This window comes from Phacochoerus africanus, chromosome 4 (assembly GCF_016906955.1).
Source record: "Phacochoerus africanus isolate WHEZ1 chromosome 4, ROS_Pafr_v1, whole genome shotgun sequence".
Classification (NCBI taxonomy): domain Eukaryota; kingdom Metazoa; phylum Chordata; class Mammalia; order Artiodactyla; family Suidae; genus Phacochoerus; species Phacochoerus africanus.
Window position 1 is genome coordinate 56,389,052 of NC_062547.1, and position 72,089 is coordinate 56,461,140.

Below are 72,089 nucleotides of genomic sequence, written 5' to 3' on the forward strand. Positions count from 1 at the left end.
ATAAATGTCAGAGTCCCTGTTGTGGCTCAGCAGGTTATGAACCCAAGTAGTATCCATAAGGATATGTGGTTTCAATATATGGCTTTGCTCAGTGGATTAAGAATCCAGTGTTGCCGCCAGCTGTGGTGTAGATTGCAGACACAGCACCAATCTGGCCTTGCTGCTGGCTCTGGCATAGACCAACAGCTGCAGCTCTGATTCGACCCCTAGCTTGGGAACTTACATGTGTGCTGGGTGCAGCCCTAAAAAAGAAAAAAAAAATTGTCATTTAAATTCAGCAGGATATATCATTTTAGACTTTCCCATATTATGAAATTGATATTTGTAATTAAATTATTTACAAGTAAAAATGTAATTACCAATGAATTTACTGTCATTCATATCATATGTATTTTATATAGGGCTTTCAATATAAAAATTTTTATGTGTTACTTAATTTTCTCACACTCTCAACATGAATAAATAAGCACCAAATGGAAAAATGAATGGCAGATAATATCTGATATGATATCTTATGCCATATATCGGGATTGTCAATATTTTTTACTTATTCATGTTGCACTGTTCTTGCATTCTGTCACTTGATACTACTGAAAAACCCCTATATTTGATGGGGAAACAGTCTCAACTGTTGAATATCATCAGCCTTGAATATTTCAAGGTGTAAAGTGAAGATGACATTTTTTTCCTTTTATTTATTTGTTTATTTTTTTGTCTTTTGTCTTTTTAGGGCCGCATCTGTAGCATACGGAGGTTCCCAGGCTAGGGGTCAAATAAGAGCTGTAGCCACCAGCATATGCCACAGCCACAGAAATGTGGAATCAGAGCCGTGTCTGTGACAAACACCACAGCTCATGGCAACACCGGATCCTTAACCCAATGAGCCAGGCCAGATTTGAACCCACATGCTCATGGATACTAGTCAGGTTAATTTACCACTGAGCCACAACAGGAATTCTGCTTTTATTTATTTAATTCATTAATTTATTAATTTTTACATTTTTTCTTAACAAAAATAGATCCAAATTTCTTATTATTCCTTTTTATTTTAGTTCTATCCACTGGAAAAACAATAAATAACCTATCTCAATTTATAAAATATTGTAAATCTCTTTGATTTTTAATATTTTTAAAAGCATTGCAATCTATGCATCAGCACTGATTACCTACAAGAGGAAAAGAGCTAGCGGAAAAAATTCTGATGATGAGTTTTTGATTAAAAAAACAAAGAAAAAAATCAATCCTTGAATCTATACCATATTTATATAGAAGAAAAAAATAAAGGTGTAAATTTTGTTGACCATCTCCATAGACTGTCATGTAGAATGTGTCAGGATGTATTTCAGGACTACATTGTATTTGTTCCTGATCCCTATCTATTGAGCTCAAAATCACATCTGACATTTTATAGATGATGAAATTGAGATCCAGAAACTTAAGGTGACTTTGCTTTAAAATATACAGAGTGCTAGATTCTCATATTGCTTGCCCTATCTCTATCTATCTATCTATCTATCTATCTATCTATCTATCTTCTATATCTATATCTATCCATGATTCATTGTATCCACAGGCTGTGATTTGTCCTCTGGAAATGGCAAAGATTGCAGCAAGTACAGAATGCTTTAAAACAGCAGAGGTAATGTAATTTTATTCCTCAGGAGTAGAGATGCTTTATATATGTGTGTGTGTGTGTGTGTGTGTGTGTGTGCGCGCCTATGTGTGTATATATACATATGTATATTTATTTTTATATATCCATATATTATATGGACATTTATATATGTCCATATCTTATAAATCCGTTTTGAACTTCACTATATATATATTCCATTTCATGTTTTAATGTAGAATCTAGACAAGTAATTTCTAGATTTTGATTAAAATTGTGGATTAATTTAGAAGAACAACTAGAAAGCAGTGTTAAGTTTACCAAGAGTACACTGTAACCCATCTTTATTAATGAAAAATATATAAGAAATAAGAAATAAGACACACTGTCTTTCACAATCCATATTTGGGATTGGAATCCATAAGTGTGACATGTATTCTTAAAGCATCAGTTGAGCACCTCCAAAGCATCTTCCAAGACCCTCATCTCACTTTGCATATACAAAGCGCATTTATGAATTATATCCCAAAATAATTTATGTTGTTCATTTTATACTCTACCATTTCTGCTGAACAGTATAGTAAAAAGTGCAGTCACTTGCTGTACCTCCAACTTAAATTGTTCTATTTCTTAATTAACTTTTACATAGAATATAATACACATTCATAAATGGATTACTTTAAATCATGAATGAGTTCAATGCAAAATATAACCTAAACTGCCAAAACATTGATATAATAGAATCAGTAAATATGTTATTATACAGTGTGGTTTCTTAAAAGCATCTCTACCCCTAAGGAATAAAATATTACTGCTGCTATGTATAAAGTATTCTTTACTTGTTGCAATCTTTCCCATTTCCAGAGGCCACATTACAGGCTGTGGATACAATGAACCATCCCTTCCTTAATAAACACTATTTATCTAACTTATTTCTCTGTAAATGTCTTGATGCAATTATGGCCAAATTCTTCTCATAATTAAAATATCATGTTAATGCATATAAATATTTCTTACCAGATTTATCATAGAATATTATAGTTATCTTCAGCTATATCTCAGAATATGGTATAGTTGAGGGAAGTTCCATTCACCATAAGCCCAGAAAAGTAGTACCTAGGCAATATCAGCAGCTCCTATGATATCAATCTTGATGTTTTTCTATCATTTCACCATCAATCATTTACAATCTGATCAATTCTCAACTGTCTAATAACATATTTTAATTTTAAAAGAGCTTCATATCTTAAAATACATGAATACATATTTGAAGTGTCCATCTATTTTTTTATTTTGTTTATTTTTTGTTATTTTTTTGTTATTTTGTTATTTTATATTTTTTAGCATAAGTTATTTATATATCTTGTTCAAAACAACTCCAGTCAAAGTTTTATTTTTGAGTTCCCTGGCTAATAAGGTAAAATCCCTAGATCTATTCATTGCTTACTACTTAAACAGAAGTACTTAATGCTGAATAAATTTCTCTTAAGCACTTTCTGAAGAGTCTCTCCTCTTCTGTGGTGAATAAAAATAAACATATTATTAGGATTAGTACCTTTTGTTATGTCCACACTTTCAAACATGCACTGGCTTGATTAGCAGACAGAGGTCCAATGGACATCATATAAAGTCATTTTCTGGGTAAACTTCTTAGAAAACTTTCTAAGTGAATATACGTATTAATCTTTTATCTCTGCAAATGACATTTTAAAACCTCCATGGAAACTCAGGGGCAAAATAATTATAGGACTTCTTCACCTGGAGATTTATTTTACTGTTTTTTTTTGTTTGTTTGTTTGTTTTTTAATTTACTTAGGAATGTCCACTGAGATTTAGCCAATATAGGTTAAGTCACTATTTTCCCAGGATGGCCAGAAGCCAAATTTAGGGAAAGAGTTTTGATAACTTCTAGAAGTGTTTTTACAAGTGTGTTAAGGGCCAAGTCAGTGGATAAAGACATAAATTGTTCATTCATTTTCTTCTAATATTATGTCTCTAAACATGTTTTATCATATATTTTAAATATTGTTCAGTCTGTGCACATGAATGATAAATCTGTATGTATTAATGTATTTCTCAGTTTTTATTATATTGGCCAAAAGTTTAATAAGAAGTTAAATGAAATATGGTTAGTTTAGTAAAAACATAAAGCAACAATTCTTAAAATAGCCACTGTATGGGAGTATCCTGTGATTTATTTTTTGTTATTATTTATTTTCAATTGTTTCCATTCAGATAGAAATACCCATTACAGTATAAAGTAATTTTCACTTATTAAACAAAATAAATATCACTAATTTTGATGCAATAAATTTGAACATGTTCAAAAAGCATACCTATGGAAATAAAACAGTAAATATTTTTATATTTCTCATAGTTTCCAATAAGTAAATTAATTATACCTTTTACTTGCAAAAGAATAATATTGGTGCAAATTAAATTTTAAAATAAGATTTACAAATTCCTTGAATTATTCATTTTAATATGTTTCTGAAGACACTTTGATTAATTTATTTTGAATTCTTTGGTCTTCTTGAATCTGGATGTTTATTTCCTTCCTCAGGTTGGGAAAGTTTCTGGAATTAATTCTTTAAATAAGCTTTCTGTTCCATTTACTTTTGTCTCCTTCTTTTGGAATCTTCAAAATGTCTATATTGTTTGTGTATGAAATCCTACAAACCGAGATTTTTCACTCTTTGGATTTTTTTTTTTTTTTCCGGATCAACTATCTAGATGTGTAATGTCTTTGAGCTCTCACTCTTTCTTTGGCTTGATAACTGCTATTTAGCATATATATATATATATTTTTTTTTCTCCTATTTGGTCATCTTGTTCTCAATTCCAGGATTTTGGTTTGGTTTCAAGGAAGCAAACTTTTTCTTGAATTTCTCATCTTGTTCAAATATTGGTTCTTTGATATAACTTAGTTGTCTGTGTTCTCTTTTGGCTCACTAAATTCTTTAAGATAAGTATCCTGAATTATTTTCAGGCAGTTTTTAGATCTCCACTTCTCTATGGTCAATTGCTTGTGTATTAGTCATTTACTAGTGTCATGTTCCAAACTTGTGAACTTGTATTTTTGAATTAGGTTTTTCATATTTATAGAAGTCACAAGTTCCAGGCTTTATAGAGAATATTTAAGAGGAGCAGCAGCCTTAAATCAGTAAGCCCAGCCAGCAATTTAGGGGAGGCTAGCAGACAGATAAAATGTGCTTGTTTTCTCACAGGATCAGTGGGTGATTAGGCTTGATGTTTGAATCTGTATTAAACCTGCATGCTCACTTGACTCCTTTTCCCCATGCAAGAACTCTAAAAGAGAGCAAATTTCTCTCTGCACTTCATGATGTTGGGGAAGGAGTGACTCAGTAGAGTAAAACTATCCTTCCTACTCACTTCAATGATCTTTTCCCATTTTTTGTGCTCTACCCGAATTCTATAATCACTCCTCTGGAATTCAGATCTCTAGTGAAGATGTTCGTACGTGGATGATTTTTATATTGATGTTTCCATGGATAGATTACAGGCTATTATCATCTATTCCACCATCTATCTGATGTAGTAATCATGTGTGAACATAGTAACAATGTGTTCAATCACAGATGTATCCATGAGATGATTTAAAAAATCATGTAAAATATAAAAGAAGATAAACAGATTTCTAGCCTTTAAACTTACACATTTGAGTCATTTCCAAAGTTATTCTTCCACAGAGTCTTCAAAAGATAAGCTCATAAACATTCATAACATCAGCACTTGTAATAATGAAATTCTACAATATTCACATATGCACATTAAGAAAAATGAGTTAGTAAATAAAGGTTAGGTACCAAATGGAGTATTCAGTAACAATGTAAATTAGTAATCTACAAATGCACAAATAAATATTAACAGATATAATGCAAAGGAAAAGTCAGACATAAAAAAAGGCACATAAAATTTTGAATTGCCAAATCAATCTAGCATATCACATTACACAAGGGGGTAATTTAATGGTGATAGAGAACAAAAAGGAGCACAGGGGTGACTTGTGAAGTACTAGTCATGTTTATTTTCCAATTAAGTTTCTAGCTACAATAGTTTCAATTTGTAAAAATCCATCAAGTGTTTATATAATCTTATTTCAATAATAGCCTTTAAAAAAAGGGGGGATGATTCATGGAGTTATAGTAAAAATGTTGATTTTATACGTAGGTGACATGTTTTATAAGTAGGACTCTTGAGATCTCTGGAAACAGAGAGGAAGGATAGAGATTCCTTAGTAAATGTCACCTGGAGTTCCTGTTGTGGCACAATGGTTAACAAATTCGACTAGGAACCATGAGGTTGCGGGTTCGATCCCTGGCCCTTGCTCGGTGGGTCAAGGTTGCAGATATGGCTTGGATCCCGTGTTGCTGTGGCTCTGGCGTAGGCCAGTGGCTACGGCTCCGATTAGACCCCTAGCCTGGGAATCTCCATATGCCATGGGAGTGGCCCCAAAAAAAGGCAAAAAGAAAAAAAAAATAAAAAATAAATGTCACCTTATTTCAGACTTGAGGATAGTGAGAAACATGCATTATCCAGACAAAGAAATGTACCTGATACCTTAGAAAACTATATATAGAACTAGTTTGACCATATGACCCAGCAATCCCACTCTTGGGCATATACCCAGACAAAACTTTCCTTGAAAAAGACATGCACCAGTATGTTCAATGCAGCATTATTCACAATATCCAAGAAAAGGAAACAAGCTAAATGTCCATCAACAGATGATTGGATTAAGAAGAGGTGGCATATATACACAATGGAATGCTACTCAGCCATAAAATAGAACAAAATAATGCCATTTGCATCAACACGGATGGAACTAGAGCCTCTCATACTAAGTGAAGTAAGTCAGAAAAAGAAAGAAAAATACCATATAGTATCACTTATATTTGGAATCTAATATATGCCATAAATGAATCTTTCCACAGAAAAAAAAACCATGGACTTAGAGAATAGACTTGTGTTGCCAAGGGAGTGGGGGAGGGAGTGGGATAGCCTGGGAATTTGGTGTTAGTAGATGCAAACTCTTGCCTTTGGAATGGATAAGTAATGAGATCCTGCTGTATAGCACTGGGAACTATATCTAGCCACATATGATGGAGTGTGATAACATGAGAAAAAATAATGTATACATGTATGTTTGTGACTGGTTCACCTTGCTGTAGAGTAGAAAATTGACAAAACATGGTTAAACAAGCTATAATGGAAAAAATGAAAATCATTAAAAAAAATGTACCTGATAGTGGATACTAATTTGTAGATATAGGAAGTTGTATAATTGATAAAATTGTAACATCACAATTTGTTCAGACAACTGCCTTCAATTTAGCATTAAGAGAACACAAAATTTTTAAGCATGAAGTTGGGCTGTATGATCTTGTGGATATAAGAACACAGTAGCTTAAAGGAGATGGTTGTTCACCATACTAAGGAAAGTAATGTTTATCAATATGTATTTTAGCTCAATAACTCCAAGAAAAATTTCAAGCCAATGTGGAGTCAAAAAGAGATAGAAGATAACAGTATTGTGCAGGGAGACTGCAATCATAGTAACACAGTTATGTCCAGATTTTCCTATATGGTGGGAATAAATTATAATGGCAGTTGAGATCCTCCCCAGAAAGGCGTCTTTCCAGAAGATTCAGGGCCTTTGTGATATCATGAAAGTGGAAGATTTTCCTGTGTTGTTACCTCCACAGTATGTTTATTACTGAAATGTAGAGATAGATTTTCTACAAGTTCTGGATCACATTAATCACTAGGCCCTAGAGGCACCAAAGCTGGATCACTACTTTTACAAATTCATGTAAAAGTTACTCTCTTTCTCCCCACTCCCTCCCTCTCTCTCTCATCTATCTCTCTGCTGCTTTTCATTGTGTCTTTAGAAACAGGCTCATGCAAATTTTTTATAGACTAACCAAAGATAAAAGAAAAAAACTGTTTAATTTTTTCCACATCTCTTGTCCTTTCCACAGACCTTGTAACTAAAACAATCTTCTTCCTTATCTTTTTATCACACTGATAATAACCATGTTCACAACTACTGAGAGGCCACTGGACACCTAGTTAAGTATAAAGTCTAGAACAAATGTATATATTCTGAATTATCTTTTAACATTTCTTAGCAAACATTTCAATATGTATGAGAGAATCCAAATTCTCACCTCTTTCCCTAACTTACAGTTACAGCCAAGGTATATGCTGAAAGTATGCATTAAACTCTTTATCTAAAGTAAATGTGAGTAAAACATAAATGTATTTATGAAGTTTTTGATGAGCCATAATATTATGCTGATGCTATAAATGTATCCAAAATGAGCAGTGGTGGTTTCTTCACACAACACATTTACTGGCTCATACTGAACATTCCTCATGATTGCTAGTTGCTAGATACAATTCACCTCAATTTTATAATTTTAATTATTTTTAAACTGAATCTACTTCTATTTTTGCTGTTAAGGATTTAGGAATACAAATCATAAAATTTTTCAAGTAGAAAGCATTGCCATTATTTATTTATGACTGGTCTATTTCAATGAAAGAACAAAATATTCATGAAATGTTTCTTTATGTTTCCACAAAGTGTGGTGTGCTTAGCACGTATTCATTGATTTTAAGCAACAATTGCCATTTTTGTTCTTTATTTTTTTTTTGGCCTTTTGTCCTTTTAGGGCTGCACCCGTGGCATATGGAGGTTCCCATGCTACAGGTCTAATCAGAGCTGTAGCTGCCAGCCTACACCCGAGCCACAGCAATGCCAGATCCAAGTTATGTCTGTGACCTATGGCACAGCTTGTGGCAACGCCGGATCCTTAACCCACTGAGCGAGGCCAGGGATCAAACCCACAACCTCATGGTTCCTAATCAGATTTGTTTTCACTGTGCCATGATGGGAACTCCGTCAGTTTTGTTCTTTTACATATTTTTGTTATTAAAAATATTGTTTTTCAATTTTTCCAATCTTTAGAGTTACATAGTTAAAGTGAGGTAAACCTTTCAACAGCAAGAAATGATTGCATTTTTCAAGATTATTTGCAAGATTATTATGATATCATTGATACCTTGTGATTAAAAATTCTATGGGATACAAACTTGGATGGAAGAAAGTTAGAACGAACTGGCATTCTATAATTAAGCTATTAACCAGTTAGCACTCCAGTAAACAATAAATATTTAACATGTCTAAATATCAACATTTATATTATTCTTATCAAATTTATCTCACCATTATTGGAATATAAATTTGCACAATCATTTTGAAAAACACTATGAAGTTTCCTCAAAAAATTAAAAATAGGCAATATGATCTAGGAATCCCCCTTCTGATTATACATCCAAATGTAGTGAAATCACTATCACAAAGAGGTATCTGCACACCCATGTTCATTGCCACATATTAACAATAGCTAAGACCTGCAAATAGCTGAAATGTCAACTAATTAAAAATGGGTACAGAAAATGTGTTTAGCACATATACAATGGACTATTATTAAGTCTTATCAAAGAAGAGAATCTTGTCACTGTGACAACATAGATGAATCTACAGGGCATTATGTTAAGTGATATAAGCCAGTCACAGAAATACTATAAGATCTCATTTACATGTGAAATCTAAAATTCAAACTCTTAGAAAGAGTGGAATGGTATTTACAAGGGGAATGATGAAAATGAGATTTTAGTCAAAGTACAAAGTTTTAGATAGGCAGAGTGATAAAGTTCTAAAGATCTGATAGTTAACAGTATTCTACAATATACTTAAAATTTGCTAAGAAAGTGGATCACTGAAGAGACAATGCCAGATCCATAAACTACTGTGCCACAGTGGGAACTCTGAAGGAGTCACTTTCTTAAGTTAAGAGGCCTGCTCGGTAATCTTATGAAACTGAATTTTACATCCCCAGAAATATTAATCCAGGTACAATAAATGGTGTTGGCCAAAACACAGGTGCCTCCTAACTCAGCTAAAAGAAAAACACAGGATGTTTATCGTGAACTACTTGTTCAAAAAGTACACCATCTTAAACAAAGACAGAGCATTACTTTTACTCCTATCTGATCCCTCAGGAATTTGGAAACTCTTGAGTATTCTTCTCATGCCAGTATAATTAGTTATTTTCATAAGTTCAATATGAATGTGTTCTTCTTATAGAAGGAAACAAGTGGAAACACAGACTACAGTGCCAAGACTTGGACTGGAACATCGTATTTGAGGGAGATATGTATAGACTCAGATAAGACCAAATAATTGGGAGAAACTGAGATTTACATTATGAAGCCCACAAAGACTCTTAATCTTACCTTTCTTACAGGGTTCCAGCAAAGCAATATTTAAAATTACTTATCAATCACAATCTTATTGAATCTAGATCAATAATCAGTCAGTGTCATTGCCATGTGCTTCCCAACCAAAAACAGGGTCAGACAGGGGCTGGGCACTGAAATTCCAGCTTTGGGCCTCAGATCAAACAGAAAACTGGGGCTGGCTATCTGGGGAGAAACTAGGTTTGGTAGTATGGAGACAGCCTCTAGGGACTGGAGTCTAGAATAGCCACATTTCAAGTTGTAAGCTGTGGAATCCTGGTTGGGGTTGGAGACTGGACACCATTGTTAGGGGATGCTGGAGAGAAGGGGAGGAATCCACCATTTAACCCTGAACCCTGATGAGTACTCTCAGACTGCAAGACTCTAACTTCCCCAGCTCCAGGATTTACCCTTGAGAGCTGACTGTTTAGCAGCAATTGTGGAAGAGCCCACAGTCCATAGGCTACAGAGAAAGTAGAGCAAGTGGAGGGGAACTTTTGAGCAGATGGATGGAACTTGGGAATAGCACAGTCCACACAGCCATAGCCAGCAGGCAAGCTAGGGAACAGCAAAGATTCCTGTAACAGAGCTCAGGGGATCTCAGAGAGCCCTTTATGTGGGCGGAGAACTCCATTTTCCTAGGGGAAAGCAGGTGTTTGAGGAAAGAGTTCAGATGGTCTGGATTTTGGCAGGAGATCTCCTGAGCTTCCAGAGACCTCCAGATTTGCTAGGGAGGCAGAGAAAATTATTTGTGAAGCTTCACAGAGGGGCGGGATTCTTCAAGGGCCCTCATGGTGGGCAAAGAGTTGCAATCTCCCTACTGGAGTGGAGAAAGTTATCTCAGAGACAGGAAAACTCCTGAGATTTCACAAGGAGCCTTCCAGGTGGATGCAGATCTACAACTGACCTAGCAGAAAGATGATAATTTTGGAAACACCACAGTTAGTCTGGAATTTGGCAGGAGGCCTCCTGAGCTGCAGGAGATTTCATAGGGGGCAAAAAACTCTTTCTGAAGCAGTGTGGATGGGTGAGATTCCACAAGTGCCTCCTGGGGCAGACATAGAACCACAATCTCTCTACAGAGGTGGAGAAAATTACCTTGGAAACAAGGAAAGCTCCTGGGAGTACACATGGGGTCTTCCAGGTGGGTGCAAACCCACAATTGGCCTAGCAGACAGAACAGGGTTTTGGAAACAGTGCAGTCTGGAATTCAGTAGGAAGTCTCCTGAGCTTCCAGAGACATCCCAATTTCCTGGGATGCTATTTCTGAAGCATTGCAGAGGGGTAAGAGTCTGCAAGTGCCCCTGGTGTGAGCACAGAGCCACAATCTCCCTACCAGGTTGGGAAGTTACCTCAGAAACAGGAAAAGCTCCTGGGAGTCTGGAAGGGGTCTTCTTGGTGGGAGCAGACCCATAATTTGCCTAGGAAACAGAGGGGCTTTTGGAAACTGCACAGACTGTCAAATTCTGCATGGTGCCTACTAAGCTGATGGAAACCCACAGATTTCCTGGAGGGTGGATAAAATTATTCTGAAGCAGCACAGAGGGGCAGGATTCTGAAAAGGGCCTTTGGGGGTGGGCACAGAGCAGCAACCTGCCTAAGGGACAGAGGGTGATTTGTGAAACAGTGTGGACTGTCTGGGTTCTGCAAGGGGCCTCCTTGGTGGGCTTAGAGCCATGATCTGCCTTGGGGTGGTGATGAAAATTTTTACAAGAAGCACAAAAAATACTGAAAATCTTCAAGAGGCTTCCTAGGAGGATTAAAAGCTGTGAAAAGCCCATTCAACTGGTAGAGCTATTTCATAAACAAAGCAAAAGATCCTGGGAACCACAAAAGTCCTAGTCAGTGGGCAGAGAGCCACAATCTGCAAATGAGATGGAAAAAGTGAACTTGGTAACAGAACAAAGGATCCTGGGAATTGCAAGATGTCAGGTGAGAAGGTGGAAAACCCTGAAAGGTCTAGTGAAGAGGCAAAGTGAATGTGGAAACAACACATACAGCCTGGGAGACACAAACAGCCTAGTGGATTGGCAGAGTGATCTTGGGAAAATAACAAGGTCTGTGATTCCTGCTAACAATCAACCAGTTAACTGCAGAAGCAGAGTATGTTTCAAGCTAGCAAAAGTTTCTGAGAGGGGCCCACTGGCACATGTTTTTATAACACAATAGCTTAATGGAGCACTCTACGATTGGCCTGGTAGGGGGAGGGATTGCCAGAATGGTGCTGGCCTTATAGTTACAGGAAAAGCATTTTACCAACTGTTAGGGATCTTGCCCTGCCCCTAGGGGTACAGAGAATGCCCCCTAGTCTGAACAAAAAGGGAATGAAGACAGAGAGGCACCTGCCCCCCAGCTACAGAGAGCATTCCCTAGAAATTCCTTGACAAAGTGAGGGATGACAGGATCAACTGCTGACTTTGCCAAAGAAAGGAAACCATTCTGAGAGCTACCTGGAAGCAGAAGGCATCACAGGAGCCAGTTGCTCCCCACCACAAAACCAATCCTGTGAGCCACTACAAACATTCATACAGACCCCATCCATAAGAGCCACCTGGCTTCAGGGGAGGTAGCATAATACCACTGCTCCCATCACATGTTCTAGGAACATGTGCAACAACATACCTATCACAGCATCTGCATACCTATCATCAAGGAAACAATAAACAGAAAGTTAGTATGAGACAATAAAGGAATAAACTTCAGAAAAAGGAACAAGACAAAAACAAACAAAAACAACTAAATGAAGAGAAGATAGGTAATCTACCTGTAAAAGAATTCAGAGTGATGATGGTAAAGATGATCCAAGACTTTGGAAAAAAGATGGTGACATAGATAGAGAAGTTATGAGAAATGTTTAATGAAGAGCTGGAGAACCTAAAGAACAAGCAAACTAAGATGGATAGAACAATATTTGAAATGAAGAATACACTAGATGAAATCAACAGCAGAATAATGGAGGCAGAAGAATGAATAGGTGATGTGGAAGACACAATGGTGGAGATCATTGCCACCAAAAAATAAATAATAAAATAAAATAAAATAAAATAAAATAAAGAGAAAATAATTAAAAGAACTTAGGAGAGCCTAAGAGATCTATGGGAAAACATTAAACATTCACATCATAGGGGTTCAAGAAGGAGAAGAGAGAGAAAAAGGGAAAGAGAAAATATTTGAAAATATTATACCTGAAAATTTCCCTAATATGGGAAAGGAGACACTCACTCAAATGAAGGAACATTCTCGTCAAGTCAAAGAAGCATAGAGAATCCCACAAAGGATGAACCCAAAAAGAAATACAGTGAGACACATCAAACTGACAAATTTAATTACAAAGAAAAGAGCTTAAAAGCAGCAAGGGAAAAGAAACAAAAAACATACAAAGGAACCCCAATTAAAACAGCTGATCTTTCAGCAGACACCCTGCAAGCTAGTAGGGAGTGGATAGATATATTTAAGAAGATGAAGGAGAGGAACCTAGAACCAAGAATATTTTACCCAATAAGCTTATCATTCAGATTTGAGGTAGAGATCAAAAGATTTTCAGAGAAATGAAACCTAAAGGAATTCAGCATGTCTAAACCTGATCTACACCAACAACTAAAGGAACTTCTCTAAACAAAAAAGAAAAAAAAACAAACAAAAAAACCACAACCAGAAACAAGAAAACTGGTAAAGACAAAGATAATATAAAAGCTGAAAGTCACCCATTGACAAAAATTATATCAAAATGAGCAGACATGAAGAGAAGACAAATGCAGAAACACTGAAAATGTATTAGAAAACAAGAGAATCACAAACCAAAACAGTAAGTAAAATAGATGCACACATAAAAAAGAAAAAGCAATACAAACACAATGCTAAAGATAGTCTGCAAATCAGAAGAGAAAACAAGAAGGGGAAAAAAAAAGACCCAATGTAATAATTCAAAGCATTTAACACAATGGCAACAAACACATACTTACCCAAAATTACACTGAATATAAATGGATTAAATTCTCCAACCAAAAGACACAGACTGTCTGAATGGATACAAAAACAGAACCCATATATATGCTGTTTACAAGAGACCCACTTCAGACCCAAGGACATATACAGACTGAAAGTGAGATGATGGAAGAAGATATTATGAGCAAATGGAAAACAAAGGAAAGCAGGAGTAGCAATACTCATATAAGACAAAATAGACTTTAAGATAAAGAAAATCACAAGATGAAGAAGGACATTATCTAATAATCAAAGGATAAATCCAAGAAGAAGACATAACAATTGTAATTATATATATGCACCTAACATAGAAGCACCTCAATAAATAAGACAACTACTTCAAGCCATAAAAAGATAAATCAGCAGCAACACAATAATAGTGGGGGACTTTAACATCCCATTTACATCAAGATACATAGCATCCAGGCAGAGAATCAACAAGGAAAATAGGCCTTTAATGATAAACTAGATCAGACAGATTTAACTGATATTTATAGTACATTCCATCCCAAAGCAGCAGAATGTACATTCTTCTCAAGTGCACATGGAACATTCTCCAGGGTAGATCACATTTTGGGACACAGATCAAGCCTGAGTAAATTGTTTTTAAAAGTTGAAATTATCCCACGCATTTTCTCCAATGACAATGCTATGAGACTAGAAATCAACTACAAGAAAAAAAGAGCAAAAAATGCAAACTCCTGGAAGCTAAACAATATGCTACTGAACAACAAATGGATCACTGAAGGAATCAAAGAGGAAATGACAAATGACAATGAAGATACCACCCCAAAACTTATGGGGTGCAGCAAAAGCCATTCTGAGAGGAAAGTTTATAGCAATACAATATTATGTCAAGAAATAAGAAAAAGCTTTGGAGTTCCCATCGTGGTACAGTGGTTAATGAATCTGACTAGGAATCATGAGGTTGTGAGTTCGATCCCTGGCCTTGCTCAGTGGATTAAAGATCTGGTGCTGCCGTGAGCTATCGTGTAGCTCACAGACACAGCTTTGGATCCCACGTTGCAGTGGCTCTGGTGTAGGCTGGCAGCAACATCTCCAATTAGACCCCTAGCCTGGGAACTTCCATATGCTGCAGGAGCAGCCCTAGAAAAGGCAAAAAGACAAAAGGCAAATATAAAATAAAATAAATAAAATAATAAAATAAAATAAAATAAAATAAAATAGAAGAAAAAGCTCAAATAACTATCCTAACTTTACACTTAAAACAATTAGAAAAGGAAGAACAAAGCCCAAAATTAGTGGAAGAAAATAAATCAGAAAGATGAGAGTAGAAATAAATGAAATAGATACAAAGAAAATAATAGAGAAGATCAATGAAACCAAAAGTTGGTTCTTAGAAAAGATCAACAAAATTGATAAAACTTTAGTGAGATTAATCAAGAAAAAAAGGGAGTGGCCTCAAATCAATACAATCAGAAATGAAAAAGGAGAAATTATAACTGATTCCACAGAAATACAAAGGATCATAAGACATTACTATACACAACTATATGCCAATAAAATGGACCACCTAGAAGAAAAGGGCAGATTCTTACAAAGGTACAACTTACCAAGACTGAACCAGGGAGAAATTGAAAATATGAACAGACCAATCACAAGCACAAAAATTTTAAACGTGATTAGGAGTTCCTGTTATAGCATAGTGGAAAAGAATCTGACTAGTATCCATGAGGATGAAGGTTCAATCCCTACCCTTGCTCAGGAGCTCAGGGATCCAACTTTGCCAGGAGCTGTAGGTTGCAGACATGGCTTAGACCTGACATTGCTGTGGCTGTGTTGTAGGCCAGCAGCTTTGGCTCTAATTTGACACCTAGCCTGGGAACTTCAATATGCTGTGGGTGCAGCCTAAATAGCAAATAATTATAATAGTAAAATAGGGAGTTCCAGTTGTGGCTCATTGATTAATGAACCTGACTAATATCCATAAGGATGCAGGATTGATCCCTGGCCTTGCTCAGTGGGTTAAGGATGTGGTGTTGCCATGAGTTGTGGTGTAGTTCACAGATGCACCTCAGATCCCATATTGCTGTGGCTGTGGTATAGGCTGGCAGCTACAGCTCCAATTCAACCACTAACCTGGGAACCTCCATATGCCTCTGGTGTAGCCCTGAAAAGACAAAAGTCCATAAAAAATTAAAAAATAAAATAAAAAAAATATGATTAAAAAGGAATTCCCGTCATGGAACAACGGAAATGAATCTGACTAGAAACCATGAGGTTGTGGATTCAATCCCTGGCCTTACTCAGTTTGTTAAGGATCTGGCATTCCCACAAGCTGTGGTGTAGGTCACAGACATGGCTTGGATCTGATGTTGCTGTGGCTGGCTATGGCTGGCAGCTGTAGCTCTGATTGACCCTTAGCCTTGGAACCTCTGTATGCCATGGGTGTGGCCCTAGAAAGCAAAGCAAAAAAAAAAAAAAAAGTGATTAAAAACCTTCCAAAAAACAAAAGTCCAGGGTCTGATTGCTATACAGCTGAGTTCTACCAAACATTTACAGGAGAGTTAATACTTATTCTGAAACTCCTTCAAAAAATAGTGGAGGAAGGAATGCTCCTAAGCTCATTCTATGAGGCCGCTATCACCCTGATATCAAAACCAGAAAAGGATACCACGAAAAAAGAAAATTACATACCTATATCACTGATGAACATATATGCAAAAATCCTCAGCAAAATACTAGCAAACCAAATTCAAATATATATTAAAAGGATCATACAGCATGATCAAGTGGGATTTATCCCAGGGATGTAAGGACTCTTCAAATATCTGCAAATCTATCAATAAGATACACCACACCAAGAAACTGAAGAGTGAAAGTGCTAGCCACAACAGAGAAGAAAAAGAAATAAAAAGAATCCAAGTTGGAAAAGAAGTAAACCTATCACTGTTTGCAAATGATGTGATACTATAGAAAGTACTAAAGCCAGCACCAGAAAACAGAATGCATCAATGAATTTGGCAAAGTTGCAGGCTATGAAATTAATACACAGACATGAGTTGCATTTCTATATACTAAAAATGAAAGAGCAAAAAAAGCAATCAGAGAATCCATCCCATTTACAATTGTATCAAAAAGAATAAAATACCTAGGAATAAACCCACATAACTATACAAAAGACCTAGTCTCCAAAAATTATAAAACATTGATGAGAGAAATCAAAGACAACACAAACGGATGGAAAGATATACCATACACTTGGATTTGAAGAATCAGTATTGTCAAAATGACTATACTACCCAAGGCAATCTATAGGTTCAATGTGATCCCTATCAAATTACCAAAGACATTCTTTGCAAAACCTGAACAGAATATTTTAAAATTTGTATGGAAACCAAAGAGACCCCAAATAGCTGAAGCAATATTGAAAAAGAAATGAATATTTTAAAATTTGTATGGAAACCAAAGAGACCCCAAATAGCCGAAGCAATATTGAAAAAGAAATGAAAATGAAAGAATAAAGTTTCCTGACCTTAGACAACACTACAAAACTATAGTTATCAAAACAATATGGTACTGACACAAAAACTGAAATAAAGATCAATGGAACAAGATAGAAAGCCCAGAAGTAACCTCCAAACCTATGGTCAACTACTATATCACAAAGGAGGCAAGAACATACAGTGGAAGAAGAAGTCTCTTCAATAAATGGTGCTGGGAAAACTGGAAAGCTACATGTAAAAGAATGAAAGTAGAACACTATCTAACACCAAACAGGAAAATAAACAAAAAATGGATCAAAGACCTAAATATAAGGCCAGACACTATAAAACTCCTAGAGGAAAACATAGGAGAATTCTCTTCAACATAAATCACAGCAAAATGTTTGATCCACCTCCTGAAATAATGACAATAAATACACACATAAATCAATGGGACCTAATCAAATTCAAAATATTTTGCATAGCAAAGGGAACTACTAAAAGAATAGAGAAGCAACCCACAGAATTGGAGATCTTTGCCACTAATGAAAGAGACCAGGGCCTAATCTCCAAAATATATAAAAAACTTATGCAACTCAGCAGCCAAAAAAACCAAACCCAATTGAAAAATGGGTAGAAGACCTAAATAGACATTTCTCTGAAGAAGACATAAAGATGGCCTATAGTCATATAAATAATGCTCAATATCACTAATTATGAGTGAAATGCAAATCAAAACTACAATGAGGTCCCTCCTCATACCAGTAAGAATGGCCATAATTAACAAGTCAACAAATAACAAATCCTGGAGAGGGTGTGGAGAAAAAAGTACCCTCCTTCACTGTTGGTGGGAGTGTAAATTGGTACAACTGCTATGTAAAATAGTATGGTGGTACCTCAGAAAACTACATTTAGAACTACCATATGATCCAGAGATTCCATTGCTGAGCATAAATCTGGACAACACTTTCGTTGGAAAACATACCCACACCCCTATGTTCATTTCAGCACTACTCACAATAGCCAAGACATGGAAAAACCTGAATGTCCAACAGATGAATTGATTAAGAAGATGTGGAATATTGCTCAGCCATAAGAAGAGAGAAACATGCCATTTGCAGCAACACGGATAGAACTAGAGACTCTCATACTAAGTGAAGTAAGCCAGAAAGAAAAAGAGCAATATCATATGATATCACTTATTTGTGGAATCTAAAATATGAATGAGCTGATCCTATATACAATAAAAAAAAAAGAAGAAATTGACCATGGCCGAGGGGAGTAGACTTGTGGTTCCCAGGGGGGAAAGGAGGGAGTGGCATTTTGGTATTTTGGGGGATGCAAACTCTTATACTTGGGATGGGTGGGCATATGGACCCTACTGTACACAGAACAGGGAAATGTGTTTGATTGGGTCACTTTGCTGTACAACAGAACTTGAATAAACACTGTAAATCAATATTACCTTAATAATAAAAAAGAATACCCTTGAAATATAAAAAATAAACATACAAGAAAAAATCTATGTTATCAGAACTTTTACCAAAATTTTCTTTTTACACTCATAAAAAAAGACAATAGGAAATTAATATAACCTTTTTTTTCATTTTTTTATTACTCAAATGAATTTATCATATCTGTAGTTGTATAATGATCATAACAATCTGATTTCACAGGATTTCCATCCCACAGCCCAAGCACATCCCCCCACCCCCCAAACTGTCTCCTCTGGAGACCATAAGTTTTTCAATGTCTGTGAGTCTGCATCTGTTCTGCAATATAACCTTAAATCCTTGTTTTCTAAGCAGTTATTTTAAAGTATATTTTAAAATTTGCTTGCTATTTCTTTTTAATGGCATATTGATAAGCTTATAATTTTTTAATTATAAACATTTTTTATCAGGGCCATCACAGATTGATGTCTCCTGATTCACTCTATTTTTTACAACTTGAAATGAATAAGGAGTCTGAAATGGGCATGCCAGCTCAATTCCACACTTCTTAGTTTATTTCCAATGATAACAACCAAGAAAAAACAGGCATTCTCATCATTTTCCAGGTTTTCTATGAGGCAATTTCCTATGTAATTGTTCATTCTACCTCTCTCAAAACATTTAGCATGTACAATTATATAGATTTTCACACTCAGATGGTAACTTTACTTGGTTTAATGCTCTGTTGTTGCTTCCTTGAAATTCTTAATAATTTTATCACTGAGTACATTATGTGAACAGAGGATCTATACTGGGTGACAGAATTAGTGTTCAGTTTTGGTCCAGAAGCAGGGCTTGCACACGTAGGCTCAAGCATCATGAACATGGAGCAGTTTGTCTGGCCTTCTCATGTGCATGCACATATTACTGTTTAGGGCACAACAAGATCCCAAAGAAGTGGCTGGGTTGGGACCTGCACCCCGATTGCTGGTGGTGATGACAATAGCAACTACAGTGATAGAAGTATCACTGCCTATGAAAAAGAAGGAACATTGTCCAGAAGGAGCAATAATGCATGGGGGAACTTTTCTTTCCAGAATACATCCTTTTTCTCATGTACAAAACTATTAACAATGTCACCTGAGTTTCAGAACAGGAAATGTTAAGAGGCTTAGGCAGTGAGTTTCCAGAAATTATTACACAAGAAGAGTGCACAAAAGTTCATCATAATAGAATATATCCGAGGTCATTATTAGCACTCATCAAAGAGTACAAAATATATGATTTTAAAAACTGTTGAATCATTGCAAAGCATATATCCACAGACTTAGAAATATAAATAATATTTTTAAAGTATTTAAAGACCCAAAATTAATTTGAAAAATTTATAATCAAAAAGAATTATATTTTCAAGTAATGTTTCGGAAAACAATTATGAACAAAACTATCCATTTTTTCCTTGTAATTCGTGATAAAATGAATAAACAGCTATTTGAAACATCATTCTTATACAAAGTCCCCTATTTATTAGAAATTAGAAAAGAATCATTAAAATATCAATGAATTTAAATTCAGATTTAAAATTAAATTCAGATTTACATAAAATGAATTTGTATTAATCGATGCATTACAGCTAATTCATAAGATAAATCATTTTTAGAAAATAGTTCTCCTTGACAATCATAGTATGTGCGTATTAGAATTTATATTTATTATAATTTATCAGAAACTTAACAATTGTTTTCCCAAAGGATAAACACTTTTAATAGCTCCAGTAACATAAGCAGAAAGATTATTTTAAACCTAAAAAAAAATTAAAAATCATCAAAAATTAATTGCAACCTAGCATTTTTCACCAGTGGCTGAATACACTTTCAATTACATAATAGAAAATAAAGTTTTTAAAACTATAAATTTTGATTAAAAACATATTAAAAACATTTTAAAAAACCTGTAATCAGTGTAGCTACAAGTATTACTTTTTTATAGGTAACTTTTTTTTTTTGGACTTTTTGTCTCTTTAGGGCCGAACCTACAGCATATGGAGGTTCCCAGGATAAGAGTCTAATCAAAGCTGTACCTCCTGGCCTACGCCACAGCCATAGCAATGCCAGATCCGAGCCCTGTCTGTGACCTACATCACAGCTCACGGCAACCCCGAATCCTTGACCTGCTGAGAGGGGCCAGGAATTGAACCCACAACCTCATGGTTCCTAGTCGGATTCATTTCTGCTGCACCACGATGGGAATTCCTATATGTAAAATTTTGACATAAAATACTATTTGTAAAATATATTGCTTTTTGCAACTAATAAATTAATTTTGAAAAAATAACTATCTTTGAGCAACAAGAATGGCACCTTTTTCTGATTTTTGAGCAAGAAGCCTCATGATTTCATTTGTACTGTGCCCTGCAATATCTGTACAATATGAACCTTCCCTTCTCCACCACACTGAGAGGAAAAATGAATTTTTTCACTGATGATTAACGGATAGCAATTTATCCAGGAAGTCTACTTGAAATGATGTATTTTTGTTGGGTATTGTGGTGGGACCTGCTTCAGAAAGACTAAGTCATAATCTAAGTGGATAAATTTGGTTTATAAAAGTCAACTATCCCAGTAGAACTATGAGATGTAGTGAGTGAAGAATAAAATGTTATCTAAGAGACATTATCTAATGCAAGATTTGTATTGGCAATTTAGCATGTAAACTGAGTATATTATGAGTGTAGGAGGTGTTTGTATGAATGCCCTTGATATTTCTGGTTTTGACGATTGAGACTAAACTTTGAGCCACTTGTTGTATCACAATTTCCTTGATTTCTGTTGGCTTCTCTGAGTCCTTATTGTTATTTCTCAGATAGAGCTGATTTCAAAGCACTTCCCAAAGAGCACAACCCCAAAACTAATGTAAACATGTAAGTTTCTATTTAAATTGGTGTAACGACTTAAGAATCTCTGAGGAAATCTCAGTCAAACCTCTGACATCGTGTCCCTATATTGAAAGAAAAAACCAAAGTTACTGGTAACTAGAGTTCTATGAGAAGAACAATAAGTCTTCTGACATTTGACTTGATCTACCATTTCAGAAAAAAATATGTTTCAGACATATTGGAAAATATATTGAAAATAATAAAACTGCTCTGCTCAATTATATTTATTTAGATTTTCCGTTTTCATTACTACATTGCAAAGAAACTTTATTGCTGAAAACATATCAATGAAAAAAAATGCACTTGAAATTGAAGGGAAAGAAACTCCATGAAGAAAAAAGAATAAGGTTTGAAATTAAACATACATAAATTGAGAAATAAGTGATTTTCTACTCCTCTAGATTCATTCTAATCCTTTCCTTTAATGATAAATAATATCTTAATGAATGTATATTAATGAATGAATTTGCATCCAATTGATGATACTCATGCAAAAACTTTGTCTACATTTTCACAGAACGGATTCTCTCAATTACTCTTTTCAGAGCCCCAATCACCTCCTTGTTTCTCAGGCTATAGATAATAGGATATTCTGATTGGTGTCAGAATAGTGTATAAGACAGCCAGAGCCTTGTCTTCTATTGGAGTATGGAGAAATCTTGGCCGTAGATAAGTGTAAACAAAGGGTGAATAGTACAAAGTTACCACAGTGAGGTGGGTGCTGCAGGTTGAATAGGCCTTCTTCTTCCCACCCACTGAGTGCATTTGATAGACAGCAAGGAGAACACGACCATAGGAAAATGCAATACCAATGAAAGGTAGCAAAAGGAAGATGGTGGTGCTCACAAACACTGTGTACTCATAGATCCTGGTATTGATGCAGGCCATAGTTAACATGACTGTGACATCACAAAAGAAATGATTGATGGCCCTTGATTGACAGTAAGGGATATAGAGAATATATGTTGTGTGGGCACAGGAGTTGATAGAGCCCATTATCCAAGATCCCATTATCATCAATACACACACTCTCCTGCTGATTCTGATGGAATAGTGAAGAGGAAAGCAAATGGCCACATAACGATCATAAGCCATAGAGGCCAAGAGCAATCCTTCTGCACCTGCCAAAGTCAAGAAGAAGAAGCTCTGAACTCCACACCCAAGGAGGGATATAGACTTGTCTCCAAAGAGAAAATTGTAGGCCATTTTGGGGACAATGGTAGAGATGTAGGTCAGGTCCATGAGGGAGAGCTGACTGAGTAGAAAATACATTGGTGTGTGGAGATGATTGTCCAAAAAGATGAGAAGAATCATGGAGAGGTTGCCAAATAGAGCCACTAGGAAAATTGTAACAATGAGAATAAAAAGAAAAAGGCCAATACTTGAAGGCGGGAACAACCCCAATAAGATGAAATCAGTTGATGTTTGATTATAATTTTCCATGGGGCATTCACATAATTTTTTTTCCTAAAGGCAGACATAAGAGTAAGTAAATAAGCTAAAAAAAAATAAGCTATTTTAAAATTATTATTTTAATCATATTGCTTCAAAAATTTGCGGAACTAGACTTATCTATATTAGAAAAAATAAACCTTATTTTTGAGCTAGAGTTTTATATTCTAAGGTGCAAATATTTTGGGCCAGAGTTTTTTTCTATTAAATATTCAAACTAAAAAAAAACAAAAAAACAAAAAACAAAAAAAAACTATTGACATCATAAAGATAAGTAGTTAAACTGTACCTTACAACACAGGTAACATGGAAATCAGAAATCAGAAGTTCCTGTTGTGGCCCAGTGGGTTAAGAAATTGGCTAGTATCCCCAAGGAGGTGGGTTTGATGCCCAGCCTTGCTCAGTGGGTTAAGGATATAGCATTGCTACAAGCTTGTGGCTTAGGACACAGATGTGGCTCAGATCCAGAATTGCTGTAGCTGTGACATAAGCCAGCAGCTGCTGCAGCTCCAATTTGATCCCTAGCCAAGGATCTTCCATATGCTTCAGGCATGACCTTAAAAAGAAAAATAGGTATCAGATATCATATTCAAAATATATTCATAGGAAAGTTATGTAAATACATTCACTTTAGAATTGCATTATGAATAAATGTTTATGACTCTTAGGAAATGACAGTTTTATATGTAAACCCCAATTATTTTTTTATTTTATAATGATTTTTATTTTTCCATTATAACTGGTTCACAGTGTTCTTTCAATTTTCTACTGTATACCAAGTTAACCCAGTCACACATACATGTATACATTCTTTTTACTTACATTATCATGCTCCATCATATGTGACTAGATATAGTTCCCAGTGCTATACAGCATGATCTCATGGCTTATCCATTCCAAACGCAAGAGTTTGCATCTATTAATACCAAATTCCCAACCCATGCCACTCCCTCTCTCCTCCCCCTGCTCCTTTGCAATCACAAGTCTGTTCTCCATGTCCATGATTTTCTTTTCTGTGGAAAGATTCATTTGTGCATTATGTTAGATTTCATATATAAGTGATAATCATACGGTATTTGTCTTTCTCTTTATGACTTATTTCACTCATTATGAGTGTTTCTAGTTCCATCCATGTTGCTGCAAATGGCATTATGTCATTCTTTTTCATGGCTGAGTAGTATTCCATTGTGTATATATACAACTTCATCCTAATCCAATCATCAGTAGATGGACATTTGGGTTTTTTCCATGTCTTGGCTATTGTGAATAGTGCTGCAATGAACATGCAGTTGCATGTGTCTTTTTTTAGGGAGAGTTTTGTCCAGATATATGCCCAAGAATTGGATTGCTTTGTCATATGGTAGTTCTAAGTCTAGATTTCTAAGGTACCTCCATACTGTTCTCCATACTGGTTGCACCAGCTTACATTCCCGCCAACAGTACAGGAGGGTTCCCTTTTCTCCACACCCCCTCCAGCATTTGTTCTTTGTGGACTTATTAATGATGGCCATTTTGACAGGTGTGAGATGGTAACTCATGGTAGTTTTGATTTGCATTTCTCTAATAATCAGTGATGTTGAGCATTTTTTCATGTACTTCTTGGCCATCTTATATCTTCTTTGTAGTAATGTCTATTCAGGTCTTTGGCCCAGTTTTCCACTGGGTTGTTGGCTTTTTTGCTTTTGAGTTGGACCAGTTGTTTGTATATTTTAGAGATTAAGCCCTTGTCAGTTGCATCATTTGAAACTATTTTCTCCTCCTCTGTAAGTTGTCTTTCATCTTTTTTAAGGTTTCCTTTGCTGTGCAAAACTTGTCAGTTTGATTATTTCTGTTGCTATGGGAGACTGACCTGAGAAAACATGTGTAAGGTTGATGTCAGAGAATGTTTTGCCTCTGTTCTCTTCTAGGAGTTTGAATGTGTCTTGTCTTCCATTTAAGTCTTTAAGCCATTTTGAGTTTATTTCTGTGCATTGTTGAGGGTATGTTCGTTTCATTGATTTACATGAAGTTAGCAGTCCAGTTTCCCCAGTACCACTTGTTGAAAATACTGTATTTTTTTTTCCCATTTTATATTCTTGCCTCTTTTGTTGATTAATTGACTGTAGGTGTCTGGGTTTATTTCTGGGTTCTCTATTCTGTTCCATTGATCTGTATGTCAGTTTTGATACCAGTACCATACTGTCTTGATTACTGTGGCTTTGTAATAAACCTCAGTTCTTATCTTTGAACCACCAGCAGTCTATCAGCTCATGTTGAGATTTTATTTTCCTTTCTTTAGATTACTTTTCAAAAGTATGACATATTGAACTTCTTTGATGTCGGGTAGCATTATTTGGTTAATCTGTTGTGAAATGCAGACTTAATTCTTATTCCAGTAACATTTACAAAAAGTCATTTTCTTCTGCCTCCTCAATGAGTCTCCAAATGTTGTACCTAAAATGTACCCTTTGCCTGAATATCCATAAACCTCATTCCTTATAGATTTGATAAATCTGTACATGTTCTGCCAAATAACATATTTTTATGTGTTTTTGCTCCTCTAATACTTATACAATAAATTTTGCTTCATAGCAATTTATCTACTAACCAACTGTAACTTTTTTGATATTTAAGACTCTTCACAATTACAGAATATTTTTAAAAAATAAGTATATATATAATCTCTCCATTTCAAACCTAGCTATGATAATGATAAAAAAGGTATGTTATAAATTAAAAAAGAATGGGTGAACATAAGGCACAATAAGAGAACAAATAGTTTACAACATTTTGAAAGAAGAAATTTAGACAGAGGTAAAAATCGGTCACTTAAACAAAAAAAAAATGGAACATGAGGAGTTTTCTTCATGTGGATGGGAAGAGGACTTCTCCAGATACATTGTCAGTGAACAAACTCTTCAAAATAGGTGTTTGCTTGTTTGTTTTTCAGTTGTAAATGTTATTCTAGAGCCAAATTACCAGACTTTTAAGGAAATATGGAAGACTTCATTTGTTTTTGTTTGGATTTTTTAGGGTTGCATCCACGGCATATGTATGTTCCCAGGGTAGGGACTGAATTGGAGCTGTAGCCACTGGGCTATACCACAGCCACAGCAATGCCATATCTGAGCCACATGTGTGACCTACACCACAGCTCATGGCAAGGCTAGATCCTTAACCAAATGAGCAAGGCTAGGGATCGCACATGTGTCCTCACAGATGCTAGTCAGATTCATTTCCACTTAGCCATGATGGGAACACCAAGTCTGGAAGCTTTTGACAAATTCTAACACCTACTTCTGGAAAAAAAAAAAAAAACCTCCAAAGAGAGTATAAAGGGAACCTACTGGAACATGAGTAAAGCCATATATGACAAGCCTACAGCTAATATCATTGTCAGTGGTGAAAAGTTAAAAGAATTTCCTCTAGCATCAAAAACAAGACAAGGATGTCCACCCTCAAATCTTTTATTCAACATAGTTTTGGATATGGTCGTCTCTAATACCGTATACAGAAATAAACACAAATTAGATTAAAGACCTAGGTGTAATACCGAATAATATAAAACTCTTAGAAGAAAACATAGGCAGAACACTCTCTGACACAAAATGCAACAATACATTTTTGAACCCATCTCCTAGAGTTTTAAAAATAAAAAAATAATTAATAGACCTAATTAAACTTAGAATTTTTGCACAGCAATGGAAACCATAAAATGAAAATTTAAAAAATAATCTGTAGAATAGAAAATATTTGCAAATGAAGTGACTGACAAGGGATTAATCTTCAAATTGTACAAATAATGAATACAGCTCAATGTAAAATAATCTACAGATTCAATGCAATCCCTATAAAATTACCCATGACATTTTTCACAGAACTAGAACAAGCAATCCAAAATTTGTATGGAACCATAAAATACCCAGAATTCCCAAAACAATCTTGAAGGAAAAAAAAAGCAGGAGGCATAATTCTCCCAGACTTCAGACAATATTACAAAGCTATAGTATCAAGACAGTGAGGTACTGGCACCAAAAGAGACACAAAGACCTATGGGACAGGATAGAGAACACGGAAATAAACCCAGACACCTATAGTCAATTAATCTTCAACAAAGGAGGCAAGAATATAAAACGGGAAAAAGACAGTCTCTTCTGTAAATGGTGCTGGGAAAACTTGACACCTGCATATAAATTGAGGAGATTAGAACACAACTTCACACCAAGTACAAAAATAAACTCAAAATGGCTTAAAGACTTAAATGTAAGATAAGACACCAGCAAACTCCTAAAAGAGAACATAAGCAAAACATCTTCTGACATCAACTGTACAAATGTTTTCTTGGGTCAGTCTCCCAAAGTGACAGAAATAAAAGCAAAAATAAACCAATTGGACCTAACCAAATTTATAAGCTTTTGTACTCAAAGGATACAAACAAACAATAAAGAAAACCTACAGAATGGGACAAAGCAGTTGCAAAGATGCCACACACCAACAAAGGCTCAAACTCCAAAATATACAAACCATACACCTCAACAGAAAAGAAACAACAATGACAATAAAAACAACAACAAAACACCCAATTGAGAAATGAGCAGAAAACTGAAATAGACATTTCTCTAAAGAAGACAATTGGATGTCCAACGGGCACAGGAAAAAATGCTCAACATCACTAATTACTAAAGAAATGTAAATCAAAACTAAAATAAGTTACCTCCTCACTTTGCTTAGAATAGCCATCGTTATCAAGTCTATACATAACAAACCCTGAAAAGGATGTGGAGAAAAGGGAACCCTCCTTCACTGTTGATGGTAATGTATATTTGTATAATCATTATGGAAAACAATATAGAGGTACCTTATAAAACTAAATGTAAACAAACCATATGATCCAGCAATCCTACTCCTGGGCATCTATCCAGAGAAAACCAAAGTATGAAAATATACATGCACATTGATGTTCACTGCAGCATTATTTGCAATAATCAAGACATGGAAACAGCTTAAATTTCCATTGACAAAGGAATGGATAAAAATTATATGGTACATATATACAAAAAAAAAGCAACATGAACGGACATAGAGTTTATCATAATAAATGAATTTAGGGAAAAAATCATATGATATTACTTATATGTGGAATCTTAAACAGGATAGAGATGAATTTATTTATAGAAACAGAGTCATAGATGCTGAAAACAAACTTATGGTTACCAGAGGGGTCATGTGGAGGTAGGAGGGATGGACTGGGAGTTTGGAGTGGGCATATGCACAATGTAGTATTGGAATGATTGTAACTGCTATATAGCACAAGGAACACTACCCAATATTCTGTATAATCTATATGGGAAAATATCTGAAAAAGAATGCATGTTTGCATATGCATTACTAAATCAATTTGTTGTACATCAGAAATGATCACAGCATTAGAAATCATTTATATGTCAATGAAATAAAAGTGTTTTACATAAAAAGGTAAAAATAAAATAAAAAATCTGATATATGAAAGAGAAAGACGCACATATGTACTCATATACACAGACAGAAACACAAATACATATTCACACATACGAGATAAGCAACTATGCCATGAGGTAAAATGGCTCAAAACATATGAATATGATTGCATTTTAAAAAATAGGATTTTGAGTTCCCTCATAGCTCAGCAGATTAAGGATACGACATTGTCACTGCTGTGGCTCTGATGACAGCTGTGCTGCAAATTCTATCCCTGGCCCAGGAATTTCTGCATGCTGTGGGTGTGGCCCAAATAATACAAATAACTACTTAAAAATAAAAATAGTATTTTTATTTTCAAAGAAATTTGAGATATTATCAGTCCATAGCGTAAGTATCATTAGATGTGTGAAACAGAGGGCTAGGTAACAAAATCTCTTGCCAAAAAAAAAGATTAAGTAGGAGCTTCAAAAACAAAGTGAAAAAGATTATAAGATTAATAAAAATAAAAAAGAAAAGGGACAAGAACATAATAAAATTGCCATGTTAAAAGAGAATAGAGAAGTGATAGGAGGGGCCCAATGTATTCTTATAGTTATTCCTATATATGCACATAGTAAAATAATAATGGAATTCAATTATCACAGTAAATTATTTTCAGAATATCATGAGCCACTGTATTAAGAAACATGAAAAGAACACAAATAAATGAGAAATATATTAAAATGGGTATTTTTTTAATCTAAATGTCTAATTGAAATGTTTTCTGAAAATTCCCACTATTGCCTAAAAATATATGGTCTTAAAGTTTCTTGGATGTGAAAATACCAATAACATGAAGAACCATTTAGTTAGAAATACCAACTAAATCATCATTAGCTTTTATAATAATTAATCTTTTTGTATTTTATCAATGTATACAAAAGGATGGATAATTGTTCTTGTGGCAATATATACAAGAGGATGGATAAATTTTCTTTCAGTAATACATTCAAAAAGATGGATAAATATTCCCTCACAGAGCCCAAGTGGAATGTAACTATGTTGATAAGATGGAAAAAGAGAAAAAGGGGTGGAGGTATTTTGTGTGGAGGGGAAAGTTCTCCATCCACCTTGGCCAGAGTAAGAGCCAAGAGATGTTACTTGATATTTACTAACTAAGCATGAGAAGGTCAGGATATTTGTGAAGAATATATGAATATAGGGAAAAAAGTGTTAAAATAATATAAAATATTTGCCTGTGAATCATAGAGTGGAGTATCAGACCAATGTTTTGTCCTATGCGTTGCTGAGATCATGGTCTTGCTTTATTGAATACAGTATTAAAGTTCCATAAAACTGATGTCACAGTTAAAAAGTGAGCTCACATTTAACATCTTCCTCAATACTTAAAGACTGATTTTCCCTGATGGGAAAGGCAAGGAAGTCTATAGGTCACTTCAATTAACATAGTACTAAAAGTAAAACTATCTTAGTTCACAAATTAAATCACCAAAAATTCTTACGAACTAATAACTATATTTGACAAATTTACAGGATATGAAATTTATTGTATTTCTATAAATGAATAACAATACTAAGAATTTATGAAAATATTTATATTTACCTTTTAATGAAAAAGTACACAATCTCTGGGAATAGACTTAAAAATAAGGCAAATAGGAACTCCTGCTGTGTCACAGCAGGTTAAAAATCTGGTGCTGCCTTTGCTGTGGCAGCATGGTTTGGATCCCTGCCCAGTGCAGTGGATTAAGGACCTGGCATTGCAGCAGCTGTGGCATAGGTTGAAGCTGTGGCATGGTATTGATCTTTGGCCTGGGAATGTCCATATGCCACAGGTGTGGACAAAAAAGGCAGCAAATAACTTCTCTGAAAATGAAAAAACATTGCTGAAAGAAGTTGAAAAGACAAAAAATGGAAAAGCATTTTGTGCTCCTGGCTTGGAAAAATGAATATTGTTAAGATGTCATTATATAAGCAAACAAAAGATGGAATGTCTGTCATAATCTCAAAGAATATTAGCTGGAAATACAAAAATATATCATAAAATTCTTTTGAATCTTAAAGTACTAAAAATAGTCAAACATCTTATAAAACAATTGGAGAGGAAGTTCCCATTGTGGCTCAGTGGTTAACGAATCCAACTAGGAACCATGAGGTTGCGGGTTCGATCCATGGCCTTGCTCAGTGGGTTAAGGATCCATCATTGCTGAGAGCTGTGGTGTAGGTCACAGACATGGCTTGGATCCTGCATCGCTGTGGCTCTAGTGTAGGCTGGCAGCTACAGCTCCGATTATACCCCTAGCCTGGGAACCTCCATATGCCACGGGAGTGGCCCAAGAAAAGGCAAAAAGACAAAAAAAAAATTGGAGAATTCAATATTTCTGATTCAAAATGTACTACAAAACTATGATACAAAAAATAGGTGTAGTATTGGCATAAAGATTAACATAAACCATCACAAAATAGTAATACTAGAAAAAATATGTTCACATATGGTAAAATGATTTTCAAACTCATTTTTATGAGTATATTTAATTTACAGTGTTGTGTTAATTTCTGCTGTACAGCATAATGATCACCCTATACATATTGCATAAATGAACCTCTCTTCAAAATAGAAACAGACTCAGGGACATAAAGAACAGACTTGTAGTTGCCTAGAGGGAGGATGTAGGGAGCAGAATGGACAGGGAGTTTGGAGATGTAAGGAGCAGAACAGACAGGGAGATGAAAAAAATTACATTTAGAATGGATAAGCAATGGGGTCCTACTATACAGCATAGAGAACTCTGTCCAATCTCTTGGGAAAGATCATGATGGAAGATAGCATGTGACTAAGAATGTATGTATGTATATATGCGGTCAAATGATTTTGACGATACTCTCTAAGCCATTCAATGGGGATATATTTAAATATATGTATCTGTATAAACTGGATAACATGGTCTGATTGATGAAATAAGACCAACGTCTTACACCATACACAAATCAACTTATGTGACTCAAAAAACTAACTATAACTGAACTATAACTATACTACTCAATAGCCCAACAATGACAACAACAACAACAATAAAAATTGAAAAATGGGCAGAAGACCTAAATAGATATTTCTCTGAAGAAGACATATGGATGGCCAAAAGGTGCATGAAAAAATGGTCAATATCACTAATTATTAGAGAAATGCAAATCAAAACTACAATGAAGTACCACCTCATACAGTCAGAATGGCCACCAATAAAAGGTAAACAATAACAAATTCTAGAGAGGGTGTGGAGAAAAGGGTACCTTTCTTCACTGCTGGTGGGAATGTAAATTGGTATAACCACTACGGAAAACACTATGGAGGTACCTCACAAAACTAAATATAAACCATGTGATCCAGCAATCCAACTCTTGGGCTTATACACAGACAAAACATTCATTGAAAAAGATACATGTACCTCTATGTTCATCACAGCACAATTCACAATAACCAAGACCTGGAAATAACCTAAATGTCTATCAACAACAGATGAATGGATTAAGAAAATGAGGTACATATATATGATGGAATACTATTCAGCCATAAAAAGAACAAAATAATGCCATTTGTAGCAATATGGACAGAACTAGAGATTTTCATACTAAATGAAGTAAGAAAGAGAAAAACAAATATCACGTGATTTCATTTGTATGTGGAATCTAAAATATGGCACAAAATAGGAATTGATCATAGACATGGAAAGAAGATGTGGATGGAATGGGATGAATGGTGAGTTTGTGGTTGGTGGATACAAACTGTAACATTTGGAATGGATGGGAAAGGGGCTCCTACTGTACAGCACAGGGAATTGTGTTTGATTGGGTAACTGCTGTACAAGGGAAACTGAAGAAACATTGTAAATCAACCACAATTTAATAATAACAATAATAAACAAAGACACTCTACAAATGGCTAATAAGCACAGGAAAAGATCCTCTAAATCACTAATTATTAGGATAATTAGGTACTGGGCAGTGGAAGTTAGTGTTCAATAGATACATTGTTTCATTTGGGTAAGACAAAAATGTTCTTGAGTAATGTGGAGAAGCATTGCACATTAATGACAAAGTAACATCATTGGCATGTACACTTAAAAATCGGTGATATGGTAAATTTTATACTATGTATATTTACTACAATATAGAAGTCAAAAATATAACTTAAATATAACAAATTATTTCATATTTGTAATGCCAAATATATTGTATAAAACATATAGCAGGAATCTGAACATGCACAAAGGAATTAATCTTCCAATAAAATGTGGCTTAAGCAAACTTGCAAAGAAAAAACAGTAGAGGAATTATTTTTTTAAAACTGTCATTTGGATTCAAAGTGATACAGCTTATTAAACTGTGCCATCATACAAAACTTATGTTGGTAATTTAAATATTTACAAGTAAAAAAATAATATTTGAAATTACCAATGAAAGTATGATTATTCCTACTGCATGTGTTTTTATATAGGACTACCTACGAAAAAATTCTCATGATGTAGTTAATATTATCACATTCTAAATGTGAAAAAATAACATCAATGGAAACAATGAATGGCACATTATACCTAATATTTTATTGTATGTATCATATTTTAGTCTATGTAGAACTTTTTTTTTTTTTGGTTATTCATGTTGCACTGATCTGGTATATAGTCATACAGTATTACTGAAAAAACCCTACACCTGACAGGAAGGCAATTTCAACAGCTGAATATCAGCTTTGAGCACTTCAAGGTCAAAAATGATGATTTTTTTCCTCAGTAAAAATAAATCAAATAGTTTATGGGTTTTCTCTTTTATTTTCTTTTTATCTACTGGAGGAACAATAAATAATGTATTTTAAGCTACAAAATATTTTCAATCATTTGATTATTTAAATTGCTTTCAAAACATCATAATTTATGGATCAACTTTAATCACACATGTAGATGAGGAAAAAATAGGCAAAAAAATCTGATTTTGTTTTTTTTTTCAGGAAAAAAAAACCAAATCTTTAATTCAGACCCTAATCTACATGGAAGACAAAAATGAAGGTGTAAGCTTTATTTGGCCATACCCATAGATGAATCACCTAGGATGATTCAGGGTATGTATAAGAATTAAATCACATTTGATCTTGACTGTTATCTCTTGAGCTTGATATCAGAGTTAATGCTTTGATATTTACATTGAGACTCAGAGTTCTGAAGTTACTTTACTTTAAAATATATCCAATTGAGGGGATTAAGATGGTAGAGGAGTAGGATGTGGCATTCACTTTCTCCAACAAATACATCCAAAAAAGAAAAAGAAAAAGAAAACTGCATGTAGAACAATTCACACAGAACATCTACTGATCACTGGCAGAAGATCTTAAACCTCCCAAAAATGCAAGAAAAACTCCACATAACTGGGTAGGAAAAAAAAGGAAAAAAGAGAGAGAAAGAGAAGGGAAAAAAAAAGGAATCAGGACAGGACAGGACCAGCACTCCTGAGAGGGAGCTGTGAAAGAGGAAAGGAACCCACACCCTGGAAATCCACCAAATTGATAAGGATATCAGCAGAGATGGAGGAGCCTCAAAGCCTTAGAAGCACAGGAGCTGGACTGAGGAGAGCAAAACACAGAGAGAGTTGCACAAATCATCAGTACCACCAACTTCAGATACCACAGCCTGAGATGCTCAGGTAGGAGCTGGGCACAGTCTCAGGCTCCAGAAGTCAGTTCCAGGGTGAGGACTAGGGCTGTATGTGTGGAGACAGCCTGGGGGCTAGGAAACAGTGTGCCATGGGCTGGGAAGTAGAGTACCATTGCTGAAAAAACTCAGGAAGAGATCTTGGCCTGCAGGAGAAGCTAGGCACCATTGCTGGGGAGGGCAATAGAAGGAGGGGTGTGATTTCCATAGGGATGTCTTTTTCTGTACACATGCAGGCTCTTGGGTGGGGCACATCTTGTGTGGGCTACTGGTGGTGGGGGAAAATGGCCTCAGCCTTCTCACACTCCAGAGATGGGCATGGCCCGCCACCACTAGGGTTCTGTGAACAGGCACCACCTGCAATACCCCGTCACCTCAAGTGTTGGCACAGAAGAGGGCACTGCAATGGAGTGCCACGCATTGTTTTGTTGCTCTCACTCCCCTGGAGTGCACACATCCTGCAGCTGGCACAGCCAAATGTCCATTGACAGATGAATGGATTAGGAAGATGTGGTACATATACACAATGCGATACTACTCACCCTTAAAATTGAACAAAGTAATGACATTTGGAGCAGTCTGGATGGAACTAAAGATTATCACACTAAGTGAAGTAAGTCAGAAAGAGAAGACAAGTACCATATAATATCATGTATCTGGAATTTAATATATGGCACAAAGGAATCTATCTACAGAAAAGAAATTCATGGACATTGAGCAGAATTGTGGTTGCCAAGTGGCAGGGGGAAGGCATGAGACGGACAGGGAGTTTGGGGTTACTGCATTTAGAGTGGATAAGCAATGAAGTCCTGCTGTACAGCACAGAAACTATATCCAATCACTTGTGATTGAACACAATGGAGGATTATATGAGAAAAATAATCTATATATATTTATATCTGGGTCACTTTGCTGTACAGCAGCCATTGACAGAATATTATAGATCAAACATAATAAAAATAGTAAAAATATCATTGGATTGCTGGATTCTCAGTTTCTATCTCTTTATCTATCTACTTATCTATCTATCTATCATCTATTCATCTATCCTTCTACCATCTATCATCTATATGACTCTTAAATGCATTGTTATCTACCCTATCTTATCCCTAAAATATTAAATATTTTAAAGTAATGCATTTGAAATAATACAGGCCATTTTTAATTCACCACCACAGAAAAAGAAATGAAAATTAAGAAAAGGAAATTATATTTAAAGTCATTTAAATAAAAATTCAGTGTAGGTTGCAAGAGATCAAGAATGTATGTGAAAAATTTCTTAAAACATAAAGTTAATTCAGTGCTTACAATATAGACATTTTGAGAAAGAAATAATGCCATTTGCAGCAACATACATGGACCTAGAATTTATCATACTAAGTGAAGTCAAACAAACAAAGATCATATATATCATTCCACATATAATATAATCTAATAAAAAATTATACAAATGACTTATTTAGTAACAGACTCACAAATCTCAAAATGAAACATGGTTACCAAAGGGGAAATCCAGGAGAAGGGATAAATTAGGAATTTTGATTTAAAATATATACACTATTATATATAAAATAGATAACAAGGACTTACTGTATAGCACATGGGAACTCTATCCAATATTCTGTGATAACCTAAATGGGAAAAGAATCTGGAAAAGAATGGATATATATGTATGGATAACTGCTTTACTTGGCTATATACCTGAAACTAGCACACCATTGTAAATCAACTATATACTCCAATAAAACTTAATAAACATGATTTTATGTAAAAAGTTTCTTAAAACATAAAGTTAATTCAGTGTTTACAATTTAGTCATTTTGAGATGTTCTTTTTATTCCTGTATGCTAGCTTTAATGTATTTCTTTTGGCTTTGCAACAAGCACATACATTATGGCTTGCACATATATAGAGGCTCCATTAGCAAAGCCTCTAAATGAAATCCAGTTTATATTTAGCTCCCTATATAAAACTGACCCAACCTAGGAGAATTCCCTTGTGAAGGGACAGCAATAAGATCTGCTGTCCTATAAAGTTTGTAGATATACATACTTTATATTATGAATGAAACCTTTCATATGCTATGCACATTCAAAATGTATTACATATTATCATCTCTTGAAGTTATTCATCACTTTCATTGTAGTCATTATTACTGTATTTATATTTAGAGTTGAATATAATATACTGTAAAAGAGTACTTATTCACATATTTCAAGAACATATAGTTTTCAAAACTATGATTTAATTATTAAAAAGATAAACCTGAACCACAGAGATAGAAAGTAAGTTAATCAAGATGTATAGTGAATAATGGCACAGGCAGAAATCATGGAAGAATTATTATTTTTTGCATTGCCATAAGTTACATAGAATTAACAGAATTGTAAAAAAAATCTTTCACAATCAAATTCAGGATAGCTAGATGACTGTCTTGTAGAGTCCAGACAAACATAGATCTCAAAATATCCTGACAAGGCATCCTATGTGAGATTCTACATTCTCTCAAGTGTGTCTTAGAGATTACTAAAGAAGGACAAAGATGGCATAATAGCTTATATTATTTTACTGACTTAGGAAATTTTACTGATAGAATTTCATAATCAAGCCACGTGTATTTTCAATTTTGGAAGCTGTAGAATTTAAGAACTACATATTTTTTATAGTATAAGGAGATTTATACTACACAGTCAATATTTCTGTGTGTATATGTTTGTGTGTGTCTCATTCCTATAATTTCATGAAATTTTACAATGGTGAATTAGCTTTCATATTTAGGTAACTAGGTAGACAGATTTTCAAAGACAGAAACTGATTATAAAAATATGACCATAATTTGCTTTTCAATGAGAATGTGTTTCTTCTACTTCATTCATTATACAAGCATAACAGAGAGAATTTAAAACTACATGTAATTCTAGCTCAATTACTTACAAGAAATGTAAGCTTAAGTAATTTATATATATTTTATGTGGTGTGGATATATATATATATAAAATGGGCTATAAAAAGCTATCCATTGGGTAAAACATAAAAAGAGTACATGCCTGGGTATGAAATATCATTGAAGAGTAGCCATAAATTTTAGCACCTTTATCAATATCATTGTCATCACCATCATTTACACTCACCTAACCTGTCATTCACCACAACTGAATGGGAACAGAGTTTCTAATTACTTGTGTATGCTAAACTCATTTCATTCTCATAAACCTCTACAAGGTTGTTTATTGAGATATTATTATCCTTTACTGCATATTTTTTAATGTACATAGGAAGTAAAAAATAAAGTGAAAAAGTTAAAAGCATAAGAAACTTCCATTTCATGATGTTTCTATTTACAAACAGAAAGTAGCTATAACTAATATGGCTAGTTACTTGTATTACTACTATGAGTTCTTCAATTTATATATGTATGTATATATGTATATCATTCAAATTGCATTATATATAATATGTATATATATGTATACATACATTGACAGGTAATCAGCCATTTTTTAACCTCACTATCTATTCCATTTTATATTTTCATATAAAATCTAAACAACTCCTTCCTAGATTTTTATTACAAATACTGGATTAATGTAGGATAAAAGAACAAATAGGAACCAGCATTAAGATTATGAAGGGGAATATCCTTTGTGCCTCAGCAGAAAGGTACAAGACTACTGTCCATGGGATGTGAGTTTGATCCATGGCGCCACTCAGTAGGTTAAGGATCTGGGGTTGCTGTGAACTGCGGTGTAGGGTTGCAGATGTGTCCCATGTTGCTGTGGTTGTGGCATAGCACACAATTTGACCCCTAGCCTGGTAAATTTCTTATACCACAGATGCAGCCTTAAGAAGAGGGAAAAAATAAAAGATTACAAAGGGTTCCCTTCATTCAGAAAAAAAAAAATCTAATAAATAGGAAATAATAAACCTTTTTCACTCTCAGTATTGTATTGAGGATTGGTATCATTAAGTTTTAGGTTTATTCTTCAAGTATCACTTGAGTACCTCCAAAGCTTTTTCAAGACCCTCATCTTACTTTCAATTCAGAAAGCAAATTTATGACTCAGTTCCAAAACCACTTTCTCTTGTTTATTTCTTACTCTTGATTTTCTGCTGAACAGGATAGTAAAATTTCAGCCACTCTCTGGACCTCAAACTTCATTTACAGTATTTTGTTTCTTACCCAACTCTTACATACATCACTTATTTCTTTAATTGCTTACCTTAGGTCCTGAATGTTTTAAATCAAAATAGTAAGCACCAATGCCAAAACATCAATAAAAGAGAATCAGCACCTACTTGATTACACAGTGTGCTTGCATGAAAATATTCACACATCTACATATAATTTACGTTACTTATGCTGTTGCAAAATATTCTATGCTTGCTGCAGTCTTTCCTACTTCCTGAGGATACATCACAGGATTTAGATACAATAAACTCTCGCTTACTTCATGAAGATTTTTTATACTTCAAATCCATTTTTTTCTATAAATGATGTTGTTCAATTAGGGCCAAATAAATTCTCATTATTGAAGTATCATTGTAATGTATATAAGTTTTAATTTTATGCTTTAATCACAGAATATTATAATTATATTCCATTATATTTCAGAATATGGTATAGTTGAGTGTAGGCCCATTCACTCTAAGTCCAGAACAGTAGTTCATAGACAGTATCAATTGTTGCCTTTTTATCAATTTCTTGTTTAGTTCCACTTCACCATGCTACACTCACAATCAGATCAAATAAAACTATTCAGTAATAACAAGTCTTAGGTTTAAAAGAGTTTGTGACTTAAAAAATAAAATAAATGTTTGAGCAGCCCATGTATTTATTTAAAGCTAAATGTTTTGTTATAAAGTATTTATAATCTTATTTAAAACCTCTTAAGTCAAATAAAATTTTCTTTTTGGAGTTTTCATAGTAATGAGATGACTGGATGTATTCATTACTTATTATAAAAGAAAGTACTTAATTCTGAATGAATTTCTCTTAAGCACTCTCTTTTGGAGTGGAAAAATATACAATTCAGATAAGTACTTTTTTCGCAGTTGCCCTTTTGCACATGCGTTAGATTGATTAGCTGACAAAGATCAAATGGCCATCAAATAAACATTCATTTCTGGGTAAATTTCTTTAAAAATTTTCTAATCTATGGAGTTCCCATCATGGCTCAGTGGTTAATGAATCTGACTAGGAACCACTGCCGTGGCTCTGGCGTAGGCTGGCAGCTCTGATTCGACCCCTAGCCTGGGAACCTCCATATGCTGCAGGTGTGGCCCTAGAAAAGGCAAAAAGACCAAAAAAAAATTTATAATTTAGTGTATATGTCAAATATTTTATCTCTAAAATTGATATTTTCAGTACCTCCATGGAAACTCAGGAGCAACAATGGTTCTAGGACTTCTTTAACTAGAGTTTTATTTTAATGTATGCTTTCTTTGTTTTTAATATTCACATGGGAATGTCCACTGAGATTTAGCCAATGTAGGTTAAGTCACTAATAGCCCTGCATGGCCTTACGCCAAAAATAGCAAAGGAGTTCTGATAATTCCTACAGATATTTTCACAGCTGAATTAAGGGTCAATTCTGTATGGAAAGAAACAAATTATTTTTGAGTTTCTTCCAATATTATTGTGTCTCTAAACTTTGGGGATCATACATGTCATACATTGTTGTTCAGTAAGTTCAGAATAATGGTGTATTTCCATATGATTTTTTATTTCCCATTTTTTATTATATTCATCCAAAAATTAGTCAATTAAATGGAATATGATTAGTTTAATGAAAACATAGAAATAAAAATTCCTGAAATATCACATATGTGGGAGTTATATTTATATTATATATTGTATATTTTTGACTGTTTCTATTCAGATGGAAAATTCCACTAAATATAAGACATCTTTTACTTATCAAAAAATTGAAAATGGAATTCCCATTGTGGCCCAGCAGAAATGAATCTGACTAGTAGCCATGAGGTTGCAGGTATGATCCCTGGCCTCACTCAGTGGGTTAAGGGTCTAGCATTGCTGTGAGCTGTGGTGTCAGTTGCAGATGTGGCTTGGATCCCACACTGCTGTGGCTGTGGTATAGACCAGCAGCTACAGCTCTGATTTGACCCCCAGCCTGGGAACTTCAATATGCCACAAGTGTGGCCCTAAAAAGCAGAAAAAAAAAAACAAAAAAAAGAAAGAACGAAAAGAAAATTATTAGGAGTTCCAGTCATGGCTCAGTGGTTAACGAATCCGACTAGGAACCATGAGGTTGCAGGTTTGATCCCTGGCCTTGCTCAGTGGGTTGGGGATCCAGCATTGCTGTGAGCTGTGGTGTAGGTTGCAGACACAGCTCAGATCCCATGTTGCTGTGTCTCTGGCATAGGCTGGTGGCTACAGCTCTGATTTGACCCCTAGCCTGGGAACCTCCATATGCCACAGGAGCAGCCCAAGAAAATGGCAAAACGACAAAAAAAAAAAGAAAGAAAAAAGAAAATGATTATATTACTGTTAACATCTATCCTTCTGAAAATATTCCAAGAAAATACTGAGAAAGACTACTTCCAAATTCATTCTATGAGGCTGGAATCACCTTAATAATCAAACTAGAGAAAAATAGCAAAGAAAGAAAAATACAGGCCAATACCATTGTTGAAAACTAATGCAAAATCTTCAAGAAAAAATTTGCAAACCAAATCCAATAATACATTAAAAGGATCATCATATACCATGATCAAAAGGGATTTTTCAATATCCACAAATAACATGATATTCCATATGAACAAACTGGAGAATAACCACCATATGATCATTTTAGTAGAGGCAGATAAACTTTTCCATAAAATTCAACATCCATGTATGATAAAAAATACTTTGCAGAGGCTGGACATAGAGGGAACTTACCTCAACACAATAAAGACCATATATGACAAACTCACAGCTGACATTACACTCAATAGTAAAATGTGAAAAGCATTTCCTCTAAGATCAAAAGCAAGACAAGGATGTCCACTCTCTCCATTTATATTCAACATAGTTTTGGAAATGCTAACTGAGGCAATCTGAAAAGGAAAGGAAATAAATATAATCCAATTGGAAAGGAAGAAATAAAATAGTTGCTATTTGCAGATGACATGATCTATACTTAGAAAATCCTAAAGTCACTACCAGAAATCTAGCAGAACACATCAATATATTTGGTAAAGTTTGGGGAAATAAAATTAACATATAGAAATCTGTTGCATTTCTATGCCCTGGCAATGAAATATTAGAAAGAGAAATTGAGAGAACCTTTCCCATTACCATGGCATGAAACAGAATAAAATACCTAGGAAAGAACATACCTAAGAGGGCAAGTGACCTGTACTATGAAAACTATAAGATGCTGATGAAAGAAATTGAAAATGATACAAAGAGATGGAAAGATATATAGTGTTCTTGGATTGGAAGGACATTTATTGTAAAAATGCCTATTATACCCAAGTCAATCTACAGATTCAATGCAGCACCTATTAAAATACCAATGGCATTTTTTAACAAAACTAGAACAAAATTTTCTTTAATTTGTGTGGTGCCACTAAAGACCCCAAATAACAAAAACAATCCTGAGAAAGAAGAACAGAACTAAAGGAATCATGTTCCTTGGCTTCAGATTACATTACAGAACTACAGTAACTGAAACAGGAAGATACTGACACAAAAACTGACAAATAGATCAATGGAAGAGATTAGAGAGCCTAGAAAAATCCCCATATGCTTGTGGTCAGTTAATCTACTACAAAACAGGCAAGAATATACAGTGGAGTAAAGGTAGTCTCTTCAATAGTGTGTGGGAAAACTGAACAGCTACAGGAAAAGTAATGAAATTAGAACACTCTCTAATACCATATATAAAAACAAACTAAAAATGGATTAAAAACCTAAATGTCAAAACAGATACAATAAAACTCCTAGAGGAAAATATAGGTATAACACTCTGACACAAATTGCAGCAAATTTTCTTACTGATGTCCTAGATTAAAGAAAATAAAAGCAAAAATAAACAAATGAGATCTAATTAAACTTAAAAGCTCTTGCTCAGAAATAGCAAACATGGACAAAATGAAAAGACAACATGTTGAATGGCAGAAAATATTTGCAATTATATGACTGAAAAGCGGTTAATATCCAAAATATATAAAAGTTAATCATCAGGAAAATGCAAACTGAACCACTATAACACGCCACCTTACAACCGTTAGAAGGCTTACCATAAAGATGGACACAAAAACAAATGTTGGTAAGGATACAGATAAAAGGTAAATTGGGGGGGCATGTAAATTAATTCATCCACTGTCTATAATGGTATGAAGCTTTCTCAATAAACTAAATATAGAGCTACCATATGACCAACAATTCAGTTCCTGGGTGTATCTCAGGAAAAACAAGCAAACAAACAAAAACACTACCTTGAAAAGATACATGCCCTCCGATGTTCATAGAAATAATGTTCACAATTGGCAAAATATTAAAGTTACTTAAATATCCATCAAGAGAAAAATGGGGAGTTCCCGTCGTGGCGCAGTGGTTAACGAATCCGACTAGGAACCATGAGGTTGCGGGTTCGGTCCCTGCCCTTGCTCAGTGGGTTAATGATCCAGCCTTGCCGTGAGCTGGGTGTAGGTTGCAGACGCGGCTCGGATCCCACGTTGCTGTGGCTCTGGCGTAGGCCAGTGGCTACAGCTCCGATTCAACCCCTAGCCTGGGAACCTCCATATGCCGTGGGAGCGGCCCAAGAAATAGCAACAACAACAACAACAAAAAAGACAAAAGACAAAAAAAAAGAGAAAAATGGTTAAAGAATATGTGATATTCACTACTCAGCTACAAATATAACAATTCCTAGCCATAAAAAATGAAATTTTACAATTTGCAGCAATATGGAAAAACATGTGAGGCATAATGCAAGACAAAATGATTAAGGCAGAGAAAGAAAAATATTATATTATTTATATATAGAATCTAAAAAATTATAACAAGCTAGTGAATATAACAAAAAGAGAAGCAGACATAGATATAGAGAGCAAAGTAGTGGTTATCAATGGGAAGAGGGAAGGTGAGGGTAATAAAAGATTAGGGGAGTAAGAGGTACAAACTGTTAGGAATAGAATAAGCTACAAGTATATACCATGCAACAAGGAGAATGTAGGCAATATTTTGTAATAATTACATTTTGAGTATAACATTTAAAAGTTGTGACTCACTATGTTGTACACCTGTATTTTCTATAGTATTTTACAGAAATTACACTTAAATAGGTCTGATAACATTATACAAACAATTCAAGTTTTTTAAATTTCATATAATTTCTGCAACACATACAATGTATCTATATGAACTCATCATAAAAGTGTTTAGTATTAATTCCTATTTGATAATTCTTTACATGAAATTAAACAATCCAATTACCCCAAATAGTTTAATATCTCTATTTTTAAAAGATGAGAAAAAACACTTTTGAGATATTTTAGCATCCTTGTATAAAATCATAAATTTAATTTGAAGTTAAAAAAAACTTGTATTGGTTTGGGGAAGTCTGTCAAAAAGTATTTAGCATCTATTGAGATATCATGTGGTTGAGGATGTTGATTGATTTGCATATGTTTAACCATCTTTGTGAACCTGGGATGAATTCCACTTGGTTGTGGTGTATGATCTTTTTTATATGTTGTTGGATTCAGTAGGATAACATTTTGTTGAGAATTTTTGCAGCTGTATTCATCAAAGATATTGGCCTATAACTTTATTTTTTGGTAGTATATTTGGTTTTGGTATTAAGGTGATGGTGGCTTCATAGAATGTCTTTGGGAGTGTTCCTTCTTCTTCAAACTTTGGGAAAAGTTTAAGTAGGATGGGTATAATTTCCTCTTTGTATGTTTGATAGAATTCACCTGTGAAGCCATCTGGTCCTGGACTTTTGTTACGTAGGAATTATTTTTATGACATTAAATTTCACTTCTAGTGATGTGTCTGTTCAATTGATCTATTTCTTCTTGATTCAGTTTTGGCAGGCTCTATGTCTCTAGAAAGTTGTCCATTTCTTCTGGGTTGTCAAATTCTTGGCATATAATTTTTCATAGTCTTATGGTTTTTTTCCTTTTCTCTGCAGTATCCATTGATATTTCTTTTTCATTTCCTATTTTGTTTATTTGGGTTTTTTCTCTCCTCTTCTTGGTGAGTCTGGCCAGAGGTTTGTCAATTCTGTTTACCTTTTCAAAGAATCAGCTCTTGGTTTCATTGATTTTTTTTCTATTGTTTTTTGAATCTCTATTTTATTGATTTCCTCTCTGATCTTTTTTGATTTCCTTCCTTCTGGTGACTTTAGGTTTTGTTTGTTCTTCTTTTTCTAATTCATTTAGGTGGAGGGTTAAGTTGTCAATTTGAGATTTTTCTTCTCTTTTGAGGAAGGCCTGTATTGCTATGAATTTCACTCTAAGCCCTGCTTTTGTGGCATCCCATAGATTTTGAATGGTTGTATCTTTATTATAACTTGTCTCCTGGTATTTTTTAATTTCCCTTTTGATTTCCTCATTGACTCATTGCTTTTTAGTAGCATGTTGTTTATTCTCCTATAGTTAGTTTTTTTCTCATTTCTTTTCCTGGGGTTGATTTCTATTTTCATGCCATGTGGTCAGAGAAGATACTTCAAATAATTTCTATACTCTTAAATTTGTTGAGGTTTGTTTTGCGCCCCAGGATTTGATCAATCCTTGAGAAGTTTCCATGTGCACTTGAGAAGAATGTGTATTTTTTTTTTGTATGTAATGTCCTGAAAATGTCGATTAAGTCTAACTTTTCTATTGCGTCATTTAGGATCTCTGTTGTCTTACTGATTTTCTGTCTAGAGGATCTGTCCATTGATGTGAGTGGGTGTTAAAATCTCCTACTGCATTCCCATCCTAACATATCTTTCCGAAGAACAGAAATTCATGGACTTGAAGAACAGACTTCTAGTTGTGGGGGAGGGAGTGGGATGGACTGATTATCTGGGGTTAATAGAGGCAAACTATTGCCTTTGGAATGAATAAGTAAGGAGATCCTTCTGTAGAGCACTGGAAACTATATCTAGTCCCTTATGATGAAGCATGATGGAAGATAATGTGAGAAAAAGAAGGTACATAAATATATGTGTGACTGGGTCATGTTGATATACAGTAGAAAATTGACAGAACACTGAAAATCAGTTATAATAGAAAAACAAAAATCATTAAAAATAGAAAATAAATGTAATGTTAAAAAAAGATTTTATGAAACTGGGTCAAATAAAACTACAAGTCACTGTAAAAAATACTTAACTATCCATTTGACCACAATGACAAATTTTGCAGGCAAATACAAGCTATTAAATATTAAAAAAAAATTTTCAGGGGAGTTCCCATTGTAATGCAGCAGAAACATATCTGACTAGGAACTATGATGTTATAGGTTCTCTCCCTGGCCTTGCTCAGTGGGTTAAGAATTTGGTGTCGCAGTGAGCAGTGGTGTAGGTTGCAGATGCAGCCCAGATTTGACATTGCTGTGGCTGTGGCATAGGTAGGCAGCTATTGCTCTGATTAGACCCTTAGCCTAGGAAACTCTATATGCTGTGGGTGTGGCCCTAAAAAAAAGACCAAAAACAAACAAAAAACCAAAAAAATAACTTTGTTCTTTTAAGAGAAGGCTCATTTTTTTTTAAGTAGTCCAATACCTGATGAAAACAACACAGGGAAATAATCAAATATAACACAAAATCCTAGTTTTAAGGAAAGCTACTTTTAAAAAAGGAGAAATAAAATTACAATTTCTTGTTAAAATCAGGTGAGTAAACTAATAAAATATGGTGAGTCAAATATAATAATACATTAATGTCTTAACGATTCTATTTTTCACTACCTGAAATGGATAAGGAGTCTGGAGTAGGCACACATCCTCATTTCCACATTTCTTTAGGTTACCAATGATAAACCTGACCAAATCAGTGGAAATTGCCATCATTTTCCTTGTTTTGCATAATGAAATTCCCTTTGTTTCTTTTGTTCTACCTTTCTCAGGACATGTAGCAAATATGCTTACATAGGCTTTTACACTCAGATAGGATCCTTGCTAGGTTAAATAAACTTTTTTTGCCTCCTTGAAATTCTAAATAATTTTTTCTCAGTGTATGCATGTAAGCAGAGAAGTTAAAGTAGGTGGCAGCATTACCACGTGGTTGTGGTCCATCAAGGGTACCTGTACATTTTGGCCTAGTTAGCATGCAAAAAGAGCAATTGGCCTGCCACCCCCTTTCCACTCACACTTTAGAATTCAGAACACCACTGGATCCCAATGGGGTGTCTACTTTGGGACCAGTGAACAGATTGGGGGTCATTATGAGTGATAGAAAATAATATTATTTTCATATAAAGTTTCAGAAAAAAATTAACAGAATGTTTTAATCTTAATTTACCTTATAATATTAAAACAGTGATAAGATCAGTGAATATGCATTTGAAATGTAAAACCACTTCTGGTTTTTAAAATGTTGACAAATTACCAAAAATTTCAAAGCACTCAATAACAAGCTATTAATTAAATTTATATTTCAAATGAAATTCAGATTTACAGGAAATTGAGTAGTTTCAAATCTGCCTAATGTTTTGACAACTTATAAACACCTTTAATTACTCTAGTAACTTAAGCAGAAAAGTTCTTTCAAAGTTAAAAAAATAAATAAAATCATCTAATATTAATTTCAACCTAGCTTTTATTGCCAGTGGCTGCATTTATAGAGAATGAAGGTTTTAAAGTATAAATTTTGATAAAAATAAATTTGGAGAAAAGTGAGGTCCCAAAATCTTATACTCAATAAAACTATCACACAATAAAATATAACAATTAAGTGTATATAAACCTATGAAACAAAATATTGTTTGTAATATTTATTGCATTTTATAACCAATAAATTAATTTTGGAAAAAAATGCAATTATTTGAGCACCAATAATGGCACATATTTCTGATTTCTGAAGATGAGGCATTATATTTTCATTTACGCTCTGCTCTGCAAATTATGTGGAATATGATCCTTCTTCTCCATGCCACAACTAAAAGGTAAAGGATATTTCAGCACTGATCACTGATGAACAGTGATAACACTTCTATCATCACTTGAGCTGATGACTTAATGGATTATGTGTTCAGACCTGTTCAGAAAAGTGACTAAACCATAACATGAATAGCTAAAGTTGCTTCATAAAATTAACTTTCCTCAGAGACTTTCATTATCAGTAAAACATGTAGTGAGTAGGGAATACAATCTCAGAAACATTATGTATTATAAGATTTTAGTGGTGACAGGAGGTAAAACGATATCTGCTGTGTGTTCAGGATGATTGTAAGAATGTTGGGGGTATTTCTAATTTCCAGTAATTGATTAAACATTGACTCATGTGTTATATTATTAACCTCATAATTTCCTTCATCTGTGTTGACATTTCCAGGTCCTTGATGTTGATGCACTGGTGTAGCTGATATTAAAACAATTCCCTAAACACACCACAGTAAAAGAAAACTAAGTTTGTCATTTTCCATGCAGAGTGGTATAAGGACTATGAAGTCTCAGTTAAATCTCTGAAATAGAATTTCCCTATCTGAAAGAAAATACTAAATTATACTGGTAATTATAGGTTTACTATGATAAAAACGTCTCGGAGTTCCCGTTGTGGCACAGTGGTTACCGAATCTGACTAGGAACCACGAGGTTGCAGGTTCGATCCCTGGCCTTGCTCAGTGGGTTAAGGATCCGGCATTGCTGTGAGCTGTGTTGTGGATCGCAGACATGGCTTGGATCTGCGTTGCTGTGGCTCTGGTGTAGGCTGGTGGCTACAGCTCTGATTGGACCCCTAGCCTGGGAACCTCCATATGCCGTGGTGCGGCACTAAAAGCATATAAAATAAGACAATTTGTCACATAAAATTACAGGTCACTGTGAAAAAATACTTAGCTATCAATGTATCCATAATGACAAATATTTTGCAGGCACATAATAGTTGTTAAATATTTGTTTAAAAAAAAAACAACTTAGTCTTTTTAATAGACAAGACTCATTTTCTTAATAATCATAGACCTGATGAAAACAACACAAGATAGTAATTTTTTCTTTTTTTTTTGTCTTTTTTGCTATTTCTTGGGCCGCTCCCGTGGCATGTGGAGGTTTCCAGGCTAGGGGTCGAATAGGAGCTGTAGCCTCCGGCCTACACCACAGCCACAGCAACGCGGGATCCAAGCTGCATCTGCAACAAACACCACAGCTCACGGCAACGCCAGATCGTTAACCCACAGAGCAAGGGCAGGGACCAAACCTGCAACCTCATGGTTCCTAGTCGGATTCGTTAACCACTGCGCCACGATGGGAACTCCACAAGGTAGTAATTTAATGTATCACAAAATCATTGTTTTTTTAGACAGATTACTTAAAAAGAAAAAAAAGTAATTTCTTGTAAAAAGATGACTAATAAACTAATACAATATTGTTTATCAGAGACAATAATAGATTTAGATTAATATCTCCTGATTTTCTCTATTTTCACTGTATGAATTGGATGAGTCTAGAACGCATATGCCTTCTCAATTACACATTTCCTTAGGTAACCAATGATAACACCTGACCAAAACAGCAGACATTACCATCATTTTCCTGGTTTTACAGCATACAATCTCCTTTGTATTCTTTCATTTTACCCTTTTCAGGGCATTTTACCTTTTAGGGGCACATATGCTTACATAGGCTTTTACCTTCAGAGAGGATTCTTGCTACGTTCAATACACTCTTGTTGCCTCCTTGAAATTTTTAATAATTTTATCTCTGAATACACATGTGAGCAGAGAAGTTATACTGGGTGGCAGTATTACCATGAGGTTTTGGTTCAAGAGTAGGACCTGTACATGATGGCTCAGTTAGCATGCAAATAGAGCAGTTGGTCTGGCCACCCCATGTGCAAAAACACTTTAGAGTTCAGGACACCAGTAGACCCCAGTGGAGTGTCCACATTGGAACTGTGCCCAGATTGGAGGTGGTGTTTACCACAGCAGCTATAGTTTCAGCAATGGTGGAGGTGGCCACTGCCTAGGAAAGAGGAGCTTTCCCTGGCAGGAGCAATAACTCCTGGTGGAGGTGGTGGTGACTTATGCTTCCATCCCAAACCCACTCCTAGGTCATCTACAAATGTATTAAATGTCTCACTTGAGTGTCAGAATAGAAAATACTAGAAAGCTCAGGCAAGAGAGCATTTTCAGTAAATAATTACAATTTTTTAATTATTACAGAAGCTATTGTATTATTTTATACTAAAACAAAACAAATATTTGTTGCAGTAGAGAATATCAGAGAATCATTATCATTCACCATAGAGTACTCAAAAAATGGCTTTAAAAACTTTTGAAATTTTGAAATATCTAGAAGCATAGAATAAAATAAAATTAGTTTGAAAGATCAGCAATAGAAAATCATATTCTTTTCATGTAAAGTGTCAAAAAATTTAAAAACAAAAAATTTTAACATGAATTTACCTTATAATTCAAAAAACAGTGATAAAATGACTGGACAGGCATTTGAAATGTAAAGCCACTTCTGGCCCTTTTTCAAAGTTCACACATTACCAGAAATTTGAGAGGAATCACTAAAATGCCATTAATTAAATTTATATTTAAGATTAAATTCATAATTATATGAAATGATGTTGGATGGATCTATGTTTTGAAATAGATTTATAAGATAAATCTTTTAGGAAAACAATTCTCCTTGATTATCATTACCTCAACCTGTGCTAAAATTTATATCTTGATATAATTAATCAGAAAATATGCCTAATGTTTTTACAACTTATAAACACCCCAATCACCTTAGTAACTTAAGCAGAAAAGTTCTTTTAAAGTTAAAAAAATAAATAAAATCATCTAATATTAATTTCAACCTAGCTTTTATTGCCAGTGGCTGCACTGGTGGAGAATGAAGTTTTTAAAGTATAAATTTTTATAAAAATAAATTTGGAGAAAAGTGAGGTCCCAAAATCTTATACTCAATAAAACTATCACACAATAAAATATAACAATTAAGTGTATATAAACCTATGAAACAAAATATTGTTTGTAATATTTATTGCATTTTATAATCAATAAGTTAATTTTGAAAAAAATGCAATTATTTGAGCACCAATAATGGCACATATTTCTGATTTCTGAAGATGAGGCATTATATTTTCATTTATGCTCTGCTCTGCAAATTATGTGGAATATGATCCTTCTTCTCCATGCCACAAGAGGTAATATCATCACTTGAGCTGATGACTTAATGGATAATGTGTTCAGACCTGTTCAGAAAAGTGACTAAACCATAGCATGAATACCTAAAATTGCTTCGTAAAATTAACTTTCCCCAGACCGTTTCATTAGAATTAAAAAATGTAGTGGAGGGAATACAATCTCATTTTAGAAACAATGTAGCAAGAGTTCAGTGGTGACAGGAGGTAAAAATGATGTATGCTGAGTGCTGAGGATGGTTGCAAGAATGTGGGGGTATTTCTAATTTCCACTAATTAGATTAAATATTAACCCATTTGTTATATTGTTAATCACACAATTTCCTTCATTTCTGTTGGCCTCTCCAAGTCTTTGATGTTGATCCTCTGAATTAGCTAATATTAAAAAACTTCCTGGCAGTCCCATTTTGGTGCAGTGTAAGTGAATCTGACTAGCATCCATGAGGTTGTGGGTTCAGTCACTGGCCTCAATCAGTGGGTCAGTTGTCCACCATTGCCGTGAGCTGTGGTGTAGGTCACAGACATGGCTCAGATCCCACATTGTTGTGGCTGTGGTGTAGGCCCGCTGCTATAGCTCCAATTCGACCCCCTAGCCTGGGAACTTCCGTATATGCCATAGGTGCTGCCCTAAAATGACCAAAAATAAAAATGAAAATAAAGAATAAAATACTTTCCTAAACACACCACACTAAAAGAAACCGAAATTTGTCACATTTCACGCAGAAAGAAATAAGGATTACAAAATTCCTGATGAAGTCTCAGTTAAACTTATTAAATAAAATTTCCCTATATGGAAAGAAATGAATGTTACTGATCAAATAGGTTGATTATGAGAAGAACAAATATTTGTTGACATTTAAATTGATCCAGACATTCAAAAAAATATTTTAGACATATTGGAAAATAGATAAAAAATAGTAGAAATGTTATGCTGAATGGAAAATTCAGTTATAGCGTTTCCGTGTTATTTATTACATGCCAAAAACCATTTTATTGTTGACTATATGTCAGCAAAAATTAAAAGCATTTGAAATTGATGGAGAAAATCATTATTAAAAATAATGTTATAAAATCTTTATCCATGTTATATGTATGTCTACATGCATGTATATATTATAAGAAAGAAAATTTTGTTGATATATGATTATCAACAAAATTCTTCCTTTATGGATTAATTTTACTCCTTGCATTTAATGATAAAATAATATTTTTAATTACTATACCCTGATAAATGGATGTTTATACAACTGCTGGTACTCATGCAAAAACTTTGTCTACATTTTCACAGAACAGATTCTTTGAATTACTATTTTCAGGGCCTCTATCACCTCATTGTTTCTCAGGCTATAGATAAGAGGATTGAGCATTGGGGTCAGAATGGTGTAGAACACAGCCAGAGCTTTGTCCTCTGTTGGCACATGAAGAAACTTGGGGCATAGATAAGTATAAACAAAGGGTACAGAATACAAAGTCTCAACAGTAAGGTGGGCACTACAGGTGGAGTAGGCCTTTTTCTTCCCTTCATCTGAGTTCATGCAATAGAGAGCAAGGAGAACACAGCCATGGGAGCATGCAACACCAATGAAGGGGAACAGAAGGAAGAGGATGGTGCTCACAAACACTCTGTACTCGTGGATCCAGGTGTAAACACGGATCAAAGTAAACATGGCTGGGACATCACTGAAGAAATGATTGATGGCCCTGGATTGGCAATAAGGGATATGGAGGTATATATAGTGTGGGCACAGGAGTTGATAGAGCCCATTTTCCAAGATCCCATTATCGTAGATATGCACACAGTCTTCTGCTGATTCTGATGGAATAGTGAAGAGGAAAGTAAATGGCCACATGATGATCATAAGTCATAAATGTCAAGAGCGATGCTTCTGCACCTCCAAAAGTCAAGAAGCAGCTCTGAACTCCATACTCGATGAAGGATATAGGCTCGTTTCCAATAAGATAGTTGTAGGCCATTTGGGAGATTTAATTCTGGTCCATGAAAGAGAGCTGACTGAATAGAAAATACATGGATGTGTGGATTTGGGTGTCAAGGATGATGAGACAAATCATGTAGAGGCTGCCAAACAGAGCCATTAGGAAAATGAGAACAATGAGAATAAAAAGAAACATGCCAATTCTGACAGGGGGTAACAACCCCAATAAAATGAAATCTCTTGTTGTTGATTATAATTTTCCATGTGGAATTCATATAATTTTTCCTAAAGAGAAACACATGAACAATTCAAATTTAAAATAATAAGCTATTTTTGTTTTATTTTGGAATATTATTTAAAACTTTACAGTTCTGAAATGAAAATTTGAACTTACCTATGTCAGATAATTTGTAAAAGACACCATTTTTTATCCAGAGATTAAAATTAGAAAATGCAAACATTTTGGCCAAAGTTTTTTCCAGGAAATCTTTAAAATTATAGAAAAAAATTGGCGGCATTGAGATAAGTATGTTTTACTACCCTACACAAACACAACTAACCACAGAATTAGATTTGGTACTTAAAATATTTTCATGGGAAATCAGGTAAATGCATACATTATAGGATTCTATTATGAACAATTGGTTATTACCATTAATGTAAGATTTTTCTTTCATATTCAAAGCCTAAGTCTCATCTCAAAATTTGCAGTAGCCTTTCAGCCAATGTTTTGAACCTATTTTTCTTTCTTGAGGTTTATGTGCTCAGAAATGTCAAATTAAGCTTCTCTGTAGTCAAGTGACATTATTTGATTTTTCTGTTGTGAAATATAGAATGAATCCTACATGTCAAGTACCACTTACACATATTTTCTTCTGCATCCCAGTGAGTTTTTGAATGTTGTAGAAGTTGACCTTTGCCTGAATAAGTATAAACCACACACTCATTGCTTTGATAAATCCATGCAAGCTCTCTTAAATAGCATATATTTTATGTTTCTCTACTTCTTTAACACTTATATGATACATTTTGCTTTATAGAACTTTTTCTACTCATTACTTTTTCCTTTTTTTTGTGCTTAAAAATCTTCAATTATAGATTATTGTTTAAATGTAAGTACATATGTTTAAAACATCTCCCTGTTAAAACCTACTTCCATGATGGTAACTATATGTATATGTCATGAATTAAAAGAGTTCCCTGAGGAGATCCCATCGTGGCTCAGTGGTTAACGAATCCGACTAGGAACCAAAAGTTGCAGGTTCAATCTGTGGCCTTGCTCAGTGGGTTAAGGATCCAGCACGGCCGTGAGCTGTGGTGTAGGTTGCAGATGTGGCTTGGATTCCATGTTGCTGTGGCTCTAGCATAGGCCAGTGGCTACAGCTTCGATTAGATCCATAGCCTGGGAACCTCCATGTGCCACGGGTGCAGCCCTAGAAATGACAAAAACAAACAAACAAAAAAGAAGAGTACCCTGAGCCTAAACTACAATAAGAGATGTAATAATTTAGGACCCTTGAATAAAGGAATTTGGAAAAAGGAAATGGTCAGTTACATAAGTGGAAAAAAATGACATCTTAAGAGCCTTCTTCATGGAGGTGGGAGGAGGAATTCACCATAGAAATTGTAAATGAACAACCTTTATAAATACATAGTGTTTTAGTTTTAAATATTGTAGATCCAAATTTTACCAGACATTTAAGATAGTCTGCAGCATAAAATAGGAAGATGCCCACATGTGTCCATGCATGGACACACACATGAACAAAAATACATCTTCATATACACATATAGAAACAAATATACATTGAGGTAGTATGACTGGAAAATGTAGAAAATACATGTTTTTTAAAATAGTACTTATATCCTCAAATATGTTGAGACATTATCATTCCACTATATAAATATTTTAGATATATAAAAGAAAGTATCAGGTAACTATCTCTTACATATTAAAGAATAATAATTGATGAAAGAGTAAGTAAAAATTTCAGTGACAAAATGGAAAAGTATCTATCCGAAATAAAAATAAAGAAAAAAAAAGAGAAGGATTGCCAATTTAAATGAATAGAAGAATTAGAGAATTAACATAAGAGAACCAATGTATGGTTATTATAAGTTCTATAAATTTATACAGAAAATAATGAAGTTAACAATCCTAAAAAAATTATAATTGATATATATGAACCACAATATTCAAAGTGCATGGTTAGAACATAGAAAAGTAAATAAGAAATATTTTATTGAAAACATTTTCGGAGTTCCCGTCATGGCACAGTGGTTAACGAATCCAACTAGGAACCATGAGGTTGCGGGTTCGGTCCCTGCCCTTGCTCAGTGGGTTAACGATCCGGCGTTGCCCTGAGCTGTGCTGTAGGTCGCAGACGCGGCTCGGATCCTGCATTGCTGTGGCTCTGGCGTAGGCCGGTGGCTACAGCTCTGATTCGACCCCTAGCCTGGGAACCTCCATATGCCGCGGGAGCGGCCCAAAGAAATAGCAAAAAGACAAAAAAAAAAAAAGAAAACATTTTCTTCAAAATTCTAAATGTCTCCTTGAGAAAATCTGTGAATATTCTAAATATTGCCTATCAATATATGGTCATAAAAGTGTCTTGACCAAGAAAATAATAATGAGAACTATTTATATGAAATGCTAACTAAAATATCATTATATTTAAGAACAATTCATATTTTTATTTTATTTTATTTTTGTCTTTTTTTAGGGCTGCACCCACGGCATATGAAGGTTCTCAGGTTAGTGGTCTAATTGGAGCTATAGAGGTGAGGCTATACCACAGCCACAGCAACACCAGATCCAAGCTGCATCTGTGACCTACACCACAGTTCATGGCAACACCAGATCCTTAACCCACTGAGCAAGGCCAGGGATCGAACCTGCAACCTCATGGTTTCTAGTTGGATTTGTTTTTGCTGCACCATGATAGGAACTCCCATATTTTTATATTTTAGCTATATATACCAGTCAATAGAAAAATGCTTTTGCCACCTCAGACTCAAAGTGATGTGTAGCTATATTGAAAGGATGGGGAATGAGAAAAGGAGGAAGAGGTGATGGAATGTGGGATGAGGGGAACATTCCATCCACAGTGGCTAGAGCAAGAGTTAAGTGAAGGTATTTGATATTTAGTATTTAAGCATTGGAAGATAAGCATATTAGTAAAAAAGTATATGATTAGAGGGAAAAACGTGTTAAAATATTTTAAAATATTTGCCTTGTGGATCCAGAATAGTGGGATATAAAACAATTGTTTTTTTCCTGTGGGCTACTGAGAGTATGTTCTCACTTTAATTAAATAAAATATTAAAGGCATGTAAAACTGATGTCACAATTAAAAATTGAACTTGATAACTCAAAATTAACATTATAATCAATGGGGTTCCCAATGTGGCTCAGCAGAAATGAATCTGACTAGTAACCATGATAATATGGGTTTGATCCCTGGCCCTGCTCAGTGGATTAAGGATCAAGCATTGCTGTAAGCTGCATAAGACACTTCGAATTCCCATAATTTGTGTTTAACACAAAACAAAACAAAAAAATGGAGTACTAAAGGTTAGTTACCTGGACTGTTTCTAGAAGCTATCCTTTCTAGGATATATTCTAGAAAGAGAGAGAGAACAAGAATGAGAAGTAATATTAGCTATTATTTTTTAACTTCAATATATATTACATTTTATATTTTGAAATATCTAGCTGTAATTTCTTTTTTTTTCTTTTTATATTTTTGTCTTTTTAGGGCTACACTTGCAGCATATGGAAGTTCCCAGGCTAGGGGTCCAATAGGAGTTGTAGCCTCTGGCCTACGCCAGAGCCACAGCAACACGGGATCCAAGCCATGTCTGTGACCTACACCACAGCTCATTGCAACACCGGATCTTTAATACACTGAGTGAAATCAGAAATCCAAGCCTCATGGATGCCAGTATGGTTTGTTAACCTCTGAGCCATGACGGGAACTCCCCCAGATTTATAATTTCTAAACTGTGTTTAGAAAGAGTGGAGTCATGCAGGTAAAAGGAAGAAACAGGAAGCAACAGTAACATTACCATAGATGCAAGATAACCACTCTTCATCTTGCAAGACAAGAATAGCTGGAGAAAATGTTAAATTGTAACAATGTAACCTATCTTCCCTGTTTCTTACTCCCTCACTGAACCTGTGCTAAAATTAGAATGTGTTAAAAATATAAACTCCCCCTTTCCCTATATATCTAGCTTCTCCATAAGTGTGGGGAACCAGAGTTCTCTCTGCTCACTGCTCCTGAATACTCAGGCGATTGATAAACCTGCTTTAAATCTCATTGCTCCTATCTCTGCCTCCTTCTCTCACCATTTCTAACATAGTTGGTGCCAAAATCTGGGAGGGTTACCTGGCCCTCCTTTTCAATTTCTTGGCCTCCACAAACACTCTCAGACTTGAAGGGACAACTGAAGATAGCAGCCAGGACTACTCTCTGGGGTGTTCTGAAGGTCCTGGGGGAAAGTAGTTTAAGCCCGAAAGGGTGGAAGCCTCCCCTACCCAACCTAAGAGTGCCTGTGTGTGCATGAGATGTGTCATGGATGTGAGTGAGTGCAGAGTCCCAATTTGTGGCTCTGTTTATGCCCCTTGGTGACTTCTTTTGGTATAAGGCAGTCCTTTTGGACCCGGCTGGGCCAGGAGACCTAGTCAGGGGTTTATACTGACCTGCCAGTAGCTAAGAAGCACAAACTGGGGCTTCCCGTGAGGGAGATGGCCAGAGACAGATGAAACAATTCTGTAAGTAGTGAATGACCCCCCTCTTCCTCCCCTTGAGACCAAGGATCTGAGATCTCAAGCATCTTCCTATGATTTCTGCCTCCTTCCAACCAACACTGGTCGCAGCTGTCAGGGGAAAGTGAGTGATTCACAATTTTCATTTCTCTCATTTTCACATTTCCCTCAATTTCACATTTTCCCCATCATTTACAATTTCCTCATTTTCTTAGCCCAAGCATATTTCCCCCTCATTTACTTTTTTTGTTATTTCCCTAATACATTTTTTTTCTACTGTACAGCATGGTGACCCAGTTACATATACATGTATACATTCATTTTTTCTCACATTATCATGCTCCATCATAAGTGACTACACATAGTTCTCAGTGCTACACAGCAGGATCTCATTGCTAATCCATTCCAAAAGCAAGAGTCTGCATCTATTAAACCAAAGCTCCCAGTCCATCCCACTCCCTCCCCATCCCCCTTGGCAACCACAAGTCTCTTCTCCAAGTCCATGCATTTGTTTCCTGTGGAAAGGTTCATTTGTGCCATATATTAGATTCCAGATAAAAGTGATATCAAATGGTATTTGTTTTTCTCATTCTGACTTGCTTCACTTAGTATGAGAGTCTCTAGTTCCATCCAAGTTGCTGTAAATGGCATTATTTTGCTTTTTTTTGGTTGAGTAGTATTCCATCATGTATATATACAACATCTTAATGCATTCATGGACATTTAGGTTGTCTCCATGTCTTGGCTATTACGAATAGTGCTGCAGTGAACATAAGGGTGCATGTAACTTTTTAAGGAGTTTTGTCTGGATATATGCCCAAGAGTGGGATTGCTGTGTCATATAGTAGTTCTACATTTAGTTTTCTGAGGTACCTTGTTACTGTTTCCACACCAAATCCAGCATTTGTTATTCATGGATTTATTAATGATAGCCATTCTGACAGGTGAGGTGGTATCTCATAGAAGTTTTGATTTGCATTTCTCTAATAATTAGTGATGTTGAGCTTTTTTTTATGTGCCTGTTGTCCATCTGTATATCTCCTTTGGAGAAATGTCTATTCATGTATTTTGTCCATTTTTCAATTGGGTTGTTAGCTTTTTTGCTGTTGAGCTGTATAAGTTGTACAATTTAGAGATCAATCCCTTGTCAGCTGCATCGTTTGAAACTATTTTCTCCATAGGTTGTCTTTTTTTGTATGATTTTCTTTACTGTGGAAAAGTTTATAAATTTGATTAAGTCCTATTGGTTTATTTTTTATTTCTGTTGCCCTACAAGTCTGACCTAAGAAATCATTTGTAAGGTTGATGTCAGAATATTTTGCTTATGTTCTCTTCTAGGAATATGCATGTGTCCTGTAGTACATTTAAGTCTTTCAGCCATTTTGAGTTTATTTTTGTGCATGGTGTGTGAGGGCGTGTTCTAATTTCATTGATTTGCATGAGGCTGTCCTGTTTTGCCAGCACCATTTGCTGAAAAGACTATCATTTCCCCATTTTATATTCTTGCATACTTTTTAGAAGATTAATAGACCATAAGTGTCTGGGTTTATATCTGGAATCTATTCTGTTCCATTGGTCTGTATGTCTGTTTTGGTACAAGTATCACACTGTCTTGATTACTATGGCTTTGTTATGTTGCATAAAGTCTGGGAGAGTTCTGCCTCCTGCTTGGTTTCTGTTCCTCAGAATTGTTTTGGCAATTCTGGGTCTTTTATGGTTCCATATAAATTTTTGCATTGTTTGTTCTAAATCTGTGCAAAATGTCATAGGTGATTTGATAGGGATTGCATTGAACCTGTAGATTGCTTTATGTAGTATGGCCATTTTTACAATATTAGTTTTTCCAACCCAGGAGCATGGCATATCTTTCCATTTCTTTGACTCCTCTTTATTTTCCTTGATTAATGTTTTATAGTTATCACCATATAATCTTTCACCTACTTGGCCAGGTTTATTCCCAGTTATTTAATTTTTGGGAGGGTGATTTTAAGGTTATCATATTTTTATTCCTTTTGTAATACTTAATTGTTTGTGTACAGATGCAACCAATTGCTGTTTTTTTAATGCAACTGATTTCTCAAAGCTAACATCATATCCTACTACTTTGCTGAATTCTTTGATCAGTTCAAGTAGTATTTGTAGAGTCTTTAGGTTTTTCAATAAATATTATCATGTCATCTGCATAGAGTGACAATTTAACTTCTTTTCCAACTTGGATAACTTTTATTTCTTTTATTTGTCTGATTGCTGTGGCTAGGACATCCAATTCTATGTCAAATAAGAGTGGTGAGAATGTGCTACCTTGTCTTGTTCCAGATTTTTTGCAGGAAGCATTTCAGCTTTTCTCCATTGAGTATTATATTTGGTGTGGGTTTGTTATAAATGGCTTTTACTATGTTAAGGTATGTTCCCTCTATACCCACTCTGGTAAGAGTTTTTATCATGAATGGATGTTGGACTTTTCAAATACTTTTTCTGCATCTAATGAGATGAGCATGTGGTTTTTGACTTTTCTTTTATTAATATGTCATGACATTGATTCCTTTTCATATGTTGAACCACCCTTGTGCACCTGGGAAGAATACTACTTTGTTGTGTATAATCTTTTTTATATGTTGTTGAATTTGGTAGGCTAAAATTTTTTTGAGAATTTTTGCATGTATATTCATCAAAGATATTGGCCTATAACTTTCTTTTTTGGTAGTATACTTGTCTGTTTTGGGTATTAGGGTGATTGTGACTGCATAGAATGTCTTTGGGAGTGTTTTTTCTTCAATCTTTTCGAAAAGTTTAAGAAGGATGGGTGTAAGTTTTCTGTATATTTGGTAGAATTCTTTTGTGAAGCCATCTGGTCCTCGACTTTGGTTTGTAGGGATTATTTTTATATTACATATTCAATTTCATCTCTAGTGACTGGTCTGTTCACTTGATCTATTTATTCTTGATTCAGGTTTGGTGGCTGTAATTACATAAAAACTTGTCCATTTCTTCTAGACTGATTTAAATGTTATGTTAAGTTATGCTGTACAGAAAAGTGACTCTGATATGTATATGTGTGTGTGTGTGTGTGTGTGTGTGTGTATAATTTTGCTTATTCTTTTCCATATGGTTTATCACAGTCTATTGAAAATAGTTCCCTGTGCTATAGACAAGAACCTTCTTGTTTTTCCATTCTACATATATACTAATTTGCTTCTGCTAATCCTTGTCTCCCAATCCTTCCCTACCCTGCCCCACCAGCAACTTCTAGTCCATTCTCTATGTCTGTGAGTCCATTTCTATTCATAGATGTGTTCATTTGCTCCATGTTTTGGATTCCACATATAAATTATATCCTGTAGTCTTTGTCTTTCTCCTTCTGAGTTACTTCACTTTATGTTGATTTCTAGGGCCATCCATGTTGCTGCAAAAGGCATAATTTTAATGTTTTTTTTTTATTAATGAGGAACATTCCATTGTATATATGTCATCTTCTTCATCCAGTCCTCTGTTGATGGACATTAGGTTGTTTTCATGTCTTGACTATTGTAAATATTGCTGCTTTGAACATAGGAGTACATGTATTTTTTGAATTAGAGTCTTCTCAGGGTATACGCCCAAAAGTAGGATTTCTGGATTTTATGTTAGTTTTATTTTTAGTTTTTTTGAGGAACCTCTGTAATGTTTTCTGTAGTGGCTGCACCAGTTTACATTCCTACCAACAGTTTGAGAGGGTTCCATTTTCTACATAAAAGGGATTTTAGCACCTCACTCAAATGAATGAACAGATCATCCAGAGAGAAAATCAATAAGGAAACATAGTCCTTAAATAATACATTAGACCAAATGGATTACACAGAAAAACACCCCCCACACACACACCACACACACACACGTGCACACACACACACGCGCACACACACAACATTCAATTCAAAGACAGAAAAATATACTTTCTTTTAAAGTATATGTAGAATATTCTCCAGGAGTGATCACATACTAGGCAACAAAAAAGTTTTGGTAATTGAGGAAAATTTAAATCATATTCAACATATTTTCACACCAAATTCTATGAGACTAGAAATCAACTAGTTAAAAAAAAAACTGCAAATAAGAGAAACAGTTGAAGACTAAATAATATGCTACTAAACCAAAAATGGATCACTGAAGAAATAAAAATAAAAATTAAAAAAAACAGTACCTGGAGATAAATGAAAATGAAAGGACAGTCATCCTCAATCTTGGCAAAATCAGTTCTAGGAGGGAAGCTTATAGTGTTACAAGCTTACCTGAGGAAAAAAGAAACACCTCCCATAATCTAAACTTACATGTAAAGCAAATAGAGAGAAAATAACAAATAAAATTTGTGGATGGAAGGAAATCTTAAAGATCAGAGCAGAAATAAATGAAATAGACATTTTTAAAACAGAAGATATAAATGATACTATAATCTGGTTCTTTGCAAAGCTAGAGAAAATTGATAAACTTTTAACCAGACTGATTGAGAAAAAAATGGAGAACACCTAAATCAATAAAATCAGAAATGAAAAAGAGGAAGTTAAAACCAATACCAAAGAAACATACAGGATCATAGTAGACTCTGTAAGCAACAATACCCCAATATTACATTTGGACTACCTAGAAGATATGGACAAATTTGCAGAAAGGCACAATCTCCCAAGACTAATTCAGGAAAAAAAAAAACAAGGAGAATAGTAGAAAACCAAACACCAGTAATAAAATTGAATCAGTAATTAAAATTCTCCAAAAAACAAATGTCCAGAACTAGTTGGTTTCATGGGTGAATTTTACCAAACATTTAGGGAAGAGTTACCATTTATCCTTCTGAAAATATTCAAAAAAATTGCAGAGGAAGGATTACTTCTGAATTCATATCCCTAAGTCCAAACGCTATCCTGAACATGTTCCATTTGGTAACCATAAGTTTGATTCCCAGATCTGTGAGTCTGTTTCTGTTCTGCAGGTAAGTTTATTTTATTCTTGTTTTTTTGTTTTTTTGATTTGTTTTCACATACAAGTGACATCATATGATGTTTCCCTTTTGCTGTCTAACTTCACTAATTACGATAATCTTTAGGTTGATACTTGTTGCTTCAACTGGCATTATTTCATTTTGTTTTATGGTTGAGGAATATTCCATTGTATATATGTATCATATTTTTTTAATAAAGCATAGGTACCACATATGATTTATCCATTCCTCTGTTGATGAACATATAGGGTGCTTCCATGTAGAGTGCTGCAATGAACATCAGGGTCCATGTAGCTTTTTGGATTATGGTTTCCTCTGGATAGATGTCCAGGATTAATGGATGATAGGGTAGTTCTATTTTAAGTTTTTTGAGTAAGATCCATACTGTTTTCCATAGCTGTTATAACAACTTACATTCTCATCAACAATATAATCAGGTTCCCTTTTTTGTGGACTACTCTTCAGCATTTATTGTTTGTAGACCTTTTGATGATGGGCATTCTGGCTGGTATAAGGTGGTACCTCATCATAGATTTGATTTGCATTTCTCTAATAATTAGTGATGTTGAATGTCTTTTCATGTGCATTTTTGGCCATCTATGTGTCTTCTTCAGAGAAATGTCTATTTAGATTTTCTGCCCATTTTTAAAAATTTTCTTTTTTTTATAATGAGCTGCAGGGGGTATTTGTATATTTTAGAGATAAGTCCCTTGTCAGTGGCTTCATTTGCAAATATTTTCTCGCATGCTTTGGGTTGCCTTTTCATTTCATTTATGGTTTCATGGGCTGTGCAAAAATTTTAAGTTTAATTAGGTCCCACTTGTTTACACTTGTTTATTTTTGTTTTTATTTTCATTAATCTAGGAGATGAATCCAAGAAGGTATTGTTGCAGTTTATGTCAGAGAGTGTTCAGGCTATTTTTTCCTCTAAGAGTTTTGTAGTATCCAATCTTACATTTACTTCTTTAATCCATTTGGAATTTATTTTTTTTATGGTGTAAGAGAATGTTCTGTCTTCATTCTCTTATGTATAGCTGTTCAGCTTGCCCAGTATTGCTTATTGAAGAGACTGTCTTTTATGCATTGTATATTGTTTCATTTTTCATTGTATATTAGTTGGTTATAGGTGAATGGGTTTAATTCTTGGCTTTTTATCCTGTTCCTTTGGTCTATATTTCTGTTTTTGTGCCATTACCATACTGTTTTGTTGACTGTAGCTTTGTAGTTTGGAAGTAAGGGCACCTGATTTCTCCAGCTACATTTTCTTTTTTAGGTTGCTTTGGATATGTGGGGTATTTTGTATTTCCATACAATTATTGTTGTTGTTGTTCTATGACTATATTACAGAGGCTGTCCCACAGGAGTGAGTGTTCCAAACCCCATGTCAGGTTCCCCAGGCTAGGGGTGTGACATGGTAAAGAGGAGCCCTTGGAGAATTAGACATTTAAGATCATTATGGCCTGAGCACAGAAAATCCACAAGACTGAAGAAAAAAGAGACTATTCTTTTGGAGGGCATACACCGGTTTTCATGTGCACTGGGTCCCAGGGCAAAACAGGGACTCCATAGGAATCTGGGTCACACATGCGGGTATTGGAAGGTCTCCTAGAAAAACATGGGCCAGCTGTGGCTCACTGTGGGGACAGGAACTTGGAGGTGGAGTTTTCAGGAAATAATCATTCATGTGACATTCCCTGGAGGTGGCTATTTTGTAAAAATCTGACTCCACACATCAAGGCTAAGAAGTGCCAGGCCAAACAACTTACAGGTTGGAAAACAGTCCCACACATCATCAGACTCCCTAAAGTCCTCCTTGACACACAGGTAACTCTTACCACACTCACAGACAAAGCCCCACCTATCATAGGGACAAAACTCAGCTCCACTTACCAGTGGGCAGGCACCAGTCCCTCCAATCAGGAAGCTTGCCACAAGGGCCTGTAACAACTTTACCATTAGGTGGCAGAAGCAAGAGAGTCTCCAACCCTGTAGTTTAAAAAAAAGATATCACACAGAAAGCTAGACTAAATGAAACAGCAAAGAAATGTTAGACCGATAAAGGAACAGGAAGAATCCCCAGAAGAACAGCTAAATGAAGTGGAATTAAGCAACTTCCATGAAAATGACTTTAGAGTAATGATAGTAAGGGTGATCCAAGAACTCAGAAAAAAAATTGGAGGCAAATGTTGATAATTTACAGGAAACATTTAACAAAGAAAGAGAAGATTTAAAGAATAAACAGAGATATTTATGTTCAGAAATGTATGAACAACACAATGACTAAAATGAAAAAATCACTGGAAGGAACCAATAGCAGATTACAGGATGAAGAAGAACAAATAAGCATGGTGGCAGATAGGCAAGTGGGCATCACTGTTATGGAACAGAATAAAGAAAAAAGAATGTTTCTATTTTGTATATAGATTCATTTTTATTATATTTTCAGATTCCACATATAAGTAAGATCTTATAATCTTTCTCTGACTTACTTCACTTAATATGCTAATCTCTAGGTCCATCCCTGTTGTTTCACATAACAATATTTCATTTTTTATGTCTGGAGTAATATTCCACTTTACATCTGTCTATCAATATCTTTTTAAATCAAACATCTATTGGTGAGTGCTTGAGTTTTTCCATGCCTTGGCTAATGCAAATAGTACTGCTATGGACATTGAAGTAATGTATCTTTTTGAATTAAAATGTTCATATTTTCTGGATATATGCTCAGGACTGAGATTTGCAGAATTTTTCAGAATATGCTAATCAAATACTGGATTTTTGCTTATAGCAAAGAATGAATACTGCAGATCCCCCTCCCCCTTCCTTATCTTAGTTTTCCCTTCCCGTGATTTTATTTACCAAAGATCAACCATGGTCTGAAAATGCTAAATTGAAATTTACACAACTAAACAATTCATACATTTTAAGTAAGAGACCACATTCACATAACATTCTCTTCAGTCTATTGCCATAATTGTTCCATTTTTCTGTTACTTTTTGTTAATATCTTACTGTGCCTAATTTATAAATTATTATTTATCATAGGTATGCATGCATAGGAAAAAAAATTGTAAATAACATTGAGTATTATCTTTGGTTTTAGGCATCCACCGGGGGCATTGGACCATATCTCCATGGATAAGGGTCGGGGGTACTGTACCTTATTTTTTATCACAATTTATATATATATATGCGCATTAACATATATAATATATAGGTATTTTTATACATACTTCTTAAGTAACAAAGATTTCAAAACAAAGCATTTGATAAATTGATATTTTAAGTGGAGTTTATGAATAATTCTTACTTTTGAAACTTCCTGGAGAAGGCAAATTGGTAAATATGTTGGTATTGTTTTGCAATTTTATGTAATTGAACATTTTGTTTCCTTAACATTTATTCAATTAAACTGAGTAGGGGGTAGGAACAGAAATTGCTTATGCCCACTAGACTGTTGCTGGACTCTCTCTACATGATTTCGTCCATGCTGAGGTTCAGCCCTCTTCTTTAGACATAACAATAAAGAGTCAGGGACCCTGGTTGTGACAAGGAAGGGATGAATGTGTGCACACTCTGTTATGCAAAATTTTTTGCTTCATGTGTATGACAACATGGGTTGAGTATTTCCAAATTTTTTATTTTCCATATTTAGAAATCATGTTTATAGAAATCAAATGCTATTTTTAAATAAAGTAATAAATATTAATATTGATATTTATTTAATAACATCATAAACAAAATTCATTGAATATATGTTATTTACTTAATAATACTAATATATTTATTTTTTCCTATTACATTTAGATATAACTGATATAACATTGTCTTAGATTTAGGTGAAAAACAGGATATTTTGATATATGAATGTATTGCAAAAATATTACCAGAGTAATTTTAGGTATGTCTATCAGTGAACACAGGCAATTTTTTTTTTTGATGAGATCTTTTAAAATCTACTCTCTTAGTAACTTTCAAATATAGTATGTAGATAGCACTGTTAACTATGGTCACCATGTTGTTCATTACATCATCAGCATTTATTTATCTAATAGCTTCAAGTTTGTAAATTTTTCCCCACTTTAGTCATTTTCACTTATGAACTTGTATAAATTTTGATAACTTGTTTAAAGTTTTGAAATATCATTTCACAATTTTGTAAAATTATAGAAATTATATTTCCCTCTCTCTTTCTTGCTCTCACCATATATATGTGTGTAGACACATGCATATAATGCCATGGTATTATAAAAGATAAATTTTAGAAATTTGTACAATTTTCGTGGAATAATAATGGAAGCCTTTAGTCATCTTTTTATTTCCGTAAGTGGTTCTGGTGATTATAATTGGCAACACAGATTGATAGATACAGTTTTAGATGTATGTATTGATAAAATAACTATTTGTGACAACTTTACTATTATCAAGCTTTTGGAAACATCTATTTCTTTCCACCTTGAAGAGAGAAAAACTCTATATTTTTCTAGAGATATGGACAAAATATAAACTCTAAATATTTAGTATATAAATAGAAAACAACACATACTTTAAGCATTTTCCCTACAACTCTTTATGGAGAAAATACTTTTGATCATATTTTCATTGCCTCTAACATTATTTCTAATGTTGTAGATAGTGGAGTTGAAAGAGGGTGTGAAGATAGTACAGAATACTACCAGGAACTTATATTGGCCTAGAATGTGATACTTTTTAGGTATCATATATGTGAACATAAATGGCCCACAGTACATGATGACCACAATCATGTGGAAGAACAGGTAGAAGATGACTTTTTCCTTATTTCTGATGATTTCATTTGGAAGACAGTAAGGAGAATTTGATCGTGAGAGGCAAAGATGAGGGACAAAGAGATGAGCAGGAAAATGATGCCACCTACATAAACTCCTCATTCATAGTGTGTTGTGTCCACACAGGACAACACAAAATGGCTGGGACTTTGCCAAAAATTAGTCAATGGCTTTTGAGCCACAGAAAGGAAAATGCAGTGTGTAAGCTGTGTGAAGAATGGAGTTGACTTCCCAATATGCCAGGACCTTCCAGCCATGAGGATGCTGACATAGTCATTCCTAAGAATGGGGTAGCGCAGTGGGTGACAGATGACTACATAAAGATCATAGGATATTGCTTCCAGGCATTCACCACCCAAGAGGGTGAAGGACAGAAATATTTGGAAGCCACAATCTGCAAATGAAATAGCCCTGTTGCCTGAGAGAAAGTCAGTGATCACTTTGGGTACAGTGTTGGAGATATGCAAGGTATCCATGAAAGATAGATGGCTGAGTAGAAAATACATTGGAGTGTGGAGTTGTGATTCCCTGTGAATAAGGAGAATCATGAATTAATTTTCTGTTATAGTCATAATAAAAATGATGACCATAAATGAGAAGAAAATTAAACTTGTTTGGGAAGAGGAGGAGAGACACAAAAGAATGAAGTCACTGCTGAAAGTGTGATTCGTAGGCCCCATTATGAATTCTTAGGTAAAACTAAAATAAATAAATAAGCAAATATATAAACAAATACGAAAATTGATAAAAGGTAAAGTGAAAATGAAGAAAAATTTACATAAACTTCAAATTACTTTATACTTAGCAATATCATTAAATATACATATTGCTATTTTGCAATATTTTGGAAATAAAGCCAAAGGATTCTCACCAACTTTTAAATTGAGAATGTTTTACAGTTGGACATTTTGTTGTTGTTGTTGAATCAACTAATTATTTTATTTATAATGAAATAAACAATCCCCTTGGGAGTTCCCATCGTGGCTCAACAGAAATGAATTCAAGAACCACGAGGTTGCAGGTTTGATCCCTAGCCTTGCTCAGTGGGTTAAGGATCCAACATTGTTGTGAGCTGTGGTGTAGGTCACAGACACAGCTTGGATCTAGCATTGCTGTGGCTCTGGTGTAGGCCTGTGGCTACAGCTCTGATTAGACCCCTAGCCTGGGAACCTCCATATGCCACAAGTGTAACCCTAAAAGGACAAAAGACAAAAAAAGAGATAAAATGAAAGAAACCCTTAAGTCTTTATTTCCTTGGAATGTTAACACTATTTCATGGTAATTTTAAGCATTTTGAAAGATCAGCATATGAGTAATTTTTATAGATATAAGCTTGTGTGAATTGTTCTGACGGTTTTGACTAGTTTGACTTACAGGTCAGTAAAATTTTGTATAGATATAGGTTCAGATTGAAGGGATTGATGTCTCCCATGAACTGGTGAGTGGTAAATTGTCTCTAAAGTCAATGAATATTACTCACAATTCAAATTAAATATATCTGTATCTAAAGTTGTTGACTTTTTCCCACCATCTAGAATTACTTTGTCCTTCTGGTTTTGCTTTTTCCATAAATGATTTACCTTGCTATAGTCAAGCTAATTCAAAATTTAATACTTCATTTTTTTGTTAAAAAGAATAGACACTGAATTCCAGGTAGTTAGCAGAGTCCCTGGACCATTGTAAGCTCCTAAATGTTTATTTAAAAAAAAATTATTAGCTTAGGTTTTTATGACCTCTGATATTAAAGTTCCTCAATAAAGCATCAATTATATTTACGTTTTAGAGAGTTTGTTTTGTCTTCTCATGAATGTCTATTATTTGGTCTTAAGATCTTAGATGAACTCCACAATAAATTCCTTAACTCATTTATTATCTTATTTCTATCACCCCCACCTACCTGAGGCATCTAAAGTTTTCACAGCCATTTGTTATACCTCCTTTCTTAACCAATCAGGCATATGAAATACACTCCCATGATACTGGAAAAATGATTAAAATATATTTTGTGATATCCTCAAGCTTGAATGAAAATTGTTCTTGAATCCAAGAATGCTCTAATAGTGAATTTCCTTACTCTAAATTGAAAAGTAGAAAAAGCATTTATCATGTATCACAAAGCTTCTTCCATTTATGTACAACTCTTACTCAAGGTAAAGTTTTTTCTTCCCTTATAGCATCAAATTTTCCTTGTTAAATAATGCTAAACATTAAAAGAAGGAGACAAGATGGTAGCATAGAAGGACTCAACCTCACTTCCTCTCATGAAAACACCAAAGTCATATCTAACTGTTAAATAACAATTCACAAAACAGACTGGAAACTATCAAAAAATATATCCTACAGCCAAATATAAAGAAGAAGCCACATAAATGGTAGGATGGGTGCTTTTGATATAATCAAATCCCATACCCATCAGGTGGGTGACCTACAAACTGGAAAATAGGTATATCATGGAAGCTCTCCCACAAGAGTGACAGTTCTGAACCCCATGTCAGTTTCCTCATCCTGGGAGTCTGACATTGGGAGAAGGGGCCCTCAAAGTATTTGGCATCAAATGCCAGTGGGGCTTGAGTGCAGGAGCTCCACAGGACAGAGGGAAACAGAGGCTCCACAAATCCATCAATGTGATTACACCACATTAGAAAATTGAAGAATAACAACCATATGATTATCTCACACACAAAAATAACATTTGCAAAATGTTCAACAAAATACTAGCCAGCAAAATCAAGCAATTCAGAGTTCCCATGTGCAAATCACCATTTTCTTCCTATTCTCTTTATGTAAATACTTCTTATGGATTATTCCTTATCATGGGCTGCATGACATATGTGGCCATGGTAGTTCTAAGGCATCCATTCAACTCCTTTTCTTTTAATCAAATAGACAAATCTGAGCTCTGCACCACCAGCATAATAGCACATGCCTCTCAACTCTCTATGAAGCCAGGGGAGTGTGGTCAATTAAGTAAATTTTGGACAACAGAAGTGTATTGCAACTGAAGGCACACACCCTCCTGTTTCTTCATTCTGCTAGTTAGAATCTGGAGGTAACGATACTTGGTTCTGCATTCTTCCTGGAAGAGTTGTACAGGAAACAAAGGCCAGGGATTCAGGAGCAGAAATCTGTGAGCTATCATAGAATTTAATATTGAGTATGACAATGTTCGAGTAGTAGAATGAGATGTCACCAAATTAAAAAAAAAATGCTTTGGGAAGGGAAAAAGCCATAGGTTGCTCTGTGATGATTATTTGCCATCTTTAATATTCTTATAGGTTCACAAACTTTTGGGGGTAATGGATCTAGTATAATTCCAGGATGTTTTAATCAAAATGCTTAACTCTTGTTTTATGAGCTAGAAACTGAAATCATAATACTGTAATAATAATTAAAATAATATCTACCTCTTAACTTTCCCCACATGTATTTTGCCCTAGGTCTTGTTATTTTTTTTCTAGAATACAGTTTTTAAAATGCTACTCGCTCATTTATATTCCACTTATATTCTATGAAAGAAGGAAAGCAAGCAAGCAAGAAAGAAAGGGAAACAAAAGAGAATATCTTCCATTTTTAGTTCCCATTTCCAATAAAACTAAACTATTTGTAGTTATACAACATTGTCCTTCTTGCATCTGAGCCCACTTCCATTTTCTTTCTTCTACATAAACATTTTTCCTGACCATTTCTAAGGGGTTTGTGGTATCTTCTGTGAAGACTTATTTGCTCTCTTTTGATCTTCCTCCATTGTATTTCTTTCTTGCTCAGAATTATGCAGCTTTGTCTGGATATCACATTTGATCAACAGCTTCCCTTCTGTGTTTAGCTGTACTCTCTGCATGCTGAAAACAACCTCCACTACCAGTTTCACACTACCCAGGAAACAACATTCTTGCTGAATGAGTCTTTTCCCATTTAACACCTTCACCTCACTGGTGCCTCAGAGGCTACAAGCAACATTGTCCTGGATGGTACCTGGCCTTTGCTCACACCATTCAGGAGTTTGCTTCAATATCACTTCTTCCAAAGTGACTGAGAGACATGGAGTGATACTTCAATCCAGGCATTTGCACTAATGTAGCTGAGGGTTTCCAGGAAGATGGGAATACATGCTTTGGAAGGAGGGAGAATTAGTATGGACATGTACTATCTTGATGTCTTGTGGTATGTGCCTTCTGGTAGGAAAAACAGTTGCACTTTGATAGGGCACCATGATAAACCATGTTTCCATGGGACAGCCATAGAAGAAAGCAAAGGAAACATGATAAATTACTTCATGTGGAGAGAGGTGCAGTCACTGAGAAAGAACATGTTTTTCTCTGGGTGCAACAAAAAAATCTTGGCATCGTAGGGGTGAGGATATAGGTTATATCAACATTGCCTTTACAAAGTGATATTAAACATTTGATGAAAGTGGAAAAAAAAACTATTGCTTTTCTGACCCATTGCTCATCATTCCGTCTTTTTTTGGAAGATGTTATTTTCACTCTTCAGAGCTTGAGAGTATACTATCTGTTAAGGGATACGTGTATGGCCCACCCTGTACACTAGATAGAAGCTCCAGGATAGGCCACTTGATGGATCTCACTCACTGTAGCATTTAGAGTCCTCTGGGTATTTGGGCATGAATAAATGGATATGATTATTCCACAGACTGACTATAACATGGAGGCAGATTGAAAAGATGGACTTACTTCATCTAAGTGTTTCTCCTTATTTTCATTTTCAATAGATACATGAGTTAATTAAAGTATCACTAAATAAACTATGTAAATGAATAGAGCAAAAATCATTTAGTTAATGTACTTGCTTTATACGTATTTATTTTGGCAGCTGAAACATCCTGAGGATTTTAAAATGTCGGTTAAGATTTCAAATATCTCAGATTTATTAATATGTTAGAATTATTATTTGATCATTACAAACTGATTGAGGCCTACAGATATTAAACATTTCCAAAGTTATCAAG

The 72,089-nt window shown here is 34.7% G+C and overlaps 1 protein-coding gene and 2 pseudogenes across 1 annotated transcript; all 3 read right to left on the bottom strand.

The window, feature by feature from the left end:
• Nucleotides 1-22,247: 22,247 nt before the first annotated feature.
• Nucleotides 22,248-23,181, bottom strand: LOC125124192 (olfactory receptor 2L2-like). The gene has a single exon (XM_047774342.1). The coding sequence runs from the start codon at nt 23,179-23,181 to the stop codon at nt 22,312-22,314; it is 870 nt and encodes a 289-aa protein (XP_047630298.1). The 3' UTR covers nt 22,248-22,311.
• A 28,728-nt stretch (nt 23,182-51,909) lies between these two features.
• LOC125124193 (olfactory receptor 2L5-like) lies at nt 51,910-52,833 on the bottom strand (annotated as a pseudogene).
• A 14,029-nt stretch (nt 52,834-66,862) lies between these two features.
• LOC125124566 (olfactory receptor 2AJ1-like) lies at nt 66,863-67,803 on the bottom strand (annotated as a pseudogene).
• Nucleotides 67,804-72,089: the final 4,286 nt, after the last annotated feature.

Coding starts and splice junctions, on each gene's coding strand:
- LOC125124192 (XM_047774342.1), bottom strand. CDS start 23,181: ATGGAAAATTATAATCAAACATCAACTGATTTCATCTTATTGGGGTTG.